The sequence below is a fragment of the Mus caroli genome, unplaced genomic scaffold (assembly GCF_978045245.1).
Source record: "Mus caroli unplaced genomic scaffold, Mus_caroli_1 scaffold_5, whole genome shotgun sequence".
Lineage (NCBI taxonomy): Eukaryota > Metazoa > Chordata > Mammalia > Rodentia > Muridae > Mus > Mus caroli.
The window spans coordinates 443,677-515,765 of NW_028227260.1; the positions used below are offsets into that span (position 1 = coordinate 443,677).

The 72,089-nt window shown below is 37.1% G+C and overlaps 2 protein-coding genes across 2 annotated transcripts; both read left to right on the plus strand.

The window, feature by feature from the left end:
* The first annotated feature begins 3,671 nt into the window (after positions 1-3,671).
* Positions 3,672-12,467, plus strand: LOC147004447 (vomeronasal type-2 receptor 116-like). The gene is made up of 6 exons (XM_085837511.1): positions 3,672-3,965; positions 6,620-6,902; positions 7,343-8,146; positions 8,973-9,197; positions 10,298-10,421; positions 11,560-12,467. Exons 1-6 carry the CDS (start codon positions 3,757-3,759, stop codon positions 12,465-12,467), a joined length of 2,553 nt encoding a protein of 850 aa, XP_085693637.1. The 5' UTR covers positions 3,672-3,756.
* A 14,749-nt stretch (positions 12,468-27,216) lies between these two features.
* Positions 27,217-36,393, plus strand: LOC147004448 (vomeronasal type-2 receptor 116-like). Its single transcript, XM_085837519.1, has 6 exons — positions 27,217-27,469; positions 30,167-30,449; positions 31,059-31,856; positions 32,683-32,907; positions 34,015-34,138; positions 35,486-36,393. Exons 1-6 carry the CDS (start codon positions 27,264-27,266, stop codon positions 36,391-36,393), a joined length of 2,544 nt encoding a protein of 847 aa, XP_085693645.1. The 5' UTR covers positions 27,217-27,263.
* Positions 36,394-72,089: the final 35,696 nt, after the last annotated feature.

Sequence of the window (72,089 nt, forward strand, 5' to 3'; positions counted from 1 at the left end):
AGGGCAGGGGGAGGGTACAGGGGACTGTCAGGATAGCATTCGAAAGATAAAGAAAATACCTAATAAAAAAGAAAAATAACAACATCATCAACAACAGCAAAAAAAAATTGTTTTCAGACCTCCAGTTCTTTTTGTTTCAGGAGCCTTAGTTCACATCAAAGTGGGTGGAGAGTTCATAGCGGAAAGGATGTAGTTCTGGGCTCTCATGCTGCTGAGCGAAACTTGGCTTTGTGCAGGGGTCTCAGAGATCAGGGAAGATGGGTGGTGTAAGGGAAGCTTTCCTGTTTGTGTCTGGAGTCTGATGAAGGTGAAGAAGAGGTTTAAATGTTTTTGTTGTTTCTTTTCCCATTTTTCGGTGTTAGCCTGTTTTGTACCATTCTAACATCTTTTAAATTGTATTTTATTGAGTGTCTTCAAGTGAATTATTTGTCTCCTTTCTAAGGGCTTCTACCTGTTAGCCTGTGGTTTTCTGTATTTCTTTAAAGGTGTTAATTTATCCTTATTAAAGGTATTTGTCATCTTCATGAGATGCAATTTTAGCTCAAAATCTTGCTCTTCATGTGTGTTTAAATATCCAGGGTAGGAAAACTGGGTTCTGATAATGCCAAATTACATTGGCCTCTGTTGGTTATGTCCTTTTATTTTTCTTTCACCATCTGGTCATTTCTGTTGTTAACTTGCCTGGGTATCTGGGACTCGATCAGTACTCTTTGGATACAAATAGTGTAGTGTGACCTGGATTCCAGGAGTCCTCCTGGGAGTTAGGAAGTGCTGTATCTAGTTAAGGCATGCCTTAAATATCTTTACTTGGTGCAACCATCATATCCCACTGTCTCTGGTTTAGATAGATCTAATAGGAGCCACGTTGGCTTTGGGGTCTGGGGAAAGCATATTGATCTTCAATAGTTTCTGTTGCAGATGCAAACTGGAAAGACAATAGTATTCAGGGAGAGCTCGATAGATACCTCATGTGCTTAGCTCTGTGGTGGTCCCAAAAAATGTGAGTATTCAGCTGAAGGGCTCACCTATGTTCTTAATTATGGAAGATCTCCTGTCAGCCCTGTAGGTTGGTAGGGGTGGAAAGTACACCCTGCTTTCATAAGTTCAGACGACAGATGTTCTTCAGGTGTAATTGTTATGTAATATTGAAATTCTTTTTTTGGTATTCAATATTAGTATAGTTATGTATATGGGACAATGAAGATTGGAAGGGAAATTGGACCCTTTATTGTAAGCTAAGTTCTATGGATTAAGAGATTTTAGGGGACACCTTGGAAGAATCACCATCAGCATTCCTGCATGTATGTTGAGTGTTAGTGAAGTAATATGTGATGCCAATTATGATGCATTGGGTTAAAAATCCTGTGTCTAAAAAAGCTATAACATGTCAGATTTAGTTTCATTAGAATAAGTTGAATTTTCTACAAAAATCATTTAAATTATAATAGACTGAGATGTTATTTATAATGAAGAAACTGAAATTATATTTGTTGGTGCATAGATCTATATTGGGCATCATATTGCCTTGCAAATATCTGCAGTTCATGAATGACATCTTTGCTATTGCATATGTAATTCATGAAAGAGGATGTCTTTCCATCCATGTAGATTGATGAGTGTAGATACTCAAAAGTACTTCAATAATTTATATTAATCGTACTTCTGTGCCATATTAAACCTTGTTTCAAGTGATTAAAGTATCACAAATCAGTATCTGATTAAAGGGGAAAAACAGGATATGAATGGTTTAATAATAAATGACATCAAAATTTAAAGAAAATACAACAGCAGCCTTTCTAAGATTATTCTCTGACTTGAAAATAGGATAAGAGGCCACCACATGCTCCACATAGCATGACATGGAATCAGATATCTGATTTGGACAAGAAATAAAGGGACAAGAAACTGGAATGAAGCTATGGAATATCATCTGTAAAACATAGAAGAAAACTTTGTTTTATAAACACATAAAGTACTGTAGTGGATAGGTTAAGATTGCCACCCAACAGAACAACTTAAAGGAAAATAGAAACCAAAGAGTCCCTTGATAATCAGGAAGGACACGATGATGTGTGCTCTGCCCTCTTTCCTCCAAATCAAGTCTATAACATGAGCTTTAGGCAAAACGAAAAGAGATTTTAAGAAATACTATTTGTGTTCCAAGCAACATGGAGGAGTTCTCTGTAGAAAAGCACATGGAGCCTCACCTCTAAATCTGGGCAAATCCAAATTCAAGATTATTAAAGACCTAAATGTTTGACCTGTAGTCTTGTTGTAATGAGTATGGTATGGATCGTGGTCCATTGCTCATGTGGACCATATGACTTCTAAAAGACGGCCACAGCCCAGGATGGCATTTCAATATCAGTCACAGCGAAGTAAAGAGTCAGCCTCCATGCACATTCCAGTTAATTTGACATGGTATTAGCACCAGGTATATAGCAACTATAGAATATTACATCAGAACACTTAATTTACCAATCTACAATTTTGCAAATGTACTGAAACAAATGTACACTGAAATTGTTGTAATTCAACCGAAGTATAAAACAAATGTTTATTCATATTAACAAAGATAGTAAAATAAATTCCATAGCAGGATTTCATTATAATTCAGTGATATGCCAACCATTCCAAAAAATGGAGTTTAAGACTCACTTAATTCATTGTGGATATGAACAAAAGTATAAGGTAGTTCAAAAATTACAAATCAAATAAATGCTTCATCTTTGTCACTCATTGGGATCTATCCAAATTACATAAATTAGCTTAACAGACATACATCTGTGTTGTTAAATTTAATCCAAGATAGAAATATTTCAAACCAAATGCCAAGTAGAAATAAATGAAAAGTATGAGGTATATGCTAACACTAGCAATAAAATTTTATCTCTTAAATGTCACCTAACTTCTTTACTTTGAGCAAAATATATGAAATTAGTCTCTAACTTCTTAATGAGGTGTTAGCAAACATCATCCAAAGAAATATTTCATTAAATGTCATTGACTGCCAGGCACTGATTATCAGGAAAGAGATCAGCATATCAGTGAATGTCTGCACAGGTACTGATATTGGACAGGATGGGTGTTCAATCTTTAAAAACCCAGGCATTTTTGGAATTAGCATATTGACATGTTCTCCAGATGGCAGGAATCACAGGAATTTTGAGGAGATTTTGTAAACATGAGTGGCATACAGTAGTATATGAACAACAGAGAGCATGGCCAACTCCAGGCTCAATGATGCATGTGAGACTGTCCTTCCCTAAACTAGACAATGTGTTACATAATGTTCCATGATTAAACTTAGCATCTGAGTGATATGGAACTTTTAATGACCTTCTCAACTTCTGTCACAGTATAGAACTTCTGATGAAATCCATTGTGTTTGTGCATAATGGCTGTTGACACATGGTCAGGTATGAGCCATGCAGGAGAAGATTGTCCTTGGGATTTACTCTATGCACATGAATGCAGTCATGACCCCTGAGGGTAGAAAACATGATCTCAAAACATGTTTTCAAAAATATGTTGATGAAAACATTTCAGAGCTCAGATGTAGAGCCTGAGGCCAGAATTTTCCCTATGTCTGTAGGGAGCCTGACATAGGAGGGATGGAAAGGAACTGTGAATATAATAAGTGGATCTCCAGACAGAGGTATCTTTCAAGCAGACACATAGGTGTAACTGTGTGTGTGATGTTTTTCTACATCAGAAACGGATTTCACAACAGCTCCATCTTAGATCCTAGCAGACATGAAGAATCTCTGTGCTTTCACTATTTTATTTTTGTTTCTGAAGTTTTCTCTCATCTTGTGCTGTTTGACTGAACCAAGCTGCTTTTGGAGAATAAAGAATAGTGAAGATAATGATGGAGATTTGCAAAGGGAGTGTCATTTTTACCTTTGGGAAACTGAAAAATCTTATACTAATAGTAACTTTTTTAATTTAGTTTCAAATTTTAGGTAAGTCGTTAACTTTATTTAATGTATCAATGTTACTAGTTTGAAATATTTAGCTGTATACAGAAACTGTGGGTTCTGTTCTCTTCCTCACCATGTAACTTGAAGAACCCCTGAAAACGAATTTTTATATCAATCACTATTTTAATACTTCGAAATGTGTCACAGTTTAGTAGGGTTTTAGTTCAATTTTATACTCCAGTTCACAGTGCTGGACCATGTGAATGTCTGGATTCTCTCTCTTGAGTCTTTGTTGAAAGTATATGTTGAAAGATATCTTTTCATCTGCCTTGAATTCACAATTCCCTCCTTTTTCAAGAACTCAATATGAAGAGACTGCATCACTGCCTATATTCAATTGTCTGCCCATGCCTCATTATGGTCATGCATCTAAATGCCTTAATAAAAGTGTTACCTAATTCTGGTTTCCAACAGATGAACATGCATTGTTTCATTGAAATATTTGTGAATGTGTTGGTCTACTATACTTGGTTAAATGTATAACATTACTTATATACTTGTGAATATACATATACTTTGCTTTATAAAATAGTCTTTAAATGAGTCTCATCCTGCAGCTCTGAATTTGGTACTGAATAAGGAAAAAGAATGCTAGTCTTATATTCTGTTACCAGAATAATCTTTTTATCCAATTACACAAATGCACAGGCACTGATTAGGCTTCTTATCACTATAAGATACAAGGTCAATATTTCTATTAACTACTCAATAAACTTAACATTATTTAGTAATTAATATTTATTCACAAGTCCTTTCCATTCATCCTATGACATGTGCCCTGGATACATAGGGAAAATTCTGGTCTTAATCTCTACATCTGAGGTCTGAAAAGATAAATCTAGGAGAATCATTGTGTTCCAGTTGAAAAGAACCTTTTCTCAATGTGGCTATTAGATCTGAGATCCAAAGTGTGAGGTGTTATCATTTGTGGCTGCAGATCATGAGGGAACGAGTGTTGAAATCATTTACCTTTTAGCTAATCATTGTGCCTGCGACTTCTTTCTTTCATAAACTAAGGTTTCTTGTGCTTTTATGTTTTTGGTTCTCATCCCATCCCCTTTTCAATTTTCATGTCTTTGGGATAAAGGAATACATTTTTCAATGGGTAGCCACAGTGCACTGTACACTTTGATAGTGATGGTTGTTTCACATTATTATCCTTCTGTGTTAGGTGAGTAGGAATTATATTTCTGAAGTATCCTTAATTTTTACCACACCTATTGGCCAAAAATTGTGGAAATTCTCATTGATGACAATTGTTTAAGCCATAATAAGTTTTAAAATTACAAATATATGAACTGTGTCAATATACTTTTGGGATTAGAAAGAAAAACTTAGCGCTGAACTCTTAATTGAAAAATACAAATTTTAGCAAAAGACCATTTTTGGTGTCTTTACACCTGATAAGAGGCAATAGAGAATAACAGATGAACTGCCAACTGTGCTGGGGCAGAGAAGATCTCTTTGCTCAGACATCACTTAAAGGATCTCAATGTATTAGGAAGATTGTGGTATTAAAAGAATTGTGATAAAACTTTTACAAGATAGAAATAGTAAGAACACACTAAAAGGCAACATGAACTTGATGTGTACAAGACCCTTCTGGTCATATGGTATATTGTATCATTGTGTATATCTTGAAATGGATAAATAAAATTAAATAAAATGGATATTAAAATGAGTAGCCTGATTGGTGATATTAACATTTGAATATATTAAAAGCATGATCTAAAAACATACAAAACAATTATAAAACATGTTCTAACATATTATTCATAATTTTCTTCCTGTGAATAAAATTAGCAATTTCATAATGCTTAAGTTCATAGAGTTTTTGTTATTTGGAAATATGTAAAATATTCTTACTGATAAAATATTTTCTCTACTTGAAACACTGATAATCTTCTTAAAGTAAGTTGATTGTTTGTCAAGAAACACAACTATATAATGGGTTTTGAATACTCTCATACTGTCAGGTGGTATCTAATAAGGGCTTTTGAATATATTTCTTAATGATTCACTATATAAAATTTTATGCTCCTTTATTATGCTTAATTCCCAAAGAGTATTTTGTATGTTTTGTAATAAATTAGTAGTGAATATTAGACATAGTATCCTCAGTTATGGATATTATTAAATATTCATAAATGATATTTTAGGGTATAAAAGGATAAGAATAAAAAAGTTGAAAAAAACAGATATATTAGTTGATACTCAAAGTATTCAATAATATTAAGATGATTGATGTATAAATTGCAGTTAAATAAAAATTATAAGGACAATCTGTTAGGTATTTCATATGTAGTGGAAGTCATGCTCTTTTATATATCTGTGGAATTACATCTCCAAGGTTATTTTATAGCAGTCTCACACAATAGGACTGTAATTTAGTTCAAGGATGGCATTCAGAGATAAAACAATGTTTATTTATTTTCATGAATACAAAATGTATCATATCACAGTGCCCAATGTGTATGAATTCTTAAATTGTATTCGGCTCTAAAGATCCCTAATATATCAGGCTTATTTCAAGACATTTAAACAGAAATTTAGTATATCTCATATTACAAACTTTACTGCAGTTGAAATTTTATATTTCACACATCTCCCTTAATCATCACTATGCCCTCTTGTAGAATTGCAGCAAGTGAATATGAGCTTCTTCTGGTAATGTTTTTTGCTACTGATGAGATCAACAAGAATCCTAATCTTTTACCCAACATGACTTTGATGTTCTCCATCATTGGTGGAAACTGTCAGCATTTATTGAGAGATCTGGATCAAGAATATACACAAACATATGGACATATGAATTTTGTTAATTATTTCTGTTATTTAGATAAGTCATGTATCATAGCTCTTACAGGACCATCATGGAAAACATCCTTAAAACTGGCAATGCATTCTTCGATGCCACTGGTAAGAATTTGTGACACTGAATAGGTTAAGAACATTAAATCACATTTACAGGTGCCTTCAAGAAAACTTGGACAGAATGCATTTATGAGTTGGCTGCTACACAAACACACACACATACACACACATTTATATATATACATATATAAATATTTATATAAATACATATATATATATATATGTGTGTGTGTGTGTGTGTGTATGAATTAAATAATCAGTTCATAGATTTACTGTACAGACAGGTAAAACTGTGTACTTGAAATTTCAGACTTGTCAGGAATAGTCTAGAATCTAATAAGAATGATACATGACATGTATAGTACAATCTTACTCTTTTTATCAGGATTTCAGGAAGGTGAGTAGCATTACTTGTATATGAGTACAAACATCCTAATAATCATATTCCTCATTGGAAGTTTCATCCTCTCTTCTACATCCTTTAGGTTTTCTTTGGACCATTTAATCCTAACCTACGCGACCTTGACCGGTTACCTCATGTCCATCAGGTAGCCACCAAGGACACAGTTTTATCACGTGGCATGGTGTCATTGATGTTTCATTTTAGATGGACTTGGATAGGACTGGTCATCTCAGATGATGATCAGGGTATTCAGTTTCTCTCAGATTTAAGAGACGAAAGCCAAAGGCATGGGATCTGTTTAGCTTTTGTTAATATGATCCCAGAAAACATGCAGATATACATGACAAGGTCTACAATATATGATAAACAAATTATGACATCTTCAGCAAAGGTTGTTATCATTTATGGTGAAATGAACTCTACTCTAGAAGTCAGCTTTAGAAGATGGGAAGATTTAGGTGCTCAGAGAATCTGGATCACAACCTCACAATGGGATGTCATCACACATAAAAAAGAATTCACCCTTAATCTCTTCCATGGTTCTATTATTTTTGCACACCACAGAGTTGAGATTCCTAAATTTAGGAATTTTATGCAAACAAAGAAAACTGCCAAATACCCTGTAGATATTAATCATACTATATTGGAGTGGAATTATTTTAATTGTTCATTCTCTAAGAACAGCAGTAAAATGGATCATATTACTTTCAACAACACATTGGAATGGACAGCTCTGCACAGCTATGATATGGTGATGAGTGATGAAGGTTACAACTTGTATAATGCTGTTTATGCTGTGGCACACACCTACCATGAATGTATTCTTCAACAAGTAGAGTCTCAGAAAAAGGCAAAACCCAAAAGACATTTCACTGCTTGTCAGCAGGTAAAGTTTCTTACATTGCATTATGCTTAGATATATCAATGTGATCTTTTAAATGGACCCAGAGGAACAACTGTACATTTGTTAGAGATTATTCTTTAAATTCTCTAATAAACCTTTTGCATGGATGAATATCATGCACAAAGATCATATTTAATAGGAGGAAATACATTTTTATGAATATCAGTGAGTTTTGTGACAAGGTGTCTCACATTTCACTAAATGAGTTCAAAATTTAGAATAGGAGCCAAGAGTTTTATCATAAAAGCCTAAGTGATGACTAGACTGGAATGTTTGGCTAAAGAATAGTTTCTCAGAAATTGATCCATGTGCTGTGCTTATTATTTAGCCATTTACATTAACAATTTACAATAACATAAATGACTAAGACTGTACGTTTTATTAAGTTTACGTTTAATATATGAATATACTATATGTACATGAAAATGATTTGTTTATTTTCACAATTGCCAGGTATTCAGACTTCCCCTTCAGTCTCTCATATACTGTTTCATTTTTTAAAAAAGTATTTTTGACAAGAATCTTCACACAGACACTCACATAAACAGACAGACACACACACACTCACACTCATGCACTGTGTTACTTATTTACTAGTAATCATTTTTTCTAGCACAATTTATCATCTATCATTTATATGAAGTATATAAATTTTCATTTATCAATGAGGTATACTGTTTTTTTCTACACACGTTTATTTCAATACATCTGTTTTTTCTGAAAGTCATTAAGAAATTAGGGAATTCTCAATTTTGCGTTACCTTTATTGTTATGCTTTATTGATATTGGAAGCATGAATCTCTTCTAGATGACTTTCTTGATGAAAACCAGGGTATTTACGAACCCTGTTGGAGAACTGGTGAACATGAAGCATAGGGAAAATCAGTGTACAGAGTATGATATTTTCATCATTTGGAATTTTCCACAAGGCCTTGGATTAAAAGTGAAAATAGGAAGCTATATACCTTGTTTTCCAAAGAGTCAACAACTTCATATATCTGATGATTTGGAATGGGCCATGGGAGGAACATCAGTGGGTATACCATAATTTTTATTTTTCAGGATATATAGGTTTTTAAATGAGATTGTGTGTTTAAGACCAATTGCTACTTTTGCAAAAGACCATCCAAAGTTACAATAATCAAACTTTGATAATGCTCAACTTCAAGTATATCTGGTAATCGATGGATCAATGGCCTCTGAATTCCATGTTCAATAGTACCCAAATTGTCTATTACCTACAATACAGGAATATATATAATGGGTTTATAGTATAATGTATATGTACATATGATTAATGAAAAAAAATTAACTATATATTAACATGTTTTTTTTAATTCTGTAGAAACATATTTATAACCTAATTAAGTATATCATGGACTCTTTAACGTAAATGTTTCTCCATATTGAAGGTTTTCTCTTTTTAATTTATATATTTTATATTGTTTTTTATTTATTTACATTTAAAATGTTATCTTCCTTCGTGATTTCCCCTCCTCCGTGGAGGATTGCCTTATCTGGCATCAGTGGGAGGGGAATCCCTTGCTCCTCTGAAGGGTTGATGCCCCAGCACAGGGGAATACTAGAGTGATGAGGCAGGAATGGGTGGGTGTGGAGCTCCCTCATAGATGCAGGGGAAAGAGAGTAATGGATAGTGTGTTCAAAGTTTTCTTTTACACTTAGGAGTACTTCATTAATTTTATGGGAGTCTTATATAAAATATTTTGTTCATAGTCATCAAACTACTCTCTCTTGATTTACCCTACATTCTCCCTCCATATATCACAGTATTCTTTTTTGTAATTTATAAATCATGAGAGAAAAACTTGTGCCACCTAAACATTCTTTTTGGATTGATCAGTTTAGGAAGGTACACGTTTGAATTGCTACAACCTGAATGATACAAAAATAATATTAAATGATGTAGTAAATTTTGTGTGACAATCAGTGTGTTGGAGGTAACATGATTAAAATGTGCCTGATATTGTAAAGTGATACAAGTTATCAGAGGAATATGTATAGCCATTTCTGTTAGTGCTCCATATATCAATCTATGGGTCATTATTCATATGATAAATACATGAAATACACACACTCATATGCATATTATATAACATTTATGCACTGCCTCAGGTTCCCTCCTCCGTGTGTAGTGTGACATGTACTGCTGGATTTAGGAAAATTTTTCAGAAAGAAACATCAGAATGCTGCTTTGATTGTGTTCAGTGCCCAGAAAATGAGGTTTCCAATGAAACAGGTACATTCTTGCATACAGAAGAATATTTGATAAATTTGAATACCTTCTCTATCCAAACTAGAAATATGAAATGGCCTAGATGCGAACTAAAGACCTAACATCTCCATGACTGAAAACATAATCAGTTAAATAGTGCCAACCTCTTTTGGAACCAGCAAAAAACTTCCAATATCTTCTTAAAACAAGGCCTTTCTCTCAAATTATGATGGTTACTGTTTTCATATTATATAGAAAGTATTTAGGAGGACATACCTGTATAACAATGTTTTAAAGAAACATTTTAGATGTAATAATCTATGCATATGTTTATTTTTCTTTGATTTGTTGCACATAGAAAGTTGACCACCTGATCAGTCCAAAATCTTTCCCTCTATCACCCAGCTTACACTGTGAAAAAGACCAGATGCTCAGGGTAACAGTTGTTGTTTAATGAAATATATTTTAAGAGGTTAGATGGTCAGAGGATTAAGTATTTCCTCTTAAAGAATTAGAACAAGAGTGAAGATTTCAAAATGCACCAAGAGATGGCTTAGATCTTAGATAAGGAAAGAGGGATAAATGTGAACATCCATAAGCTTCCTGCCATATAGCATGGAATGTGTATTTGGCAAGATAGAGATTGAAAAACAATGAAAGGACATGCATAGGTCTATGAGGCCTACAGTTTCAAGAATGAAAAAATTCCTTTATGTAAACAGTATGTGAATGAGAAATTGTATCTTCTGGTTCCTATGTGGAGATACAGACAGAGGCACAAACCACAGAGCAAACAAAGTACATGATGCATTTCATCAACTGACACCAGTACCGATGTCTGCACACTACCCTTGTCTGTAAATAGTGAATTTATGTTTACAGGAATTAAATAATCTGAGATTATGCATATAATTATTCATCATATTTTTGTTTTTGTTCAATAAGAATATTTTTCTTTTCCACTTTCCATGATGTTTTTTTTTTCAATCACAATGCATAGGTCAATACTGGGCAATTTTATGTTAGTGGTTCTACAGCAAAAAGGAAGGGAATAGATCATCAACACCAAATTATTTATTAATATTTGCTATGAATAACACAAATATAAAATTATTTCCTATGTAATTATGATATCTTATAAGGGGTTATTTTCATTTGCCAGCAGATATGGAACAGTGTGTGAGGTGTCCAGATGATAAGTATGCCAACATAGAGCAAACCTACTGCCTCTCAAGATCTGTATCATTTCTGGCTTATGAAGATCCACTGGGGACGACCCTAGGCTGCATGGCAGTGTCTTTCTCGGCCATCACAATTCTAGTCCTCATCACATTTGTGAAGTACAAGGATACTCCCATTGTGAAGGCCAATAACCGCATTCTCAGCTACATCCTGCTCATCTCTCTTGTCTTCTGCTTTCTCTGCTCCCTGCTCTTCATTGGACATCCCAACCATGTCACCTGCATGTTGCAGCAGACCACATTTGGAATATTTTTCACTGTTGCTGTTTCTACAGTGTTGGCCAAAACAATAACTGTGGTCATGGCTTTCAAGCTCACTACTCCAGGAAGAAGAATGAGATGGATATTGGTAACGGGGGCACCTAAGTTGGTCATTCCCATTTGTACCCTAATCCAACTTGTTCTCTGTGGAATCTGGTTGGTAACATCTCCTCCCTTTATTGACAGAGATATACAATCTGAACATGGGAAGATGGTCATTCTTTGCAATAAAGGCTCAGTCATTGCCTTCCACATTGTCCTGGGATATTTGGGCTCCTTGGCTCTGGTGAGCTTCACTTTGGCTTTCTTGGCTAGGAACCTTCCTGACACATTCAATGAAGCCAAGTTCCTAACTTTCAGCATGCTGGTGTTCTGCAGTGTCTGGATCACCTTCCTCCCTGTCTACCACAGCACCAGGGGGAGGGTCATGGTGGTTGTGGAGGTTTTCTCAATCTTGGCTTCTAGTGCAGGGTTGCTAATGTGTATCTTTGTCCCAAAGTGTTATGTTATTTTAATTAGACCAGATTCAAATTTTATACATAAGTACAAAGATAAATTTCATTATTGAAACTTTCATGGTATGAAAATGTTAGATGATATTCAACTCATCTTACTCTTCATCTCAACAAAAGTAGTATTTCATCATATAAAAAAAATGTCAGTAATATACCGATGTGTACTTACAAACAGGACTGTAAACATGAATATGCTGAGAACTGGGAATCTCAATTGAGGAATGGCTACCATCATTCTGACCTGTGGTTGTGTGTTTAAGCCATGTACTTAATTAATGATTAATATGAAGTTACCTTACTGTCTGTGAACAGTGCCACATCTAGCCACACTGTCCTTGAGTTACAAGAAAGGGCACTGCATACAACATGGACTTGAAGCGGGTATTCAATATTTTTCCACTTGCTTTCATGAAGTTCTTGCATCCAAATTCATTGCTTGACTTCATTCAATGTACTATGACAAAGTTAGATAAATAAATAAACCCTTTTCTCACATATTTACTTTGGTCTTGGTGCAAGTCGACAGGAAGTGCCTCTATTTTGAACAGGAAGTGAGTCCCAGGTGTTCATAGGAGATGTAGTTCGTGTGTGTCTGTCCAAGACCCGCTCTCTATAGCCACATGGTGGCCATAGAGTGTGACTGCATGCCAACAGGAAGTGCATCCATGTTGGATAGGAAGTCGGGCCCAGGAACTCATTGGAGATGTAGTGTGTATGGGGCCTAGAGCCGATCTCTATCGCCACCCAGTGGTGAAAAATGCCACTGCTCCCCTGGTTATTTTGCTCAAGGGGACGAATCTGGGCCCTGAGCACAGGTCAGAGTTTTGGGAAAGCATTGGGCCTGGGCCTCCTGAGTTCCTGTGTGGGCAGCGGCTCAGATCCGCGCCCCCTGCTCCCATTGTACCTGTAGAAGTGCAGGAACTGAGGCTCTCTCTGTCTCTCTGTCTCTCTCTCTCTCTGTTCATCTTCTCTATGTCTCTCTCTGCTCCTCCTTTCCATCTGGGGCTGCCTGGCATTGGTCTGCCAGTGAGAGACCCAACCCGGCTTCCATGAGTCCCACAGCCCCCTGGTTCTCGTTCTCCCTTCTCCTTCCTTTCCCCTTGTCACTGGGGACCAAGCCAGAGTCCATGTCCGACCGAGAGGCCCCAGTCTGTCTGTCCCAGTTCTCCCTTTTCTCCCTTCTCCTTTCTTCCAGAACCAGGCTGCCTGGCCTTTACCGTTGCCCATGCAGCTCATGTCTCTGTGTCTGTCTGTACCCCTGGTTCCCTTCTCCCTTCTCATCGGGGACCAAGCCTGAGTCCATGTCAGACCGAGAGGCATCATCCCTGCTTACTTGTGTCTAGCTGTCCCCGGGGCTATCTGTCTCCAAGCTCCCTTCTTTCCTTCTGACGCGGCCTGCCTGACCTTAGCCTGGGTCTCTCTGTCTCTCTGTCTCTGTCTCGCCATCCTTTCTTCCAGGGCCCAGACTGAGAGACATCTGCCTGGCCCATGCTTCCGCCCTGCCTCCCCCGACTGTCTCTGTCTCTGTCCTGGTCCCATCTCCCTCCCTCCCTCACGTTGACCACTTGTCCCAGCCAGCCCTGGGCACCTCCAGGGCTGTGTCTGTCTTTCTGGCAGACCCCAGACAGACCCCACCCTAGACCTCAGCCCCATGTCCTAACCCCAAGTCAGAGTCTGTCCCTCTCTTCCTAAGGAGGGGGACACCCAAAGCGGATATCAAGTGTGGAGGATGGGGTGGTGACCCTGTGAAGTATACCAGCATATACCAGCAGGACTCTTTTTTTTTTTTTAGTTTTTTTTTTTTTTTTAAAGATTTTTTTAAATGATACCTTGGTCAAAGAAGGAATAAAGAAAGAAATTAAAGACTTTTTAGAGTTTAATGAAAATGAAGCCACAACATACCCAAACTTATGCAAATCAATGAAAGCATTTCTAAGAGGGAAACTCATAGCTCTGAGTGCTCCAAAAAGAAACTAGAGAGAGCACACACTAGCAGCTTGTTAACATACCTAAAGGCTTTAGAATAAAAGGAAGCAAATTCACCCAAGGGGAGTGAACAGCAGGAAATAATCAAACTCAGGGGCGAAATTAAACAAGTGGAAACAAGAACTATTTAAAGAAACAACCAAAGGAGGAGGTGGTTCTTTGAGAAAATCAACAAGATAGATAAATGCTTTGAGAAATTCTCTAGAGGGCACAGGGAGAGCATCCTAATTAACAAAGTCAGAAATGAAAAGGGAGACAAAAACAGATACTGAAGAAATCCAAAACACAATCAGATCCTTCTACAAAAGGCTATACTCAACAAAACTGGGAAACCTGGATGAAATGGACAAATTTGAAGACAGATCCCAAGTACCAAAGTTAAATCAAGATCAGTTTAATGATCTAAACAGTCCCATATCCCCTAAAGTAATAGAAGCAGTCATTAATAGTCTCCCAACCAAAAAAAGCACAGGACCAGATGAATTTAATGCAGAGTTCTATCAGAACTTCATGAAGATCTAATTCCAGTTCTCCACAAACTATTCCACAAATTACAAGCAGAAAGTACTCTATCTAATTCATTCTGTGAAGCCACAATTACTCTGATACGTAAACCACACAAAGATCCAACAAAGATAGAGAACTTCAGACCAATTTCCCTTATGAATATCAATGCAAAAATACTCAACAAAATTCTCCTTAACTGAATCCAAGAACACATCAAAACAATCATCCTTCCTGACCAAGTAGGTTTCATCCCAGGGATGCAGGGATGGTTCAAAATACGGAAATCCATCAACGTAATCCAGTATATAAACAAACTCAAAGACAAAGACCACGTGATCATCTCATTAGATGCTGAGAAAGCATTTGACATAATCCAACATTCATTCATGATAAAAGTCCTGGAAAGATCAGAAATTTGAGGCCCATACATAAACATGATAGAACATTCTACAGCAAAGCAGTAGCCAACATAAAACTAAATGGTGAGGACCTGGAAGCAATCCCATGTAAATCAGGGACTAGACAAGGCTGTCCACTTTCTCCATATCTATTCATCATAGTATTTGATTTCCTAGCCAGAGCAGTTTCATAACAAAAGTAGATCAATTTGGAAAGGAAGATGTCAAAATATCACTTTTTGCAGATGATATGATAGTATATATAAGTGACCCTAAAAATTCCACCAAAGAGAATCTAAACCTGATAAACAGGTTCAGTGAAGTAGCTGGATATAAAATTAACTCGAACAAGTCAATGGCCTTTCTCTACAAAAAGGATAAACAGTCTGAGAAATAAATAAGGGAAACAACACCATTCACAATAGTCACAAATAATATAAAATACCTTGGCATGACTTTAACTAAGGAAGTGAAAGATCTGAATGATAAGAACTTCAAGTTTCTGAAGAAAGAAATTAAAGAAGATCTCAGAATATGAAAAGATCTCCCATGCTCATGGATTGGCAGGATCAATATAGCAAAAATGACTTTCTTGCCAAAAGCATTTTACAGATTCAATGCAATCCCCATCAAAATTCCAACTCAATTCTTCAATGAATTAGAAAGGGCAATCTGTAAATTCATCTGGAATAACAAAAAAACTAGGATGGCAAAAACTCTTCCCAAGGATAAAAAGAACCTCTAGGGGAATCACCATGCCCAACACAAAGCTGTACTACAGATCAATTTTGATAAAAACTGCATGGTACTGGTATAGCAACAGACAAGTAGAACAAAGGAATAGAATTGACCCAGAAATGAACCCACACACCTATGGTCACTTTATCTTTAAAAAGGGAGCTAACAACATCCAGTGGAAAAAAGACAGCATTTTCAACAAATGCTGCTGGCACAACTGGCAGTTATCATGTAGAAGAATGCAAATTGTTGCATTCTTATCTCCTTGTAATAAAGTCAAATCTAAGTGGATCAAGGAACTCCACATAAAACCAGAGACAGTGAAACTTATAGAGGAGAAAATGGGGGAAAGCCTCGAAAATATGGACACAGTTGACCAATTCCTGAATAGAAGAGCAATGGCTTGTGCTGTAAGATCGAGAATTGACAAGTGGGACCTCATAAAAATACAAAGCTTCTGTAAGGCAAAATACATCGTCAATAAGACAAAAAGCCACCAACAGATTGGGAAAGGTTCTTTACCTATCCTAAATCAGATAGGGGACTAATATCCAATATATATAAAGAACTCAAGGAGGTAGACTCCAGAAAATCAAATTACCCCATTAAAAATTGGGGCTCAGAGATAAACAAAGAATTCTCACCTGAGGAATAATGAATGGCTCAGAAGCACCTGAAACAATGTTCAGCATCCTTAATAATCAGGGAAATGAAAATCAAAGCAACTCTGAGATTCCACCTCACACCAGTCAGAATGACTAAGATCAAAAATTCAGGTGACAGCAGATGCTGGCGAGGATGTGGAGAAAGAGGAACACTCCTCCATTGTTGGTGTGATTGCAAGCTTGTGCAACCACACTGGAAATCAGTCTGGTGATATCTCAGAAAACTGAAAAGTACAACCAGTGGATACCTCAATACCGCTTCTGGGCATATGTCCAGAAGACGTTCCAACTAGTAAGAAGGACACATGCTCCACTATATTCATAGCAGACTTATTTATAATAGACAGAAGCTGGAAAGTATCCAGATGCCCCTCAACAGAGGAATGGATACAGAAAATGTGGTACATTTACACAATGGGGTACTACTCAGCTATTAAAAAGAGGGAATTTATGAAATTCCTAGGTAAATGCATGGACCTAGAGGGCATCATCCTGAGTGACGTAACCCAATCACAAAAGAAGTCAAATGATATGTACTCACTTATAAGTGGATATTAGCCCAGAGACTTACTATACACGAGATATAAGATACAATCTGCAAAACACATGAAACTCAAGAAGAATGAAGACCAAAATGTGGACACTTTGCCTCTTCTTTGAATTGGAAACAAAACACCCATGGAAGGAGTTACAGAGACAAATTTTGGAGGTGAGATGAAAGGATGACTGCAATATGTTTTCATCCATCCCATAATCAGCCTCCAAACATTGACACCATTGCATACACTAAAAAGATTTTGCTGAAAGGACCCTGATATATCTGTCTTTTGTGAGGGTATGCTGAGGCCTAGGAAACAAAAAAGTGGATGCTCACAGTCAGCTATTGGATGGATCACAGCGACCAATGGAGGAACTAGAGAAAATACCCAAAGAGCTGAAGGGGCCTGCAACACTTTAGGTGGAAAAACAATATGAACTAACCAATACCCCCCAGAGCTCGTGTCTCTAGCTTCATATGTATCATAAGATGGCCTAGTAGGCCAACATTGGAAAGAGAGGCCCATTGGTCTTGCAAACTTTATATGCCTCAGTACAGGGGAATGCCAAGGTCAAGAAGAGGGAGTGGGTAAGTGGGGCAGTGGGTGGGGGAGTGGGTGGGGGAGCTGGTGGGGGACATTTGGGATAGCATTGGAAATGTAAATGAAGAAAATACCTAATTAAAAAACTCAGCACTTGGGTGATAGATGCAGGTGGATTTCTGTGATTTTCAGGTCAGCTAGGTCTGCAGAGCTGGTTCGAGTACAGGCAGGGCTCCACATGAAACCTTATCTCAAAGCCCATGCCCCACAGGAATGTGAATCCTTTACTAGCCAGCATCAAAGAGCAGGCTCATGCCTCAGAGCCTCTCGGCACCTAAGCTCAGGGGTACGACATTTTTAGAGGCAAAAATCACAAACTCCAACTCACATCAAAGTTTGATGAGGGTCAAAGTAACTTGGAAAATTATTTTCTGGCAGAGCATAGTAATTACCTCAGACAGACATAACCTGTCAGTTATTTTTAGCTTACACTTTATTTATTTCTGAGTTTGAGGCCACCCTTGTCTACACAGTGAGTTCCAAGACAACAGGGCTACCCAGAAAAGTGTAGTGGGTGGATATATGGTGGAGCAACAGCATGGAGGCAGACAAAGGGGTGGAATGGGAGTGTTCAAAGGGGAAATCTAGAAGGCAGATAACATTTCAAATGAAAATAAACCAGGAAAAACAAAAAAATTAGAACAGACCATTTTACATTCAGTGATAGGGTTACTGTTACTTATCAAAAATTCAAAAATTCTCAAGAGTTCAGTGTCCCTCCAGTCAGATGAGGATGCAAATGGGTGCATGCTATTTCTAATTTTGGAGTTTTCAAAGATTAATATTATAATATTACAATATTGATCTCTCATACTTATATTCCCTCTGCACATATATAAAACAAATAACTCCCTAATTTACAAGCACTTTTGTTACATTTACATGCACACAGAAACACAAACACACACATACACCTCTTGGGTGTAACTACACATTGGAAGTATTCCTTTCTTTCTCTGATTCAGAATGACAATTTACATGAGCTCAGATACCTTATTTTGGAATCTGAGTGAATGTGTGACTTTGGTATTAGTTGACTGCTAAGAGAAAACACAAACTTTGTGAGAGAGTGAATGAATCTTGTAGATGACATCCCAATATCATCCCCTTTGCAGGAGAGAAGATAAGAGACTATTTTTTCATACTAAGTATTAGAGGAGTAGACATTAAGAGAGAAAGAAATATTTTATTCATCACATAGAATATTGTAGAGCATTGACAGAAATTTCAGTTAATTATATAGTGTATTGATCTTGCAGAAGACCTGCTTGCAGGAGGCAACAAGTGGGGAATGGGATGAGGAATTGTGGAAGAGGGAACTGGGAAGTTGTACAATGACTGGAATGTGAATTAAAAAAAAATTTTTTAAAAAGACAGGGAATAGAATGATGGCTCACCTGATTAATAGTTCTTGCTTTCAAAGAAGACATTAGATTAGTTATAAAAACCCTTATTGGGAATCACTACTCTCTGTAACTACCATTCCAGTGTATCGTCTGCATTTTTGTGGGTTCCATAGGCAGTGCAATCATGTGGTGCACTGACAAGCATGTAGGCAAAAACACATACAAAATTTTACACATGAAATATATTTTTAGAAAAGAATTGATATCCTAGCTTCAAAATAATAAGGCAGAAAGAATAAATTCTACCACACTCTACCTTTATGTTTGTCAACTCCCTCAGATAAAAAGATAAAACACAATCAAATTGGAGATCCAAATCAAAAATGAAAACAAACAAATCCCAAAAGCCAAAATATACACAAACAAAACACCACTAAATTAAAATATTACATCAGGTTTGAAATATACAGCAACATATAACATAAGTAGTGGATCCTAAAAGAAGGAATGAGAATATGAATCTCATACATTACAACATAAAGGAATTCTATCAAAATATAGAACCTGGAAACCACATACACACACACAGACACACACACACACAGACATGTATGTATGTATGTATGTATGTACGTATTAGACATCAATATTCAGGCTCAGAACCCTGACAGGTCATTTTCAGACGAGGACCTCCAAAGATGCAGTTCAGTTAATTTGTTTTTCACTGTGTATTGTTGGCTGTGCAGTCTAATATTAATAATGGTTGGCAGGGTGCAGGTTGGCAGACACCCCCATGTTCCACAGAGGACTCTCACCTCCATCTCTCTATCACTGATGAGTGGAACACAACATCGGTTCCAATCCAATAGCGAGGGACCTGAGTTAGCAGCAGGGGAGTAGGACACCTTGCTTAATCACGGGCACAAGTCCCTTCCAGTAGGCACCAGCTCCAGGTTCCCTTGGGTTCTAGTCGGCAGACACCCTAACAGACGCCCAGAGGACTCTCCACATGATCTTTGGATCAGTGATCAGACAGCTCCAGAGTCCTCAGAAGAGACACCACTTCCAGACACTGTAACATGCCCAGGATCTTAGGATAACAGGGTCACAGAACAGCAGGAGCTTGGTGACACCAGGATTTCAGAGTCTCAGAGAAAGCTTGACTGCCAAGAACTCTGAGACACCCAGAATCTAAGGTTCATAGGAACCTGCAATCAAAGTGAAGGAAAATGAGATTTTGTAACTTGTGATTCATGTAAAAGAGTTGTCTATGAGCCCGTGGCCTGGGGCCAAGGACAAAGCAGAACAGACAGGGCTGTTGTGAAGACATTCCTAAGAACAGCTTGACTGCAAAGATGAAAAAGAATGCAAGGCTATCTTGTCTGAGTCAACACAACCTGGCTGGAACCTCCCCTCTGTCTACTGCCCCTTGACGCTGGATAAAGTCATAAATCAACTGGTTGCTATGTGAACATAGATAAGCCCCCATCCCACAGGAACAAAGTCCTGATGCCCTTTTGCTGACATGAAATCTTTCTGTTAATGTTTGAATATGCCAATAGTGTGTGGCTATGCTGAATTCCACACCCCTAAGACCCTTACCCCATAAAAATCCCTAGCTTCCAAGCCTCATGGTCGGATCCACTGTCTCCTGTGTGAGATACATTTGGACCCGGAGCTCCGCCATTAAACTACCTCATGTTTTTACATCAAGGTGCTGTGTTCTGTTTGTGATTCTTGGGTGCACGCCGAATTGTGAGTTGAGTGGGGGTTTCCCCACTACGTTTCCCCACTATGTTCTATCAAAAGAATCACAGAGAAAGATGGACTCTGACGAATCCTGAATCGAATAGGATTATAGAAAGGATAGGCTCTAATCAGATATATTGAGGGCAGCAAGTACTTGAGATAATCAGATGGCAGGAGGCAAGCATAAGAACAGAAGCAACAGAAAGCAAGGTTACTTGGTATCAACAGAACCAAAATATCCGACCATAGCAAGCCCTGGATACACCATCACACCAGAAAAGCAAGACATGGGTCTAAAATCACTTCTTATGATGAAACGACTCAAAGATATGGGCACAGGGGGAAAATTCGTAAAAGAGAACAGCAATGGCTTGTGCAATAAGATCGAGAATCGAAAAAATGGGACCTCATAAAATTGCTAAGCTTCTGTAAGGCAAAAGACATTGTCAATAAAACAAAAAGGAAACCAACAGATAGGGAAAGAATCTTATCAATTCTAAATCCGTTAAGGGACTAATATCCAATATATATAAAGAACTCAAGGAGTTAGACTCTAAAAAATCAAATAAGCCTATTAAAAAATGGGGTACAGAGCTAAAAAAAGAATTCTCAACTGAGGAATACCGAATGGCTGAGAAGCACCTGAAAAAATGTTCAACATCCTTAATCATCAGGGAAATGAAAATCAAAACAACCCTGAGATTCCACCTCACACCAGTCAGAATGGCTAAGATCAAAAATTCAGGTGACAGCAGATGCTGGTGAGGATGTGGTGAAAGAGGAACACTCCTCCATTGTTAGTGGGATTGCAAGCTTGTACAACTACTCTGGAAATCAGTCTGGCGGTTCCTCAGAAAATTGGACATAGTACTACCAGAAGATCCAGCAACACCTCTCCTGGACATATACCCAGAAGATGCTCCAACGTGTAATAATGACTCATGTTCTATTATGTTCATAACGGCCTTATTTATAATAGCCAGTTGCTGAAAAGAACTTAGATGTCACTCAACAGAGGAATGGATACAGAAATTCTGGTACATTTGCACAATGGGGTACTACTCAGCAATTATAAACAATGAATTTATGACATTTTTAGGCAAAATGGTTGTATCTGGAGGATATCATTCTGAGTGTGGTAACCCAATAACAAAAGAACACATATGAATGCACTAACTGATAAGCAGATATTAGCCCAGAAACAGACTAACCAAGATACAATTTGCAAAACATATGAAACTCGAGATGAAGGAAGACCAAAGGGTCGATAGTTCGTTGCTTCTTAGAATGGAAAACAATATACCCAAGGAAGGAGTTACAGAGACAAATTTTGGAGCTGAGAAAGAAAAAAGGATAATCCAGAGACTGCCCCACCTGAGGATCCTTCCCATGTGCAACCACCAAACCCAGACACTATTGCATATGCTAGCAAGATTTTAATTACAGGACCCTGATATAGCTCTCTTTTCTGAGGCTATTCCAGTGCAATATATAGAAGTGGATGCTCACAGTCATCTATTGGATGGAATAAAGGGCCACTAAGTAAAAAACTAGAGATAATACTAAAGAGCTAAAGGGGTTACTAACCCTATAGGAGGAACAACAATATGAACTAACCAGTACACCCCAAATCTGTGCCTGTAATTGCATATGTAGCAGAGGATGGCCTAAGCAGATCTCCTGAAAGAGTCATACCCACCACAACTTACTTTACGATTATCCATGGCATATTTTAAAATGAAAATTTAGAAAGGTATAAAATAATATATACATGACATCCCAAATAAAGTTATGACTATTTTCCTGCTTCCATCATATTCAGCTGATAAGTCCAACTGAGATTTCTGCTGTTTATACAAATCACTTGCTAAATTTGTAATAGCATAAAACCTAGTCATCTACTGTGTTTTTTTATCTTCAGGAAAAATATTATACTCAGTTGTATTAAGACAAATTCTCACTCTCAGTCATATAACCAACAAATGCTCTAACATGTTATAAGGCCACATACTCCAGAGTGTGTATCACAGCCTTATTTATAATAGCCAGGAGCTGGAAAGAACACAGATGTCCCTCAACAGAGGAATGGATACAGAAAATGTGGTACGTTTTCACAATGAAGTACTACTCAACTATTACAACCAATGAACTCATTGAATGGAAGAAACTAGAAATTCTCATCCTGAGTGAGGTAACACAGTCACAAAAGAACACACATGGTATGCACTCAGTGATAAATGCATATTAACCCAGAAGCTTGGAATAATCAAGTTACAATTCATGAACCGCATGAAACTCAAGAAGACAGAAGTCCAAAGTGTGGCTACTGCAGTCCTTTTAGAAGGGGAAAGAAAATATCCATGGGGAAGAAACAAAGTGTAGAGCAGAGACTGAAGGAATGACCATCTAGAGACTGCACCATCTGAGGATCCATCTCATATAATGTCACCAAACCCAGACACTATTGTGGATGCCAACAAGTGATTACTAACAGGAGCCTGATATATAGCTGTCTAGTGAGAGACTCTGCCAGTGTCTGACAAATACAGAGGTGGATGCTCACAGCCAACCAATGGATGGAGCCAAAGGTCGGCAATGGAGGAGCTAGAGGAAGGACCCAAAGAGGTGAAGCAGCTCACAGCATCATTGGAGGAGCGAAATATGAACTAACCAGTAGCTCAGTGTTTCCAGGGTCTAAACCACCAGCCAAAGAGTTCACATGGAGGTACCCATGGCTCCAGCTGCATATGTAGTGGAGGATGGCCTTGTTGAAGATCAATGGGAGAAGAGGCCCTTGATCCTGAGAATGCTCTATGCTGAAAGGATGTTTTCAGAAGGGGAAACCAGGAAGGAGGATAACATTTGAAATGTAAAATTTAAAAAATCTAATAAAAAATGGAAAAATTAATGGGTTTCTCCTTGACAATAAAGAGTTTATCTAATGTCTCCACATCCAAGTTTCATTATAAAAAGCTTTGTAGTCATAGTTGGGTGTTTTCCATACCAGTATTTTCATAACAAGATTCATATTCATTGGAGCATAATGTGACTGAATATTTGGTACTCTACACGTGAGCAGGCCCTATCATAGCAGTATATGTCAAGAACAGCTCTTCTGTAATGAATGATTATTAACAAATTGACTTTGATCTAAATTCCTATGATAAGCTCTCTGGTTCAGAGGATCTCTCTAAAGTCACACTCTAAAATCAATAGATAACTCTTGGTTTTGTAAAGGTTAATTTAAAAAAATATGGATTGTTTTACCAATATTTTAAGCAGATATATATTACATGAATCAAATTAGAAAAAGTCATTTAGAGAATAGATTGAACAGATTTTCTCACAATTGAACGACATGAAAGGATGAGAGCTCGGGTCCTTTTCTCTTCAGCAATCATTGAAAAGTATGTAGGACACAGTATTACTTGCATAAAATACACCATGATGATTAAACATTTATATTTACCATAAAGTTCAGGTTTGTTCCTCAAAATCATGTTATGTAAATATGTTTGAATGATTCAATCCAAATGATATAAAAGGGATTTCCCTATCTGGTATAGTATATTCAGGAAGAATAAACATATGTAAATGCTTACAGTACTTAAAGTATCTAATAGACCTCACATACAGTAGACATCTGGAATGGGACTTTGATCCCTAATGCACACACCTAATTAAAAGAAAAAAATCTGGGCTCATGACTGTGGAATAAGTAGTTACATATGGCAAACGATGATCAAAAGACTGAACAATTCATCCAATTGAAAGACTTAAATAATCTTGAATTGGAAAAAGTACCTGTCTCTGATTCTGACAGTTGTTTTCCTCTATTAAAGACACGTCAGACACACAAACTGCTGATTCAGGATGCGTAGGATGTCACTCTCAGGGGTTGGTTTTCAGAGGAGTTCAGAGAATGTAATGTCTCATAAGAATAATTTGCTCTGAGTTAGTACAGTCTGATAGCCACTGTAACTAGAAGAACAAACTGGGAATATAGTAAAATATTGAACAGATATAAACTGGGAAATATCATTTCCTCCCTGACTCTTTATGGTCTCCTTTTGGCAAGCCAAAATCCAATAAAATAAAGTATAAAAATTCACACTATACTAGCTTTGGACTTGCCTGCTCCTGTCTCCCAGGATGGACAAAATAATGTACTAGAATCCTCATGATTCAGGAATTATGATAAGCAGGAAAGTTCCTTAATTTCACAGTGGCACCATTTTCTGTTATTCACTACTGGGAAGCCAGACTCAAGTATGCGTACTCCAGGAATTTTCACAACACTGTTCTGTGACTCACTGTGCCAGTCCCAGGACCACATCTTCCTTGCTGTTTTACAGTGAGATGAAAAGCCAGCTTCCTTAGGTCTCCTTCTTATTTCTCTAAACTCTCCATTCTCACTCTCAAGGAGACTCCTCCACCATCTTGCAAACATAAATATGGGTGAACTCAAGGGACTGTTTGAAAGCCCTAAGAGCAGTTGGTGTTGTTACAACACTGATGACATCACAGGGGTTACAAAGATCTCCAGGATACAATAGAATGTTCAGACAAGGAATTGTTTATGTCACATGAAACAGGCTTTGCCTTTCTGTTAAAGTTCTCCCTCTACTGAACAGAAGCTGAATTGCATATCCTGGAGACTCTCCTGGGACATAAATACTGATCACCTCCTTTTCAAAAGCCAGAGATCTCAGACAATGAGCTTTTTTTTTTCCGTGTAAGAACAGTGGGAAAATGGTGTGCTTTATTTCCAAAGGGGTTAACTAGAAAAAAGATTGACAGGATCAAGAGAAGAGCAAGCCCATCAAGTTGGTAGCAGAACACTTGAGATGTCTACTTTCATCCTATGCCTCAATGGTACTTACTTATCATAAGTACCTCATGTGCTTATCTCTGTGGAGGTCCTAAATGATGTGGGTATTCAGCCAAAGGGTTCCCCCATGTTTCTAATTATGGAAGAGATCCTGTTAGGCAGGTAGGTTGGTAGGTCATTGAGGTACACCCTGCTTTCATAAGTTCAGACTGCAGAGATCCTTCAAGTGTAAAATTTTTATATAATATTGAAATTCTAATTTTGGTATTCAATATTAGTATAGTTATGTATATTGGACAATGAAGATTGGAAGGGAAATTGGACCCTTTATTGTAAGCTAAGTTCTATGGATTAAGGGATTTTAGGGGACACCTTGGAAGAATCACCATCAGCCATCCTGCATGGATATTGAGTGTGAGTGAAGTAATATGTCTTGCGAATTATGATGCATTGGGTTAAAAATCCTGTGTCTAAACAAGCTATAACATGTCAGATTTAGTTTCATTAGAATAAGTTGAATTTTGTACAAAAATCATTTAAATTATATTAGACTAAGATGATATTTGTAATGAAGAAACTGAAATTATATTTGTTGGTGCATAGTTGTATAATGGGCATCCCATTGCCTTTCAGATATCTGTGGTTCATGAATAACATCTTTGCTATCACATATATGTTAATGAAAGAGGATGACCTTCAATCCATGTAGATTGATGAGTGCAGATACTCAAAAGTGCTTCAATGCTTTGTATAAATAGTACTTCTGTGCCATATCAAACCTTGTTTCAAGTGATTGAAGAATCACAAATCAGTATCTGATTAATGGGGAAAAAAGGATAAGAATGGTTTAATAATAAATGATATTAGAATTTATTGAATATACAACAGCAACACTTCTAAGATTATTCTCTGACATGAAAATAGGATAGAGGCCATCACCTGTTACACATAAAATATCATGGAATCAGATATCCAATTTCAACAAGAAATAAAGGGACAAGCAACTGGAAAGAAGCTATTGAATATTATCTGTGAAAAAGAAGAAAACTTTGTTTGATAAACTCACAAAGTACTGTAGTGGATAGCTTAAGTATGGAACTTCTGATGAATTCCATTGTGTTCGTACATAATGGCTGTTGACACATGGTCAGGTATGAACTATACAGGAGAAGATTGTCCTTGGGATTTACTCTATGAACATGAATGCAGTCATGGCCCCTGAGGGTAGAAAACATGATCTCAAAACATGTTTTCAAAAATATGTTGATGAAAAGTTTTCAGACCTCAGATGTAGAGCTTGAGGCCAGAATTTTCCCTATGTCTGTAGGGAGCCTGCAATAGGAAGAATGGAAAGGAACTGTGAATATAATAAGTGGATCTCCAGACAGAAGTAGCCTTAATACAGACACATAGGTGTAACTGTGTGTGTGAGATGTCTTTCTACATCAGAAACGGATTTCACAACAGCTCCATCTTAGATCCTAACAGACATGAAGAAGGTCTGTGCTTTCTCTATTTCATTTTTGTTTCTGAAGTTTTCTCTCATCTTGTGCTGTTTGACTGAACCCAGTTGCTTTTGGAGGATAAAGAATAGTGAAGATAATGATGGAGATTTGCAAAGGGAATGCCATTTTTACATTGGGGCAATTGATAAACCTATTGAAGATAATTTTTATAATTCACTTGTAAATTTTAGGTATGTCATTAACTTTATTTTCTGTGTCAATATCATTAGTTAGAAATATTTAGCTGTATTCACAAACTGCGGGTTCTGTTCTCTTCCTCACCATGTAACTTTAAGAACCACTGAAAATTAATTATATCAACAACTATTTTAATGCTTCAAAGTGTTTCATAGTTTAGTATAGTTTTAATACTTTATGCTCCAACTCACAATATTGGACAATGTGAAAGTCTGGATTCTCTTTTGAGTCTTTGTTGATAATATATGTTGAAAGATAATTCTTCATCTGCCTTCAATTCACAATCCCCAACTTTGTCAAAAACTCAATATGAAGAGACTGCATCGTTGCTATATTCAATTGTCTGCCAACTACTCATGTATGATCATGCATCTAAAGGCCTTCATAAAAGTTTTACCTAATTCTGGTTTCCAACACATGAACATGCATTGTTTTATTGCAATATTTGTGTATATGTTTGCCTACTATAACTTGTTAAATGTATAACATTATATATATATATATATATATATATATATATATATATATATATATATATCACAAGTATATACGTTGCTTTATAAAATAGTTCTTACATGAGCCTCATCTTGCAATTCTGGATTTGATACTGAATGTGAAAAAGAATGCTAGTCTCATATACTGTTACCAGAATAAATCTTTTATCCAATTACACAAATGCACAGGCACAGATTAGGCTTATTATCACTATCAGATAGATGGTCAATATTTATATTAACTACTCAATGAATTTAACTTTATTTAGTAGTTAATATTTATTCACAATTCCTTTCCACTCTTCCTATGCCATGTGCCCTGGATACATAGGAATATTCTGGTCTTAATCTCTACATCTGAGGTCTGACAAGATACATCTAGGAGAATCATTATACCTCTTGTGGAAAAGAACCTTTTCTCAATGTGGCTATTAGATCTGAGATCCAAAGTGTGAGGTGTTATCATTTGTGGCTGCAGATCATGAGGGAACGAGTGTTGAAATCATTTACCTTTTAGCTAATCATTGTGCCTGCGACTTCTTTCTTTCATAAACCAAGGTTCCTTGTGCTTTTCTGTCTTTGGCTCTCATCCAATCCCCTTTTCAATTTTCATGTCTTTGTGAATAAAGGAATACATTTTTCAATGGGTAGCCACAGTGCACTGTACACTTTGATAGTGATGGTTGTTTCACATTATTATCCTTCTGTGTTAGGTGAGTAGGAATTATATTTCTGAAGTATCCTTAATTTTTACCACACCTATTGGCCAAAAATTGTGGAAATTCTCATTGATGACAATTGTTTAAGCCATAATAAGTTTTAAAATTACAAATATATGAACTGTGTCAATATACTTTTGGGATTAGAAAGAAAAACTTAGCGCTGAACTCTTAATTGAAAAATACAAATTTTAGCAAAAGTTCATGTTTGGTGTCTTTACACCTGATAAGAGGCAATAGAGAACAATAGATGAACTGCCAACTGTCCTGGGGTAGAGCAGATCTCTGTGCTCAGACATCACTTAAAGGATCTCAATGTATTAGGAAGATTGTGGTATTAAAAAAAATGTGATAAAATTTTTACAAGATAGAAAAAGTAAGAACACACTAAAAGGTAACATTAACTTGATGTGTACAAGACCCTAAAGGATAATATTCTGGTCATATGGTATATTGTATCATTGTGTTTATCTTCAAATGGATAAATAAAATTAAATAAAATGGATATTAAAATGAGTAGCCTGATTGATGATATTAACAGGTGAAAATATTAAAAGCATGATCTACAAACAGACAAAACAAATATAAAACATGTTCTAACATATTATTCATAATTTTCTTCCTGTGAGTAAAATTAGCATTTTCTTAATCCTTAAGTTCATAGAGTTTTTGTTATTTGGAAATATGTAAAATATTCTTACTGATAAAATATTTTCTTTAATTGAACACTGATAATCTTCTTAAAGTAAGCTAATTGTTAGTCAAGATACACAACTATATAATGTGTTTTGAATACTCTCATACTGTCAGGTGGTATCTAATAAGGGCTTTTGAATATATTTCTTAATGATTCACTATATAAAATTTTATGCTTCTCTATTATGCTTAATTCCCAAAGGTTATTTTGTACGTTTTGTAATAACTTAGTAGTGAACATTACACATAGTTTCCTCAGTTATGGATATTATTAAATATGCATTAATGATCTTTTTAGGATATAAAAGGATAGGAATAAAAAGTTAAAAAAAACAGATATATTAGTTGATTCTCAAAGTAATCAATAATATTAAGATGATTGATGAATAAATTGAATTTAAATAAAAATTATAAGGAGAATCTGTTAGGTGTTTCATATGTAGTGGAAGTCATGCTCTTTTATATATATGTGGAATTACATTTCCAAGGTTATTATATAGAAGTCTCACACAATAGGACTGTAATTTAGTTCAAGGATGGCATTCAGAGATAAAACAATGTTTATTTATTTTCATGAATACAAAATGTATCATATCATAGTGCCCAATGTGTATGAATTCTTAAATTGTATTCGGCTCTAAAGATCCCTAATATATCAGGCTTATTTCAAGACATTTAGAAAGAAATTTAGTATATCTCATATTACAAACTTTACTGCAGTTGAAATTTTATATTTTATATTTCAAACATCTCCCTTAATCATCACTATGCCCTCTTGTAGAATTGCAGCAAGTGAATATGAGCTTCTTCTGGTAATGTTTTTTGCTACTGATGAGATCAACAGGAATCCTTTTCTTTTACCCAATATGAGTTTGATGTTCACCATCATTGGAGGAAACTGTCAGCATTTATTGAGAGATCTGGATCAAGAATATACACAAACATATGGACATATGAATTTTATTAATTATTTCTGTTATATAGATGATTCATGTATGATAGGTCTTACAGGACCATCATGGAAAACATCATTAAAACTGGCAATGCATTCTTCGATGCCACTGGTAAGAATTTGTGACACTGAATGTGTAAGAAAATTAAATTACATTTACGGGTTCCTAGAAATAAACTTGGACAGAATACATTTATGAATGTGCTGCTACACAAACACACACACACACACACACTCTCTCTCTATATATATATATGTATATATGTATATATGTATGTTTGTATATATGCATGTTTGTATATATATATGTATATACATACATATATATATATATATATATATATGAATTAAATAATCAGTTCATAGATTACTGTACAGACAGGTTAACTGTGTTCTCGGATTTTAGACTTGTCAGTAATAGTCTAGAATCTAATAGGAATAATACAAGACATGTATAGTACAATCTTACTGTTTTTATCAGGATTTCAGGAAGATGAGTAGCATTACTTGTATATGAGTCCAAACATCTTAATAATCATATTATTCGTTTTAAGTTTCATCTTCTAGAATCTAATAGGAATCATACATGACATGCATAGTATAATCTTACTGTTCTTAACAGTTGTTTTGGAAGGTGAGTATCATTATTGTATATGAGTCCAAATATCCTAATAATCATATTCCTCATTGGAAGTTTCATCCTCTCTTCTACATCCTTTAGGTTTTCTTTGGACCATTTAATCCTAACCTGCGCGACCATGACCGGCTGCCCCATGTCCATCAGGTAGCCACCAAGGACACAGTTTGTGGCATGGTCTCCTTGATGTTTCAATTTAGATGGACTTGGATAGGACTGGTCATCTCAGATGATGATCAGGGTATTCAGTTTCTCTCAGATGTAAGAGAAGAGAGCCAAAGGCATGAGATCTGTTTAGCTTTTGTTAATATGATCCCAGAAAACATGCAGATATACATGACAAGGGCTACAATATATGATAAACAAATTATGACATCTTCAGCAAAGGTTGTTATCATTTATGGTGAAATGAACTCTACTCTAGAAGTCAGCTTTAGAAGATGGGAAGATTTAGGTGCTCAGAGAATCTGGATCACAACCTCACAATGGGATGTCATCACACATAAAAAAGAATTCACCCTTAATCTCTTCCATGGTTCTATTACTTTTGCACACCACAGAGTTGAGATTCCTAAATTTAGGAATTTTATGCAAACAAAGAAAACTGCCAAATACCCTGTAGATATTAATCATACTATATTGGAGTGGAATTATTTTAATTGTTCATTCTCTAAGAACAGCATTAAAATGGATCATATTACGTTCAACAACACATTGGAATGGACAGCACTGCACAGCTATGATATGGCCATGAGTGATGAAGGTTACAATCTGTATAATGCTGTTTATGCTGTGGCCCACACCTACCATGAATATATTCTTCAACAAGTAGAGTCTCAGAAAAAGGCAAAACCCAAAAGACATTTCACTGCTTGTCAGCAGGTAAAGTGTCTTACATTGCATTATGCTTAGATATATCAATGTGATCTTTTAAATGGACCCAGAGGAACAACTGTACATTTGTTAGAGATTATTCTTTAAACTCTCTAATAAACCTTTTACATGGATGAATATCATGCACAAAGATCATATTTAATAGGAGGCAATACATTTTTATGAATATCAGTGAGTTTTGTGACAAGGTGTCTCACATTTCACTAAATGAGTTCAAAATTTAGAATAGGAGCCAAGAGTTTTATCATAAAAGCCTAAGTGATGACTAGACTGGAATGTTTGGCTAAAGAATAGTTTCTCAGAAATTGATCCACGTGCTGTGCTTATTATTTATCCATTTACATTAACAATTTACAATAACATAAATGACTAAGACTGTACGTTTTATTAAGTTTACGCTTAATATATGAATATACTATATGTACATGAAAATGATTTGTTTATTTTCACAATTGCCAGGTATTCAGACTTCCCCTTCAGTCTCTCATATACTGTTTCATTTTTTAAAAAAGTATTTTTGACAAGAATCTTCACACAGACACTCACATAGACAGACAGACACACACACACTCACACTCATGCACTGTGTTACTTATTTACTAGTAATCATTTTTTCTAGCACAATTTATCATCTATCATTTATATGAAGTATATAAATTTTCATTTATCAATGAGGTATACTGTTTTTTTCTACACACGTTTATTTCAATACATCTGTTTTTTCTGAAAGTCATTAAGAAATCAGGGAATTCTCAATTTTGCGTTACCTTTATTGATATGCTTTATTGATATTGGAAGCATGAATCTCTTCTAGATGTCTTTCTTGATGAAAACCAGGGTATTTACGAACCCTGTTGGAGAACTGGTGAACATGAAGCATAGGGAAAATCAGTGTACAGAGTATGACATTTTCATCATTTGGAATTTTCCACAAGGCCTTGGATTAAAAGTGAAAATAGGAAGCTATATACCTTGTTTTCCAAAGAGTCAACAACTTCATTTATCTGATGATTTGGAATGGGCCATGGGAGGAACATCAGTGGGTATACCGTAATTTTTTTCAGGATATGTGGATTTTAAAATATGAGACTTCGTGTTTAAGACCAATTGCTACTTTTGCAAAAGACCATCCAAAGTTACAATAATCAAACTTTGATAATGCTCAACTTCAAGTATATCTGGTAATGGATGGATCAATGGCCTCTGAATTCCATGTTCAATAGTACCCAAATTGTCTATTACCTACAATACAGGAATATATATATATATAGAATGGGTTTATAGTATAATGTATATGTACATATGATTAATGAAAAAAAATTAACTATATATTAACATGTTTTTTTTAATTCTGTAGAAACATATTTATAACCTAATTAAGTATATCATGGACTCTTTATCATAAATGTTTCTCCATATTGAAGGTTTTCTCTTTTTAATTTATATATTTTGTATTGTTTTTTATTTATTTACATTTAAAATGTTATCTTCCTTCGTGATTTCCACTCCTCCGTGGAGGATTGCCTTATCTGGCATCAGTGGGAGGGGAATCCCTTGCTCCTCTGAAGGGTTGATGCCCCAGCACAGGGGAATACTAGAGTGATGAGGCAGGAATGGGTGGGTGTGGAGTTCCCTCATAGATGCAGGGGAAAGAGAGTAAGGGATAGTGTGTTCAAGGTTTTCTTTTACACTTAGTAGTACTTCATTAATTTCATAGGAGTGTTATATAAAATATTTTGTTCATAGTCATCAAACTACTCTCTCTTGATTTACCCTACATTCTCCCTCCATATACCACAGTATTCTTTTTTGTAATTTATAAATCATGAGAGAAAAACTTGTGCCACCTAAACATTCTTTTTGGATTGATCAGTTTAGGAAGAAAAATTTTTAAATTGCTATAACCTGAATGATACATAAATAATATTACATGATGTAGTAATTTTTGTGTGACACTCAGAGTGTTGCAGGGTAATATGAATAAAATGTGCCTGATATTGTAAAGTGATACAGGTTATCAGAGGAATATGTATAGCCATTTCTGTTAGTGCCCTATATATCAATCTATGGGTCATTATTCATATGATAAATACATGAAATACACAGACTCACGTGAATATTATCTAATATTTATGCACTGCCTCAGGTTCCCTCCTCCGTGTGTAGTGTGATATGTACTGCTGGATTCAGGAAAATTTATCAGAAAGAAACATCAGACTGCTGCTTTGATTGTGTTCAGTGCCCAGAAAATGAGGTTTCCAATGAAACAGGTACATGCTTGCATGCAGAAGAAAATTTGCTGAATTTGAATACCTTCTCTATCCAAACTAGAAATATGAAATGGCCTAGATGCAAACTAAAGACCTAACATCTCCATGACTGAAAACATAATCAGTTAAATAGTGCCAACTTCTTTTGGACCCAGCAAAAAACTTCCAATATTTTCTTTTTTTTAAATTTTTAATATTTTTTATTACATATTTTCCTCAATTACATTTCCAATGCTATCCCAAAGGTCCCCCATACCGCCCCCCACTTCCCTACCCAGCCATTCCCATTTTTTTGGCCCTGGCATTCCCCTGTACTGGGGCATATAAAGTTTGCAAGTCCAATGGGCCTCTCCTTCCAGTGATGGCCGATTAGGCCAATATTTTCTTGAAACAAGGCCTTTCTCTCACAATATGATGGTTACTGCTTTTATATTATATAGAAAGTGTTTAGGAGGACATACCTGTATAACAATGTTTTAAAGAAACATTTTAGATGTAATAATCTATGCATATGTTTATTTTTCTTTGATTTGTTGTACATAGAAAGTTGACAACCTGATCAGTCCACGATCTTTCCCTCTATCACCCAGCTTACACTGTGAAAAAGACCAGATGCTCAGGGTAATGGTTGTTGTTTAATGAAATATATTTTAAGAGGTTAGATGGACAAAAGATTAAGTATTTCTTCTTAAAGAAATAGAACAAGAGTGAAGATTTCAAAATGCACCAAGAGATGGCTTGGAGCTTAGATAAGGAAAGAGGGATAAATGTGAACATCCATAAGCTTCCTGCCATATAGCATGGAATGTGTATTTGGCAAGATAGAGATTGGAAAACAATGAAAGGGACATGCATAGGTCTATGAGGTGTACAGCTACAAGAACGAAAATATTCCTTTATGCAAACAGTATTTGAATGAGGAATTGTATATTCTGGTTCCTATGTGTAGATACAGAGGCAAATACCACAGAGCAAACAAAGTACATGATGCATTTCATCAACTGACACCAGTACCGATGTCTGCACACTACCCATGTCTGTGAATAGTGAATTTATGTTTACAGGAATTAAATAATCTGAGATTATGCATATAATTATTCATCATATTTTTGTTTTTGTTCAATAAGAATATTTTTCTGTTCCACTTTCCATGATGTTTTTTTTTTTTTCAATCACAATGCATAGGTCAATACTGGGCAATTTTAAGTTAGTGGTTCTACAGCAAAAAGGAAGGGAATAGATCATCAACACTAAATTGTTTATTAATATTTGCTATGAATAACACAAATATAAAATTATTACCTATGTAATTATGATATCTTATAAGGGTTTATGTACATTTACCAGCAGATATGGAACAGTGTGTGAAGTGTCCACATGATAAGTATGCCAACATAGAGCAAACCTACTGTCTCTCAAGAACTATATCATTTTTGACTTATGAAGATCCACTGGGGACGACCCTAGGCTGCATGGCACTGTCCTTCTCGGCCATCACAATTCTAGTCCTCGTCACATTTGTGAAGTACAAGGATACTCCCATTGTGAAGGCCAATAACCGCATTCTCAGCTACATCCTGCTCATCTCTCTAGTCTTCTGCTTTCTCTGCTCCCTGCTCTTCATTGGACATCCCGACCAGGTCACCTGCATCTTGCAGCAGAGCACATTTGGCGTATTTTTCACTGTGGCTGTTTCTACAGTGTTGGCCAAAACAATAACTGTGGTCATGGCTTTCAAGCTCACTACTCCAGGAAGAATAATGAGAGGGATGTTGGTAACAGGGGCTCCTAAGTTGGTCATTCCCATTTGTACCCTAATCCAACTTGTTCTCTGTGGAATCTGGTTGGTAATATCTCCTCCCTTTATTGACAGAGATATACAATCTGAACATGGGAAGATTGTCATTCTTTGCAATAAAGGCTCTGTCATTGCCTTCCACGTTGTCCTGGGATACTTGGGCTCCTTGGCTCTGGTGAGCTTCACTTTGGCTTTCTTGGCTAGGAACCTTCCTGACACATTCAATGAAGCCAAGTTCCTGACTTTCAGCATGCTGGTGTTCTGCAGTGTCTGGATCACAGTCCTCCCTGTCTATCATAGCACCAGGGGGAGGGTCATGGTGATTGTGGAGGTTTTCTCCATCTTGGCTTCTAGTGCAGGGTTGCTAATGTGTATCTTTGTCCCAAAGTGTTATGTTATTTTAATTAGACCAGATTCAAATTTTACACATAAGTACAAAGATAAGTTTCATTATTGAAATATTCATACTATGAAAATGTTAAATGATACTCAACATATTTTTTCTTTGTTTTAACAAAAGTAGTACTTAATCTTATAAAATTTTAAATAATATTCAATTTTGAACTTAGAAACGGGACAGAACTGTCTATTGTAATACCAATTACCAAACTTTGGTGAAAAATGGTGTCATCCATAAGGACACAATTCTGAAGATATTGAGAACCAGGAATCTCAACTGAGGAAATGCTACAATCATCCTGACCTGTGGTTTTGTATGTAAACCATGAACTTAATTAACGATTAATATTAGGTGACCATACTGACTGTGAACACTACCATCTGTAGGCGAGTTGTTCTTGGAGTTATAAGAAAAAGGTCTGAAGACAACATGGACGTAAAGCCAGTCATTGCCATTATCCGTCATGCTTTCATGGAGTGCCTGCATCCAATTTCATGCCTTGGCTTCATTCAATATATTGTGACCAAGGTACATAAGTAAATAAACACTTTGCTCACAAGCTTCTTTTGATCACTGTGTGTGTGTGTGTGTGTGTGTGTGTGTGTGTGTGTGTGTGTGTTTACAACAACGGAATATAAAATATCAACAAAAAAGTTAAATTGTTTCTGTTGAGATTTAAAATATCATCGATTACTGATGCAATGAAAGGCACTTATTTGAAAAGAGAAACAAGGGTGAATATTAGCAGTGTCAAGTACACTGACAGTATTGCCTATGACAGGACAGAAGCGCTGTACTTTGGAATAACTTTAAAATGTACTAGGCATTTGTTAAGAATGTCAGATAACATTACAAAGAAAGAAGTATTTTATTAAAGGGACAATGCATATCAGATTGTGCCTACAATATAAGGTTCTTTATATTTATGTGAAAAGACACAATGAGGAGCAATGTAGGGACCTGGGAAGGAAAGTGGACAGGGTAGGGGAAATTGGGGGGAGAGGGGAACTTCGTCTGGGATTGGCTGAGGGAAAAGGACTGAAGCCCTGAGGGCCAGCAGAAAGAATGTAAACAAGCAACCTCAGGAGAGAGGAGGTTTGGGGAAACCCAGGGCATTCAGTAGGGAGGCGGACTTTTGAACCCACCTCCAGCAGGAAGCTCAAGTAAGTGATGGGGTTGCCACCCCACAGTCACAATTCTCACGCATATTGTTCCTGTCTTAAAGAAGAATACGGATAGAAATGGAGATGACCCTGAGGAAAGGAAGGTCCAGTGGCAGGCCAAAGTGGGGTCCATCTCAGTGTGAGGGCCCAAGGCCTGACACTATTACTGAGGTTATAGAACACTCACAAAAAGGGGCCTATCATGACTGCCCTCCACAAGACCCAGCAACAGCTGAAAAGGTCAGGTGCAGATATTTGCACCCAACCAATGGACAGAAACAGCTGACACCTGTTGTTGAATGAGGGAAGCTGAATGAAGCTGATGAGAAGGGCCATCCTGTATGAGGACCAACAGTCTCAGGTAATCTGGACCCCGAGATCTCTCTAACACTAGGCCACCCCAGGCAGTTCACACCCACTGATATGAGGCCCCTAACACACATACAGTAGAAGACTTCCAGGTCTGTGTTCATTCAGAAATAATGCACCTAATCCTCAAGGGACTGGAGGGCCCAGGGCATATAGAGGTCAGGTGAAGTGGGTGTGGATGTATCCACATAGAGATGGGGTGAAGGCATGGAATATGGAGCAGTTAGAGGGTGGATGGGGCTGTGATGAATGGAATATGTAGTGAAAAATATAAATGAAAAATAAAATTAAATTTAAAAAGAAATACAAAGAAATAAATAATATACCCAATGATAAATAAATAAACAAAGGAAGAAAAGAGAGAGAAGGAGAGGGAGAAGGAAAGGGAGAGGGGAAGGGGCAGGCAGAGGGGAGACAGAGAGAAAGAGAGAGAGAGAGACAGAGAGACAGAGAGAGAGAGAGAGAGACAGAGAGAGAGAGAGAGAAAGAGAGAGAGAGAGAGAGAGAGAGAGAGAGAGAGACAGAGAGAGAGAGAAAGAGAGAGAAAGAGAGAGAGAGAGAGAGAGAGAGAGAGAGAGAGAGAGAGAGAGAGAGAGAGAGAGAGAGAAGACATCCTGAGTTTTGCAATAAAATGTATGGAACTAGAAAATATTATCCGGAGTGAGGTAACTCAGACCCAAAAGGACATGCATGGCATGAACTCAGTAATAAGTTGATGTAAAAAAAAAAAGTACACAGCACCCATGAAACAGTCCATAAAACTCAAAAAGTTTAACAAGATGGAGTTCCCAAGTTAGAATGCCTCCATCCAACTTGGCAAGAAGAAGAAAGAAATCACATGGGAGGGAGGCAGGGATGGAAGGAACTGGTTGGGAAATGTCACAGGGAAATAGAGAGGAGAACATGATAAGGTATTGGGTGGAGGGAAAGGACTGAAGCCCTGAGGTCCATCAGAAAGAATGGAAACAGGCAACTTTGAGAGGTAGGAGGGTGGGAGACCCTGCAAATGGTTCCCGAGAACAGGGAGATGAGAGACTCTCATGACTCAAGGGAGTGACAAGGAAATGCTGTGCAGTACGTAGAGGGACCTAGTAGAGCCCACTTCCTGGAGAAAGATAGGGCATCAATTGTTCGATGGGGTTATCATTCTACAGTCAAAACTCCAACCCATAATTGTTCCTGTCAAAAAGAACTGCAGTGAACAAAAATGGAGAGGAGGCTGAGGAAAAGGAGGTCCCACCACAGGCTCAAAGTGGTGTCCAACTCAAGGGGAGACCCAAAGGCCTGACGCTATTACAGAAGCCATGGTGTTCTCCCATCACTGCCCTCCTAAAGACCCAACATGCAGCTGAAAGAGTTAGATGCAGATATTTACACCCAACCAATGGAAAGAAGCTACTGACCCCCTTGGTTGAATTATGGAAAAACTGGAGGAAGCTGAGCAAGAGGGCAACCCTGTATGTGTATCAGCAAGAAGTCTCAATTAACCTGGACCCTGAGATCTTTTAGACATTGGACCACAAACCATGCAGCATACATCAGCTGATATGTGACTACCAACACATATACAGCAGAGGAGTGTGGGGTCTGTGTTCAGTTAGAGAACATGTACCAAACCCTCCAGAGATTTGAGGCCCAGAGAACAAGGAGAACTAGAGGGGTCCAGTGTGGGGAGAAAACCTCTGAGATATGGGGAGTATGTATGGGATATGAACAGTGATAGGGTAGACCAGCAGGGTGATAAAGACTGTAGTATAAGAAAGATTATATAAAAATATTAAAAATGTGTATAAATTGCCTGATATGATAACTAGATATAGAACTCCAGTCCTCAACCAAAAGAAAACATAGCCTTTTTCATTGATTTATTTGCTTCTTCCTTCATTTATTCATTTACATATTCACTTTATATCTCTTGTGTAGTGGTGGTTCCTTCTATCCACCTAGTCTCCCTTCAAACAGCCCCACTCCTCATTTACCCACTTCTTCTCCTCTGAGAAGAGGGATTCCCGTTTTGGGTATGAACTTACCCTGGCCCATTAAGTAACTGCAGTACTAAGCTCGTTTTCTTCACCATCTTCAAGTGAGTCTTGACAACACAGTCCAGTCAGGGTGTGCAGGATACAGAGACAGGCATCAGAGACAGGAACAACGCCCAAACCAGTTGTATGACACACAAAGACAATGCTGTACATGGTTTAAACGTGTTTGGAGGCCTATATCAAGCCCATGTTAGCATTTTGGTGGTTTGTTGTTGAATCACAGTGAGTCCTCAAAGGACCAGGTTGGTTGTTTCTATTGGTCTTCTTGAGTCTCTATCTTCTTTGGGTCCAGGGATCCTTCCCCCAGAAGAGACGTTCTGCATCCGGCCCAATGTTAAACTGTGTGTCTCTGCATTTGTTTCCATTGTTGGAAGGAGCCTCTCAAGCCCAGATATGCTAGGCTTCTGTCTGCAAGTACAACATGGTGTCATTAATAGTGCCAGGGACTGGATTTTGTTCATGAGATGGATCATCAGTTGTGCCAGTCGTTGTTTGGCCATTCTATCAGTTTCTGTTTCATTTTTTCACTGAATGTATTTTAGACAGGACACATTTTGGGTTCTGTTCATGTTTTCGTGCCTTCATTCATCCACTGGGAGTCCTGCCAGGTTATATGAGGTGACCATATTGGCTTCCATATCTCCCAGTAATAGGAGTCTTATAGATTCACAGGAGACAACTTCCAGCATGGCCCCAGGCACATCTTAAAGATGCCACCATACCACATTCCAATTATTTCCTTTCTGTTAACACTGCTCTCCCTCCATATGATGTCTCTACCAAAGCCAGTCTCATACATTGCCCTCCCAACATATACCATCAAAACAATTTTATTTTGCCTTCTGAGTGAGATTCAAACACCTTCCCTTGGGCCCTTATTGAATAAGCAATTTGTACTGTAAAAACATTTTGTCTAACTTCTACAAACATTTTATATTTGGGAAAAGGACGGCCAGTGGTTTTTGGAGATGATTTTATACCCAGCATCTTTGATGAAGATGTTTTTCAGCTAAAGGAGATCTCTGTTAGACATTTGGAATCACTCATGTACATAATTATACAATTTAATTTCAGGTAACATGAAATTGCTAGTGGTAGCATATATGTTTTTCTCCATGTGTGTTTGTGTGTGTGCCTTGCTTTCTTTGATTCTCCAAAACAAAAACAAAAATGGAAATATGAAGAATCATACTACAATTCAAACGTAAAAACGTTCCATTTATTGATCAAGCAATAGTGTAAAGAAAGGAAAATGTGTGCACATTATAATATTTATGATTCATTATACCAGTTAATGAAAGCTCCTAGGACCATAGTTGAAGAGGACCAGAATGTTGCCACTACAGTATGCAAAATTTTCAGTGACGTAGTAAATGTAAAATTTGATTTTGCAGCCATATCCAACTAAGGGTCACTGTAGGTCTCATAAACAGTCAAGGAATTATATACAGCTGCTTACCAAATATTTTTGTTTACCATACATAAAGAACTATAATCTAAATTATATAAATAATAAAAAAAACTAAATATAAAGAAATAATTTAGCTTGATTTTCAAAGGATACAAGACTTGATATTCTCAGAAGTTGAAATTTAAACGACTGAACAACAAAACATGAGGAAGGTAAACATTAGCCACAAAGGAACAGAAAATTAAAACCAGTTTGAGGATGAACTGGAAAGAGCGGCAGAGACAAGTAGAAAAGGAGGAAATGTTTGTAGAAACAGCTAAAATTAAATTCACTTATTGGATATTATTTTTCCTTTTTCCCCTTTTTTATTGGATATTTTCTTTATTTACATTTCAAATGGTTTCCCCTCTGAAAGACCCCCCCATCCACTGCCCCCTCTCCCTACCCACCAGCCCACCTACTCCTGCTTCCTCACCCCAATATTGCCTATACTGGGGCATAGAGCCTTCATAGGACCAAGGGCATTTCCTCCCAATGATGACTGACTAAGCCATCCTCTGCTACCTATACAGCTGGAGCCATGGGTCCCACCCTGTGTACTCTTTGGTTGGTGATTTAGTCCTTCGGAGCTCTGGGGGTACTGGTTAGTTCATATTGTTGTTCCTCCTATCGGACTGCAAACCCCTTCAGCTCCTTGGTTCCTTTCTCTAGCATTAGGGATCCTGTGATCACATCAATGGATGGCTGTGAACATCTGCTGCTGTATTTGTCAGGCACTGGTAGAGTCTCTCAGAGGACTGCTATATCAGTCTCTTGTCAGCAAGCACTTGTTGTCATCCACAGTATTATCTGGCTTTGGTGACAGTATGCGTGATGGATCCTCAGGTGTGGCCATCTCTGGATGATCAGTCTTTCAGTGTCTGACCCACACTTTGTCTCCGTATCTAATTCTATGGTTATATTGTTCTCCCTTCTATGAAGGATCAACCAATGTATCCATACTTTGGTCTTCCCTCTTGAGCTTCATTTGGTCTGTGAATTGTATCTTGGGTATTCTGAGCTTCTGGGCAAGTATCCACTTATCAACGAGTGTATACCATGTGTGTACTTTTATGATTGGGTTACCTCACTCATGATGATATTTTCTAGTTCCATCCATTTGCCTAAGCATTTCATGGATTCATCACTTTTAATAGCTGTGTAGTACTCCATTGTTTAAATGTAACACATTTTCTGTATCCATTCCTCTGTTGAACGACATGTGGGTTCTTTCCAGTTTCTAACTATTACAAATAAGGCTGCTGTGAACATAGTGGAGTATGTGTCCTTATTGCATGTTGGAACATCTTCTGGGTTTATGCCCAGGAGTGGTATTTCCGGGTCCTCAGTTAGTACTATGTCCAATTTTCTGAGGAACAGCCAAATTGATTTGCAGAGTAGTTGTACCAGCTTGCAATCCCACCAGCAATGGAGTAGTGTTCCTCTTTATCTACATCCTCACTAGTATGTGCTGTACCCTGAATGTTTGATCTTAGCCATTCTGACTGGTGTGAGTGGAATCACAGGGTTGTATTGATTTGCACTTCCCTGATGACTAAGGATGTTGAACTATGCTTTAGGTGCTTCTCTGCCATTCTCTATTCCTCAGTTGAGAATTTTTGTTTAGCTTTGTACCCAAATCTAAGCTGATCTTTCATTCAGATTTCAAGAAGAAAACCAGTGATAGAAAAGAAGGAACACATATTAATGTGAGAACATTTCCTTTCACAAACTTATTGACAATACTATATATAATACCTGCAGAGAAAGTTATTATCCATGAAAACTAGAAGTGGTGTCAGGTGGTTTTGTTGGTTCATGTTTTATCCAAGCTCTTTAGAGGCAGAGGCCTGAACATTTCTGTCTGTTTTTTCCCAGGCAGCCCTATATTGTGAGTACAAACCAGCCATGTGTGATATAGATAGCCAACCTTAAAATAAATTAACATAAATTAGAAAAGTATGCTAATTTCCCTCCATCGAACTCAAAATAGTCTTTAAATTATTACAAAGTGTTAACATATTTAAAGAAAATGATGGGGGAAATAATGAGAAAATGAATTCTGATCTTCACTGGAAACATTAATCTACTGATACTTCCTAGTAAGACCTTGTTTCAAAAATAAAAAAAAAATGAAGGAATAATACTCCAAATCTTCAATTAACGTTAAACAATTTAATTTTATCCAGCTTTTCCCCTGTATTTGCAGCCATTGCAGAACATTTGACCTCAGGAACCACTCTATAGTCAAGGTCACTATATATCTATTTATCCTTTCCAACAATATTACACCAGTGCCTGCATATTCTGTTGTTTCTTTTATAAACTGTTTCTCATTCTTTGCAATGCTAATTTATACAAGATTATATTTGTTATCTGATACTTAAGGACATATTTTTTTTCCTATTTCAAATTTCTTAAAATATTAACTTGCTTCTCTGTTGCTTTGATTGAACTTTTATCATAAACAAAGTGAGGAGGAAGGGGTGAATCGATGTATGGCTTATAGTCATAGAAAGACAACTATGGATATCTGGAGCCTTGAACTAACATATAGATCTGAAAAGAACACTTATTCCTGGTTCTAGTGTCCACAGTGAGACAGGGGCTCCTCTATTACTGGTTTATTAATGGTTCATCTCCTGAATGCAGGTATTAAAAATGTAGACCAATATTCCTGGACTTAAATTTTTCTCAGCTTGGAACTTGCTCAATATGAGGCTAACCTCAAACTCATAGATCAGCTTGTCTTTGTCTCCTGGGATAAAGTTGTGTACCACCATGTTTGAACATAAGATTAGCTGGGTGGGATCTTGGCAAGGCACCACTCCCTTATTCTGTTTATCTCCTTGAACACAGGATTTAGCTCCATTTTATTTCCTACTTCCCCTTTTTTATTTAAACCAACATTGTACATTTTTCCTTTCTCAGCTTTATTCTTTTCATTAATGTGCTCTTCCTGTAATAGTGAACTTTAGTAACCACAAGAGAATTTATATCAGCCTGTGTTGTGACTTGGGTCAACTTTCAAAGAATAACTGTATGGCTTCTATGACTGTACTCCAACCCACATCCCACATTGAACACGTATCAGGCACCTGTACATAATGAGGCAGGTCATCTTTCCTCCTCTGAATTCATCCTGGTGTTTGCACTCAGTACTATTTAATTACTTTTGTTGATGAATGGGGGCATTTTGAGGAAGGGATGAGCCATTCCTTAGCAGGCTTTGGAATGTGAAGACTCAGTTCCCCATCTTGTAAGAGATCAAGTGTTTAAATTCAAGCCAAGAGAATTATATGGCTTTGGAAGGAGGGGATTCTCAAGGGCTATGTCCCTGGAGAGTATCTCGGAAAGTACCCTTCAAATTCTCATAAACACAGCAAGAACAATAACAGAGAGTTAAAGGCCATTCCTAATGTGATCAGACATACCTCCTCAGTAGATACTGTTATGTCCTGGAGAGCCATTAGCATCTTCTGTTATGTCAACAGTGTTATAGCTATAACAACAGCTCTTAGGATTTTCAAACAGTGCCTATTGGATACATTTATATACATACTGGAAAAACTGATGAGTCAAATTACTAGAAAGGATTTTAAGTGTAGAGAAGTAATAGTGAGTCAGAAGTGAGCTTGCATCCATTGAGAATCGATAAATGGGCTCTTCCGGCCGGACCAGCACCAGGGTAGCTAGAGCGCAGGGTCCGCTGACACCCGCCAGCTACCCAGGACCCCCGCCACAGGATTTTGAGACTGCTGGTGAGTGGAACACAGCTTCTGCTCCAGTCCAATCACGCGGGACCTGAGACTGCTTTGGTTGGAGAGGCAGAAATCCGCCCTCAGTAGGGCCAGAAGCCTCTCCGGTCAGAAAAGCGCTGGGGTAGCTAGGGCGCAGGGTAGGCTGACCCTCGCCAGCTACCCACAACACCCACCACAGGATCTTAAGACTTCTGGTGAGTGGAACACAGCTTCTGCTCCAATCCAATTGCGCGCGGGACCTGAGACTGCATTAGTTAGGGAAGCAGAAACCGGCCTGAGTAGGGGCACAGGCCTCATCCTGCCGGAACAGCACTGGTGTAGCTAGAGCGCAGGGTCGGCTGACACCCGCCAGCTACCCACGACCCCCGCCACAGGATTTTGATACTGCTGGTGAGTGGAACACAGCTTCTGCTCCAATCTTTAAACAGTGACAATGACAACAACTAACCCCAGAGATTACCAGATGGCGAAAGGTAAACGTAATAATCTTACTAACAGAAACCAAGACCACTCACCATCATCAGAACCCAGCACTCCCACTTCGCCCAGTCCAGGGCACCCCAACACACCGGAAAATCTAGACATGGATCTAAAAGCATATCTCATGATGATGGTAGAGGACTTCAAGGAGGACTTTAATAACACACTTAAAGAAATACAGGAGAACACTGCTAAACAGGTAGAAGACATTAAAGAGGAAGCACAAAAATCCCTTAAAGAATTGCAGGAGAACACTGCTAAAGAGTTACAAATCTTTAAAGAAAAACAGGATAACCTAATCAAACAGGTAAAAGTCCTTAATGAAAAACAGGAAAACACATCCAAACAGATGAGGGAAATGAACAAAACCATACTAGACCTAAAAAGGGAAGTAGACACAATAAAGAAAACCCAAAATGAGGCAACACTGGAGATAGAAACCCTAGGAAAGAAATCTGGAACCATAGATACCAACATCAGCAACAGAATACAAGAGATGGAAGAGAGAATCTCAGGTGCAGAAGATTCCATAGAGAACATCGGCATAGCAATCAAGGAAAATGTAAAACGCAAAAAGATCCTAACTCAAAACATCCAAGAAATACAGGACACAATGAGAAGACCAAACCTACGGATAATAGGAGTGGATGAGATTGAAGATTTTCAACTCAAAGGACCAGCAAACATCTTCAACAAAATTATAGAAGAAAACTTCCCAAATCTAAAGAAAGAGATGCCCATGAACATACAAGAAGCCTACAGAACTCCAAATAGACTGGACCAGAAAAGAAATACCTCCCGACACATAATAATCAGAACAACAAATGCTCTAAATAAAGAAACAATACTAAAAGCAGTAAGAGAAAAAGGCCAAGTAACATATAAAGGCAAGCCTATCAGAATTACACCAGATTTTTCACCAGAGACTATGAAAGCCAGAAGATCCTGGACGGATGTTATACAGACACTAAAAGAACACAAATTCCAGCCCAGGCTACTATACCCAGCCAAACTCTCAATTTACATAGATGGAGAAACCAAAGTATTCCATGACAAAACCAAATTCACACATTATCTCTCCACGAATCCAGCCCTTCAAAGGATAATAACAGAAAAAAACCAATACAAGGACAGGAACCACGCCCTAGAAACAACAAGAAGGTTATCCCTCAACAAACCTAAAAGAAGACAGCCACAAGAACAGAATGCCAACTTTAACAACAAAAATAACAGGAAACAACAATTACTTTTCCTTAATATCAATGGAATCAACTCCCTGATAAAAAGACATAGACTAACAAACTGGCTACACAAACAAGACCCAACATTTTGCTGCTTACAGGAAACTCATCTCAGATAAAAAGATAGACACTACCTCAGAATGAAAGGCTGGAAAACAATTTTCCAAGCAAATGGTATGAAGAAACAAGCTGGAGTAGCCATTCTAATATCTGATAAGATTGACTTCCAACCCAAAGTCATTAAAAAAAACAGGGATGGGCACTTCATACTCATCAAAGGTAAAATCCTCCAAGAGGAAATATCAATCCTGAATATCTATGCTCCAAATACAAAGGCAGCCACATTCATTAAAGAAACTTTAGTAAATCTCAAAGCATACATTGCACCTCATACAATAATAGTGGGAGACTTCAACACACCACTTTCACCAATGGACAGATCATGGAAACAGAAACTAAACAGGGACACAGTGAAACTAACAGAAATTATGAATCAAATGGATCTGGCAGATATCTACAGAACATTCTATCCTAAAACAAAAGGATATACCTTCTTCTCAGCACCTCATGGTACTTTCTGCAAAATTGACCACATAATTGGTCACAAAACAGGCCTCAACAGATACAATAATATTGAAATTGTCCCATGCATCCTATCAGATCACCATGGACTAAGGCTGATCTTCAATAACAAAATAAATAATAGAAAGCCAACCTTCACGTGGAAACTGAACAGCACTCTTCTCAATGATACCTTGGTCAAGGAAGGAATAAAGAAAGAAATTAAGGACTTTTTAGAGTTCAATGAAAATGAAGCCACAACATACCCAAACTTATGGGACGCAATGAAAGCATTTCTAAGAGGAAAAGTCATCGCTCTGAGTGCCTCCAAAAGGAAACTAGAGAGAGCACACATTAGCAGCTTGACAACATACCTAAAAGCACTAGAACAAAAGGAAGCAAATTCACCCAAGAGGAGTAGACGGCAGGAAATAATCAAACTCAGGGGCGAAATCAACCAAGTGGAAACAAGAAGAACTATTCAAAGAATCAACCAATCAAGGAGCTGGTTCTTTGAGAAAATCAACAAGATAGATAAACCCTTAGCCAGACTCACTAGAGGGCACAGGGAAAGCATCCTAATTAACAAAATCAGAAATGAAAAAGGAGACATAACAACAGATCCTGAAGACATCCAAAACACCATCAGATCCTTCTACCAAAGGCTATACTCAACAAAACTGGAGAACCTGGATGAAATGGAGAAGTTCCTAGACAGATACCAGGTACCAAAGTTGAAGCAAGATCAGGTTAATGATCTAAACAGCCCTATATCCCCCAAAGAAATAGAAGCAGTCATTAATAGTCTCCCAACTAAAAAAAGCCCAGGACCAGATGGGTTTAGTGCAGAGTTCTATCAGACCTTCAAAGAAGATCTAATCCCAGTTCTTCACAAACTATTCCACAAAATAGAAACAGAAGGTACTCTACCCAACTCCTTCTATGAAGCCACAATTACTCTGATACCTAAACCACAAAAAGACCCAACAAAGATAGAAAACTTCAGACCAATATCCCTTATGAATATTGATGCAAAAATCCTCAATAAAGTTCTTGCTAACCGAATCCAAGAACACATCAAAACAATCATCCATCCTGACCAAGTAGGTTTCATCCCAGGGATGCAGGATTGGTTCAATATAAGGAAATCCATCAACGTAATCCAGTATATAAGCAAACTCAAAGACAAAAACCACATGGTCATCTCGTTAGATGCGGAAAAAGCATTTGACAAGATCCAACACCCATTCATGATAAAAGTCTTGGAAAGATCAGGAATTCAAGGCCCATACCTAAACATGATAAAAGCAATCTAGAGCAAACCAGTAGCCAACATCAAAGTAAATGGTGAGAAGCTTGAAGCAATCCCTCTAAAATCAGGGACTAGACAAGGCTGTCCACTTTCTCCATACCTATTCAACATTGTACTTGAAGTCCTAGCCAGAGCAATTTGACAACAAAAGGAGATCAAAGGGATTCAAATTGGAAAAGATGAAGTCAAAATATCACTTTTTGCAGATGATATGATAGTATATATAAGTGACCCTAAAAATTCCACCAGAGAACTCCTAACCCTGATAAACAGCTTCGGTGAAGTAGCTGTATATAAAATTAATTCAAACAAATAAATGGCCTTTCTCTACACAAAGAATAAACAGGCTGAGAAAGAAATTAGGGAAACAACACCCTTCTCAATAGTCACAAATAATATAAAATATCTTGGCGTGACTCTAACTAAGGAAGTGAAAGATCTGTATAATAAAAACTTCAAGTCTCTGAAGAAAGAAATTATAGAAGATCTCAGAAGATGTAAAAAATTTCCCATGCTCATGGATTGGCCGGATCAACATTTTAAAAATGGCTATCTTGCCAAAAGCAATCTACAGATTCAATGCAATCCCCATCAAAATTCCAACTCAATTCTTCAACGAATTGGAAAGTGCAATCTGCAAATTCATCTGGAATAACAAAAAACCTAGGATAGCAAAAACTCTTCTCAAGGATAAAAGAACCTCTGGTGGAATCACCATGCCGGACCTAAAGCTTTTTCTACAGAGCAATTGTGATAAAAACTGCATGGTACTGGTATAGTGACAGACAAATAGACCAATGGAATAGAATTGAAGACCCAGAAATGAACCCACACACCTACGGTCACTTGATCTTCGACAAGGGAGCTAAAAACATCCAGTGGAAGAAAGACAGCATTTTCAACAAATGGTGCTGGCACAACTGGTTGTTAACATGTAGAAGAATGCGAATCGATCCATTCCTATCTCCTTGTACTAAGGTCAAGTCTAAGTGGATCAAGGAACTACACATAAAACCAGAGACACTGAAACTTATAGAGGAGAAAGTGGGGAAAAGCCTTGAAGATATGGGCACAGGGGAAAAATTCCTGAATAGAACAGTAATGGCTTGTGCTGTAAGATCGAGAATTGACAAGTGGGACCTCATGAAACTGCAAAGCTTCTGCAAGGCTAAAGACACCATCAATAAGACAAAAAAACCACCAACAGATTGGGAAAGGATCTTCACCTATCCTAAATCAGATAAGGGACTAATATCCAATATATATAAAGAACTCAAGAAGGTGGACTCCAGAAAGTCAAATAACCCCATTAAAAAATGGGGCTCAGAACTGAACAAAGAATTCTCACCTGAGGAATACCGAATGGCAGAGAAGCACCTGAAAAAATGTTCAACATCCTTAATCATCAGGGAAATGCAAATCAAATCAACCCTGAGATTCCACCTCACACCAGTCAGAATGGCTAAGATCAAAAATTCAGGTGACAGCAGATGCTGGCGAGGATGTGGAGAAAGAGGAACACTCCTCCATTGTTGGTGGGATTGCAAGCTTGTACAACCACTCTGGAAATCAGTCTGGTGTTTCCTCAGAAAATTGGACATAGTACTACCGGAGGATCCAGCAATACCTCTCCTGGGCATATATCCAGAAGATGTCCCAACCGGTAAAAAGGACACATGCTCCACTATGTTCATAGCAGCCCTATTTATAATAGCCAGAAGCTGGAAAGAACCCAGATGTCCCTCAACAGAGGAATGGATACAAAAAATGTGGTACATTTACACAATGGAGTACTACTCAGCTATTAAAAAGAATGGGTTTATGAAATACCTAGGCAAATGGTTGGACCTGGGGGGGCATCATCCTGAGGGATGTAACACAATCACAAAAGAACTCAAATGATATGTACTCACTAATAAGTGGATATTAGCCCAGAAACTTAATATACCCGAGATATAACAGACAATTTGTAAAACACATGAAACTGAAGAAGAACGAAGACCAAAGTGTGGACACTTTGCCCCTTCTTAGAATTGGAAACAATCACCCATGGAAGGAGTTACAGAGACAAAGTTTGGAGGTGAGAGAAATAATGAACCATCTAGAGATTGTCATATGCAGGGATCCATCCCATAATTAGCCTCCAAACGCAGACACCATTGCATACTCTAGCAAGTGTTTGCTGAAAGGACACAGATATAGCTGTCTCTTGTGAGACTAGGCCAGGGCCTAGCAAACACAGAACAGCCAGGGCTATACAGAGAAACCGTGTCTCGAAAAAAAAAAAAAAAGTGGATGCTCACAGTCAGCTTTTGGATGGATCACAGGGAGGAGCTAGAGAAAGTATCCAAGGAGCTAAAGAGATCTGCAACCCTGCAGGTGCAACAACATTATGAACTAACCAGTACCGGGAGCTCTTGACTCTAGCTGCATATGTATCACAAGATGGCCTAGTCGGCCATCAGTAGAAAGAGAGGCCCATTGGACCTGCAAACTTTATATGACCCAGTACAGGGGAACTCCAGGGCCAAAAAATGGTAATGGGTGGGTAGGGAAGTATGGGGGAGGGTATGGGGGACTCTTGGGATAGCATTGGAAATGTAATTGAGGAAAATACGTAATAAAAAATTAAAAAAAAAAAGAAAATGATTTGTTTAGCTCTGTACCTCAGTTTTTAATAGGGCTCTTTGATTTTCTGGCATCCATCTTCCTGAGTATCTATGTATATTGAATATTAGTCTCCTATCTGAGTTAGGATCAGAAAAGATCCATCCCTAACCTATTAGTTGCCTTTTTGTCTTATTGACATGATCTTTCACCTTACATAATCTTTGCAATTTCATGACGTCCCATTTATCGATTCTCAATGAATGCAAGCTCACTTATGACTTACTATCACCTCTCTACACTTAAAATCCTTTCTAGTAATTTGACTCATCAGTTTTTCCAATATGTATATAAATGTACCCAATAGGCACTGTTTGAAAATTGTAAGAGCTGTTGTTATAGCTATAACACTGTTGACGTAACAGAGGATGCTAATGGCTCTCCAGGACATAACAGTATCTACTGAGAAGGTACTGCTGATATCATTGGGAATGGCCTTTAACTCTCTGTTATTGTTCTTGCTGTGTTTATGAGAATTTGAAGGGTACTATCTGAGATACTCTCCAGGAACATAGCCCTTGAGAATCCCCTCCTTCCAAAGCCATATAATTCTCTTGGCTTGAATTTAAACAATTGATCTCTTACAAGATGGGGAACTGAGTCTTCACATTCCAAAGCCTGCTAAGTAATGGCTCATCCCTTCCTCAAAATGCCCCCATTCATCAACAAAAGTAATTAAATAGTACTGAGTGCAAACACCAGGGTGAATTCAGAGGAGGAAAGATAACCTGCCTCATTATGTACAGGTGCCTGATATGTGTTCAACATAGGATGTGGGTTAGAAGTACAGTCATAGAAGCCATACAGTTATTCTTTGAAAGTTGCCCCAAGTCACAACACAGGCTGATATAAATTCTCTTGTGGTTACTAAAGTTCACTATTACAGGAAGAGCACATTAATGAAAAGAATAAAGCTGAGAAAGGAAAAATGTAAAATGTTGGTTTAAATAAAAAAGGGGCAGTAGGAAATAAAATGGAGCTAAATCCTGTGTTCAAGGAGATAAATAGAATAAGGGAGTGGTGCCTTGCCAAGATCCCACCCAGCTAATCTTAGGTTCAAACATGGTGGTACACAACTTTATCCCAGGAGACAAAGGCAAGCTGATCTATGAGTTTGAGGTTAGCCTCATATTGAGCAAGTTCCAAGCTGAGAAAAATTTAAGTCCAGGTATATTGGTCTACATTTTTAATACCTGCATTCAGGAGATGAACCATTAATAAACCAGTAATAGAGGAGCCCCTGTCTCACTGTGGACACTAGAACCAGGAATAAGTGTTCTTTTCAGATCTATATGTTAGTTCAAGGCTCCAGATATCCATAGTTGTCTTTCTATGACTATAAGCCATACATCGATTCACCCCTTCCTCCTCACTTTGTTTATGATAAAAGTTCAATCAAAGCAACAGAGAAGCAAGTTAATATTTGAAGAAATTTGAAATAGGAAAAAAAAATATGTCCTTAAGTATCAGATAACAAATATAATCTTGTATAAATTAGCATTGCAAAGAATGAGAAACAGTTTATAAAAGAAACATCAGAATATGCAGGCACTGGTGTAATATTGTTGGAAAGGATAAATAGATATATAGTGACCTTGACTATAGAGTGGTTCCTGAGGTCAAATGTTCTGCAATGGCTGCAAATACAGGGGAAAAGCTGGATAAAATTAAATTGTTTAACGTTAATTGAAGATTTGGAGTATTATTCCTACATTTATTTTTTTTATTTTTGAAACAAGGTCTTACTAGGAAGTATCAGTAGATTAATGTTTCCAGTGAAGGTCAGAATTCATTTTCTCATTATTTCCCCCATCATTTTCTTTAAATATGTTAACACTTTGTAATAATTTAAAGACTATTTTGAGTTCGATGAAGGGAAATTGGCATACATTTCTAATTTATGTTAATTTATTTTAAGGTAGGCTATCTATATCACACATGGCTGGTTTGTACTCACAATATAGGGCTGCCTGGGAAAAAACAGACAGAAATGTTCAGGCCTCTGCCTCTAAAGTGCTTGGATAAAACATGAACCAACAAAACCACCTGACACCACTTCTAGTTTTCATGGATAATAACTTTCTCTGCAGGTATTATATGTAGTATTGTCAATAAGTTTGTGAAAGAAAGTGTTCTCACATTAATATGTGTTCCTTCTTTTCTATCACTGGTTTTCTTCTTGAAATCTGAATGAATGATTAGCTTAGATTTGGGTACAACGCTAAACAAAAATTCTCAACTAAGGAATAGAGAATGGCAGAGAAGCACCTAAAGCATAGTTCAACATTTTTAGTCATCAGGGAAATGCAAATCATTACAACCCTGTGATTCCACTCACACCAGTCAGAATGGCTAAGATCAAACATTCAGGGTACAGCACATACTATTGATAATGTAGATAAGTAGGAACACTCCTCCATTGCTGGTGGGATTGCAAGCTGGTACAACTACTCTGGAAATCAATTTGGCTGCTCCTCAGAAAATTGGACATAGTACTAACTGAGGACCCAGAAATACCACTCCTGGGCATAAACCCAGAAGATGTTCCAACATGAAATAAAGACACATGCTCCACTATGTTCACGGCAGCCTTATTTGTAATAGTTAGAAACTGGAAAGAACCCACATGTCGTTCAACAGAGGAATGGATACGGAAAATGTGTTACAGTTAAACAATGGAGTACTACTCAGCTATTAAAAGTGATGAATCCATGAAATGCTTAGGCAAATGGATGGAACTAGAAAATATCATCATGAGTGAGGTAACCCAATCCCAAAAGTACACACATGGTATACACTCGTTGATAAGTGGATACTTGCCTAGAAGCTCGGAATACCCAAGATACAATTCACAGGCCAAATGAAGTTCAAGAGGGAAGACCAAAGTATGGATACATTGGTTGATCCTTCATAGAAGGGAGAACAATATAACCATAGAATTAGATACGGAGACAAAGTGTGGGTCAGACACTGAAAGACTGATCATCCAGAGATGGCCACACCTGAGGATCCATCACGCATACTGTCACCAAAGCCAGATAATACTGTGGATGACAACAAGTGCTTGCTGACAAGAGCCTGATATAGCAGTCCTCTGAGAGACTCTACCAGTGCCTGACAAATACAGCAGCAGATGCTCACAGCCATCCATTGATGTGATCATAGGGTCCCTAATGCTAGAGAAAGGAACCAAGGAGCTGAAGGGGTTTGCAGTCCGATAGGAGGAACAACAATATGAACTAACCAGTACCCCCAGAGCTCCGAAGGACTAAATCACCAACCAAAGAGTACACAGGGTGGGACCCATGGCTCCAGCTGTAAAGGTAGCAGAGGATGGCTTAGTCAGTCATCATTGGGAGGAAATGCCCTTGGTCCTGTGAAGGCTCTATGCCCCAGTGTAGGGGAATGCCAGGGTCCGGAAGCAAGAGTGCATGGGCCTGTGGGTAGGGAGAGGGGGTAGGGAGTGGGGGGGGTTCAGAGGGTAAACCATTTGAAATATAAATACAGAAAATATTCAATAAAAAAGGGGAAAAAGAAAAGAATAATATCCAATAAGTGAATTTTAATTTTAGCTGTTTCTACAAATGTTTCCTCCTTTTCCCCTTGTCTCTACCCCTCTTTCCAGTTCATCCTCAAACTGGTTTTAATTTTCTGTTCCTTTGTGGCTAATGTTTACCTTCCTCATGTTTTGTTGTTCAGTCGTTTAAATTTCAACTTGTGAGAATAGCAAGTCTTGTATCCTTTGAAAATCAAGCTAAATTATTTCTTTATATTTAGTTTTTTTATTCTTTATATAATTTAGATTAAAGTTCTTTATGTATGGTAAACAAAAATATTTGGTAAGCAGCTGTATATAATTCCTTGGCTGTTTATGAGACCTACAGTGACCCTTAGTTGGATATGGCTGCAAAATCAAATTTTACATTTACTACTTCACTGAAAATTTTGCATACTGTAGTGGCAACATTCTGGTTCTCTTCAACTATGGTCCTAGGAGCTTTCATTAACTGGTATAATGAATCATAAATATTATAATGTCCACACATTTTCCTTTCTTTACACTATTGCTTGATCAATAAATGGAACATTTTTACGTTTGAATTGTAGTATGATTCTTCATATTTCCATTTTTGTTTTTGTTTTGGAGAATCAAAGAAAGCAAGGCACACACACAAACACACATGGAGAAAAACATATATGCTACCACTAGCAATTTCATGTTACCTGAAATTAAATTGTATAATTATGTACATGAGTGATTCCAAATGTCTAACAGAGATCTCCTTTAGCTGAAAAACATCTTCATCAAAGATGCTGGGTATAAAATCATCTCCAAAAACCACTGGCCGTCCTTTTCCCAAATATAAAATGTTTGTAGAAGTTAGACAAAATGTTTTTTTAGTACAAATTGCTTATTCAATAAGGGCCCAAGGGAAGGTGTTTGAATCTCACTCAGAAGGCAAAATAAAATTGTTTTGAAGGTATATGATGGGAGTGCATGGTATGAGACTGGCTGTGGTTGGGACATCATATGGAGGGAGAGCAGTGTGAAGAGAAAGGAAATAATTGGCGTGTGGTATGGTGGCATCTTTAAGATGTGCCTGGGGCCATGCTGGAAGTTGTCTCCTTTGAATCTATAAGACTCTTAGTATTGGGAGATATGGAGGCCAATGTGGTCACCTCATATAACCTGGCAGGACTCCCAGTGTATGAATGAAGGCACCAAAACATGCACAGAACCCAAAAGGTGTCCTGTCTACAAGACATTCAGTGAAGAAATGAAACAGAAACTGATAGAATGGCCAAACAATGACTGGCACAACTGATGATCCATCTCATGAACAAAATCCAATCCCTGGCACTATTAATGACACCGTGTTGTACTTGTAGAAAGAAGCCTAGCATATCTGTGCTTGAGAGGCTCCTTCCAACAATGGAAACAAGTGCAGAGACACTCAGTTTAAAATTAGGCCGGATGCAGAACGTCTATTCTTGGGGAAGGATCCCTGGACCCAAAGAAGATAGAGACTCAAGAAGACCAATAGAAACAACCAACCTGGTCCTTTGAGGACTCACTGTGATTCAGCAACAAACCACCAAAATGCTAACATGGGCTTGATATAGGCCTCCAAACACGTTTAATCCATGTACAGCATTGTCTTTGTGTGTCATACAACTGGTTTGGGCATTGTTCCTGTCTCTGATGCCTGTCTCTGTATCCTGCACACCCTGACGGGACTGTGTTGTCCAGACTCACTTGAAGATGGTGAAGAGAATGATTCTAGTACTGCAGTTACTTAATGGGCCAGGGTAAGTTCATACCGAAAACAGGAATCCCTCTTCTCAGAGGAGAAGACGTGGGTAAATGAGGGGTGGGGCTGTTTGAAGGGAGACTAGGTAGATAGAAGGAACTACCACTACAAAAGAGATATAAAGTGAATTTGTAAATGAATAAATAAATGAAGGAAGAAGCAAATAAATCAATGAAAAAGGCTATGTTTTCTTTTGGTTGAGGACTGGAGTTCTATATCTAGTTATCATATCAGGCAATTTATACACATTTTTAATATTTTTATATAATCTTTCTTATACTACAGTCGTTATCACCCTGCTGGTCTACCCTACCACTGTTCATATCCCATATGTCCTCCCCCTATCTCTGAGGTTTTCTCCCCACACTGGACCCCTCTAGTCCTCCTCGTTCTCTGGGCCTCAAGTCTCTGGAGGTTTTGGTACATGTTCTCTAACTGAACACAAACATCACACTCCTCTGCTGTATATGTGTTGGTAGTCTCATATCAGCTGATGTATGCTGCATGGTTTGTGGTCCAATGACTAAAAGATCTCAGGGTCCAGGTTAATTGAGACTACTTGCTGGTACTCATACTGGGTTGCCCTCATGCTCAGCTTCCTCCAGTTTTTTCATAATGCAACCAAGGGGGTCAGTAGCTTCTTTCCATTGGTTGGGTGTAAATATCTGCATCTAACTCTTTCAGCTGCATGTTGGGTCTTTAGGAGGGCAGTGATGGGAGAACACCATGGCTTCTGTAATAGGGTCAGGCCTTTGGGTCTCCCCTTGAGTTGGACACCACTTTGAGCCTGTGGTGGGACCTCGTTTTTCTCAGCCTCCTCTCCATTTTTTTCACTGCAGTTCTTTTTGACAGGAACAATTATGGGTTAGAGATTGGACTGTAGAATGGAAACCCCATCTAAAATTTGATGCCATATCTTTCTCCAGGAAGTGGGCTCTACAAGGTCCCTCTACATACTGCACAGCATTTCTTTGTCACTCCCTTTGAGTCATGAGAGTCTCTCATCTCCCTGTTCTCGGGTACCATTTGCAGGGTCTCCCACCCTCCTACCTCTCAAAGTTGCCTGTTTCCATTCTTTCTGCTGGCCCTCAAGGCTTCAATCTTTTCCCTCCACCCAATACCTTATCATGTTCTCCTCTCTATCTCCCTATCTCATTTCCCAACCAGTTCCTTCCATCCCTGCCTCCCTCCCATGTGATTTCTTTCTTCTTCTTGCCAAGTTGGATGGAGGCATTCTAACTTAGGACCTCCATCTTGTTCAACTTTTTGAGTTTTATGGACTGTATCATGGGTGCTGTGTACTTTTTTTTCTAACATCAACTTATTACTGAGTACATGCCATGCATGTCCTTTTGGGTCTGAGTTACCTTACTCTGGATAATATTTTCTAGTTCCATCCATTTTATTGCAAAACTCAGGATGTCTTCTCTCTCTCTCTCTCTCTCTCTCTCTCTCTCTCCTCTCCCTGCCCCTCCCCCTCTCCCTTTCCTTCTCCCTCTCTCTCCTGTCTTCCTTTGTTTATTTATTTATCATTGGGTATATTATTTATTTCTTTACATTTCTTTTAAAATTTAATTTTGTTTTTCATTTATATTTTACACTACATATTCCATTCACCACAGCCCCATCCACCTTCTGACTGCTCCATATTCCATGCCTTCTCCATGTGGATATCTCCACACCCACTTCACCTGACCTCTATATTCCCTTGATCCTCTAGTCCCTTGAGGATTAGGTGCATTATCTCTGAATGAACACAGACCTGGAAGTCTTCTACTGGATGTGTGTTGGGGGCCTCATATCAGTGGGTGTGAACTGCCTGGGGTGGCCTAGTGTTAGAGAGATCTCGGGGTCCAGATTACCTGAGACTGTTGGTCCTCATACAGGATGGCCCTTCTCAGCAGCTTCATTCAGCTTCCCTCATTCAACAACAGGTGTCAGCTGTTTCTGTCCATTGGTTGGGTGCAAATATCTGCACCTGACCTTTTCAGCTGTTGCTGGGTCTTGTGGAGGGCAGTCATGATAGGCCCCTTTTTGTGAGTGTTCTATAACCTCAGTAATAGTGTCAGGCCTTGGGCCCTCCCACTGAGATGGACCCCACTTTGGCCTGCCACTGGACCTTCCTTTCCTCAGGGTCATCTCCATTTCTATCCCTATTCTTCTTTAAGACAGGAACAATATGCGTCAGAATTGTTACTGTGGGGTGGCAACCCCATCACTTACATGAGCTTCCTGCTGGAGGTGGGTTCAAAAGTCCCTCTCCCTACTGAATGCCCTGGGTTTCCCCAAACCTCCTCTCTCCTGATGTTGCCTGTTTATATTCTTTCTGCTGGCCCTCAGGGCTTCAGTCCTTTTCCCTCAGCCAATCCCAGAAGAAGTTCCCCTCTCCCCCCAATTCCCCCTACCCTGTCCACTTTCCTTCCCAGGTCCCTACATTGCTCCTCATTGTGTCTTTTCACATAAATATAAAGAACCTTATATTGTAGGCACAATCTGATATGCATTGTCCCTTTAATAAAATACTTCTTTCTTTGTAATGTTATCTGACATTCTTAACAAATGCCTAGTACATTTTAAAGTTATTCCAAAGTACAGTGCTTCTGTCCTGTCATAGGCAATACTGTCAGTGTACTTGACACTGCTAATATTCACCCTTGTTTCTCTTTTCAAATAAGTGCCTTTCATTGCATCAGTAATCGATGATATTTTAAATCTCAACAGAAACAATTTAACTTTTTTGTTGATATTTTATATTCCGTTGTTGTAAACACACACACACACACACACACACACACAGTGATCAAAAGAAGCTTGTGAGCAAAGTGTTTATTTACTTATGTACATTGGTCACAATATATTGAATGAAGCCAAGGCATGAAATTGGATGCAGGCACTCCATGAAAGCATGACGGATAATGGCGATGACTGGCTTTACGTCCATGTTGTCTTCAGACCTTTTTCTTATAACTCCAAGAACAACTCGCCTACAGATGGTAGTGTTCACAGTCAGTATGGTCACCTAATATTAATCGTTAATTAAGTTCATGGTTTACATACAAAACCACAGGTCAGGATGATTGTAGCATTTCCTCAGTTGAGATTCCTGGTTCTCAATATCTTCAGAATTGTGTCCTTATGGATGACACCATTTTTCACCAAAGTTTGGTAATTGGTATTACAATAGACAGTTCTGTCCTGTTTCTAAGTTCAAATTTGAATATTATTTAAAATTTTATAAGATTAAGTACTACTTTTGTTAAAACAAAGAAAAAATATGTTGAGTATCATTTAACATTTTCATAGTATGAATATTTCAATAATGAAATTTATCTTTGTACTTATGTATAAAATTTGAATCTGGTTTAATTAAAATAGCATAACACTTTGGGACAAAGATACACATTAGCAACCCTGCACTAGAAGCCAAGATTGAGAAAACCTCCACAACCACCATGAACCTCCCGCTGGTGCTGTGGTAGACAGGGAGGAATGTGATCCAGACACTGCAGAACACCAGCATGCTGAAAGTTAGGAACTTGGCTTCATTGAATGTGTCAGGAAGGTTCATAGCCAAGAAAGCCAAAGTGAAGCTCACCAGAGCCAAGGAGCCCAAGTATCCCAGGACAACGTGGAAGGCAATGACAGAGCCTTTATTGCAAAGAATGACAATCTTCCCATGTTCAGATTGTATATCTCTGTCAATAAAGGGAGGAGATGTTACCAACCAGATTCCACAGAGAAGAAGTTGGATTAGGGTACAAATGGGAATGACCAACTTAGGGGCCCCTGTTACCAACATCCCTCTCATTCTTCTTCCTGGAGTAGTGAGTTTGAAAGCCATGACCACAGTTATTGTTTTGGCCAACACTGCAGAAACAGCCACAGTGAAAAATATTCCAAATGTGGTTTGCTGCAGGATGCAGGTGACCTGGTCGGGATGTCCAATGAAGAGCAGCGAGCAGAGAAAGCAGAAGACTAGAGAGATGAGCAGGATATAGCTGAGAATGCGGTTATTGGCCTTCACAATGGGAGTATCCTTGTACTTCACAAATGTGACGAGGACTAGAATTGTGATGGCCGAGAAAGACACTGCCATGCAGCCTAGGGTCGTCCCCAGTGGATCTTCATAAGTCAGAAATGATATAGTTCTTGAGAGACAGTAGGTTTGCTCTATGTTGGCATACTTATCATCTGGACACCTCACACACTGTTCCATATCTGCTGGTAAATGGACATAAACCCTTATAAGATATCATAGTTGCATAGGTAATAATTTTATATTTGTGTTTTTCATAGCAAATATTAATAAATAATTTATTGTTGATGATCTATTCCCGTCCTTTTTGCTGTAGAACCACTAACTTAAAATTGCCCAGTATTGACCTATGCATTGTGATTGAAAAAAAAAAAACATCATGGAATGTGGAACAGAAAAATATTCTTATTGAACAAAAACAAAAATATGATGAATAATTATATGCATAATCTCAGATTATTTAATTCCTGTAAACATAAATTCACTATTCACAGACAAGGGTAGTGTGCAGACATCGGTACTGGTGTCAGTTGATGAAATGCATCACATACTTTGTTTGCTCTGTGGTTTGTGCCTTTGTATCTACACATAGGAACCAGAATATACAATTCCTCATTCAAATACTGTTTGCATAAAGGAATATTTTCGTTCTTGTAGCTGTACACCTCATAGACGTATGCATGTCCCTTTCATTGTTTTCCAATCTCTATCTTGCCAAATACACATTCCATGCTATATGGCAGGAAGCTTATGGATGTTCACATTTATCCCTCTTTTCTTATCTAAGATCTAAGCCATCTCTTGGTGCATTTTGAAATCTTCACTCTTGTTCTATTTCTTTAAGAAGAAATACTTAATCTTTTGTCCATCTAACCTCTTAAAATATATTTCATTAAACAACAACCGTTACCCTGAGCATCTGGTCTTTTTCACTGTGTAAGCTGGGTGATAGAGGGAAAGATCGTGGACTGATCAGGTGGTCAACTTTCTATGTACAACAAATCAAAGAAAAATAAACATATGCATAGATTATTACATCTAAAATGTTTCTTTAAAACATTGTTATACAGGTATGTTCTCCTAAACACTTTCTATATAATATAAAAGCAGTAACCATCATATTGTGAGAGAAAGGCCTTGTTTCAAGAAAATATTGGCCTAGTCGGCCATCACTGGAAAGAGAGGCCCATTGGACTTGCAAACTTTATATGCCCCAATATAGGGGAATGCCAGGGCCAAAAGAATGGGAATGGCTGGGTAGGGAAGTGGGGGGCGGTATGGGGGACCTTTGGGATAGCATTGGAAATGTAATTGAGGAAAATATGTAATAAAAAATATTAAAAATTAAAAAAAAGAAAATATTGGAAGTTTTTTGCTGGGTCCAAAAGAAGTTGGCACTATTTAACTGATTATGTTTTCAGTCATGGAGATGTTAGGTCTTTAGTTTGCATCTAGGCCATTTGATACTTCTAGTTTGGATAGAGAAGGTATTCAAATTCAGCAAATTTTCTTCTGCATGCAAGCATGTACCTGTTTCATTGGAAACCTCATTTTCTGGGCACTGAACACAATCAAAGCAGCAGTCTGATGTTTCTTTCTGATAAATTTTCCTGAATCCAGCAGTACATATCACACTACACACGGAGGAGGGAACCTGAGGCAGTGCATAAATATTAGATAATATTCACGTGAGTCTGTGTATTTCATGTATTTATCATATGAATAATGACCCCATAGATTGATATATGGAGCACTAACAGAAATGGCTATACATATTCCTCTGATAACCTGTATCACTTTATAATATCAGGCACATTTTATTCATATTACCCTGCAACACACTGAGTGTCACACAAAAATTACTACATCATGTAATATTATTTATGTATCATTCAGGTTAGAGCAATTCATAAATGTACCTTCCTAAACTGATCAATCCAAAAAGAATGTTTAGGTGGCACAAGTTTTTCTCTCATGATTTATAAATTACAAAAAAGAATACTGTGATATATGGAGGGAGAATGTAGGGTAAATCAAGAGAGAGTAGTTTGATGACTATGAACAAAACATTTTAATAAGACTCCCATAATATTAATGAAGTACTCCTAAGTGTAAAAGAAAACCTTGAACAGACTATCCCTTTCTCTCTTTCCCCTGCATCTATGAGGGAGCTCCCTACCCACCCACTCCTGCCTCCTCACTCTAGTTTTCCCTGTTCTGGGGCATCAAGCCTTCCCAGGACAAAGGGATTTCCCTCCCACTGATGCCAGATAAGGCAATCCACCACGTAGGAGGGGAAATCATGAAGGAAGATAACATTTTAAATGTAAATAAATAAAAAACAATACAAAATATATAAATTAAAAAGAGAAAACCTTCAATATGGAGAAACGTTTTTGTTAATGAATCCATGATATACTTAATTAGGTTATAAATATATTTCTACAGAATTAAAAAAGTCCCATGTTAATATATAGTTAAAAATTTTCATTAATCATATATACATGTACATTATACTATAAACCCATTATATATATTCCTGTATTGTTGTTAATAGGCAATTTGGGTACTATTGAACATGGAATTCAGAGGCCATTGATCCATCCATTACCAGATATACTTGAAGTTGACAATTATCAAAGTTTGATTATTGTAACTTTGGATGGTGTTTTGCAAAAGTAGCAATTGGTCTTAAACACGAAGTCACATATTTTAAAATTTAAATATCCTGAAAAAAATTATGGTATACCCACTGATGTTCCTCCCATGGCCCATTCCAAATCATCAGATATATGAAGTTGTTGACTCTTTTGAAAACAAGGTATATAGCTTCCTATTTTCACTTTTAATCCAAGGCCTTGTGGAAAATTCCAAATGATGAAAATATCATACTCTGTACACTGATTATCCCTATGCTTCATGTTCACCAGTTCTCCAACAGGGTTCGTAAATACCCTGGTTTTCATCAAGAAAGACACCTAGAAGAGATTCATGCTTCCAATATCAATAAAGCATAACAATAAAGGTAACGCAAAATTGAGAATTCCCTAATTTCTTAATGACTTTCAGAAAAAACAGATGTATTGAAATAAACGTGTGTAGAAAAAAGCAGTATACCTCATTGATAAATGAAAATTTATATACTTCATATAAATGATAGCTGATAAATTGTGCTAGAAAAAATGATTACTGGTAAATAAGTAACACAGTGCATGAGTGTGAGTGTGTGTCTGTCTGTCTGTCTATGTGAGTGTCTGTGTGAAGATTCTTGTCAAAAATACTTTTTTAAAAAATGAAACAGTATATGAGAGACTGAAGGGGAAGTCTGAATACCTGGCAATTGTGAAAATAAACAAATCATTTTCATGTACATATAGTATATTCATATATTAAACGTAAACTTAATAAAACGTACAGTCTTAGTCATTTATGTTATTGTAACTTGTTAATGTAAATGGCTAAATAATAAGCACAGCACATGGATCAATTTCTGAGAAACTATTCTTCAGCCAAACATTCCAGTCTAGCCATCACTTAGGCTTTTATGATAAAACTCTTGGCTCCTATTCTAAATTTTGAACTCATTTAGTGAAATGTGAGACACCTTGTCACAAAACTCACTGATATTCATAAAAATGTATTGCTTCCTATTAAATATGATCTTTGTGCATGATATTCATCCATGCAAAAGGTTTATTAGAGAATTTAAAGAATAATCTCTAACAAATGTACAGTTGTTCCTCTGGGTCCATTTAAAAGATCACATTGATATATCTAAGCATAATGCAATGTAAGACACTTTACCTGCTGACAAGCAGTGAAATGTCTTTTGTGTTCTGGCTTTTTCTGAGACTCTACTTGTTGAAGAATATATTCATGGTAGGTGTGGGCCGCAACATAAACAGCATTATACAGATTGTAACCTTCATCACTCATGGCCATATCATAGCTGTGCAGTGCTGTCCATTCCAATGTGTTGTTGAATGTAATATAATCTATTTTACTGCTGTTCTTAGAGATTGAACAATTAAAATAATTCCATTCCAGTATAGTATGAGAAATATCTTTTAGGTATTTGATAGTGTTCATTGTTTGCATAAAATTCCTAAATTTAGGAATCTCAACTCTGTGGTGTGCAAAAGTGATAGTGGCATGGAAGAGATTAAGGGTGAATTCTTTTTTATGTGTGATGACATCCCATTGTTAGGTTGTGATCCAGATTCTCTGAGCACCTAAATCTTCCCATCTTCTAAAGCTGACTTCTAGAGTAGAGTTCATTTCACCATAAATGATAACAACCTTTGCTGAAGATGTCATAATTTGTTTATCATATATTGTAGACCTTGTCATATATATCTGCATGTTTTCTGGGATCATATTAACAAAAGCTAAACAGATCTCATGCCTTTGGCTCTCTTCTCTTAAATCTGAGAGAAACTGAATACCCTGATCATCATCTGAGATGACCAGTCCTATCCAAGTCCATCTGAAATGAAACATCAAGGAGACCATGCCACGTGATAAAACTGTGTCCTTGGTGGCTACCTGATGGACATGAGGTAACCGGTCATGGTCGCGTAGGTTAGGATTAAATGGTCCAAAGAAAACCTAAAGGATGTAGAAGAGAGGATGAAACTTCCAATGAGGAATATGATTATTAGGATGTTTGTACTCATATAAAAGTAATGATACTCACCTTCCTGAAATCCTGATAAAAAGAGTAAGATTGTACTATACATGTCATGTATCATTCCTATTAGATTCTAGAATATTCCTGACAAGTCTGAAATTCCAAGTACACAGTTTTACCTGTCTGTACAGTAAATCTATGAACTGATTATTTAATTCATACACACACACACACACACACACACACACACACATATATATATATATATATATGTATTTATATAAATATTTATATATGTATATATATAAATGTGTGTGTATGTGTGTGTGTTTGTGTAGCAGCCAACTCATAAATGCATTCTGTCCAAGTTTTCTTGAAGGCACCTGTAAATGTGATTTAATGTTCTTAACCTATTCAGTGTCACAAATTCTTACCAGTGGCATCGAAGAATGCATTGCCAGTTTTAAGGATGTTTTCCATGATGGTCCTGTAAGAGCTATGATACATGACTTATCTAAATAACAGAAATAATTAACAAAATTCATATGTCCATATGTTTGTGTATATTCTTGATCCAGATCTCTCAATAAATGCTGACAGTTTCCACCAATGATGGAGAACATCAAAGTCATGTTGGGTAAAAGATTAGGATTCTTGTTGATCTCATCAGTAGCAAAAAACATTACCAGAAGAAGCTCATATTCACTTGCTGCAATTCTACAAGAGGGCATAGTGATGATTAAGGGAGGTGTGTGAAATATAAAATTTCAACTGCAGTAAAGTTTGTAATATGAGATATGCTAAATTTCTGTATAAATGTCTTGAAATAAGCCTGATATATTAGGGAGCTTTAGAGCCGAATACAATTTAAGAATTCATACACATTGGGCACTGTGATATGATATATTTTTGTATTCATGAAAATAAATAAACATTGTTTTATCTCTGAATGCCATCCTTGAACTAAATTACAGTCCTATTGTGTGAGACTGCTATAAAATAACCTTGGAGATGTAATTCCACAGATATATAAAAGAGCATGACTTCCACTACATATGAAATACCTAACAGATTGTCCTTATAAATTTATTTAACTGCAATTTATAAATCAATCATCTTAATATTATTGAATACTTTGAGTATCAACTAATATATCTGTTTTTTTCAACTTTTTTATTCTTATCCTTTTATACCCTAAAATATCATTTATGAATATTTAATAATATCCATAACTGAGGATACTATGTCTAATGTTCACTAAGTTATTACAAAACCTACAAAATACTCTTTGGGAATTAAGCATAATAAAGGAGCATAAAATTTTATATAGTGAATCATTAAGAAATATATTCAAAAGCCCTTATTAGATACCACCTGACAGTATGAGAGTATTCAAAACCCATTATATAGTTGTGTTTCTTGACAAACAATCAGCTTACTTTAAGAAGATTATCAGTGTTTCAAGTAGAGAAAATATTTTATCAGTAAGAATATTTTACATATTTCCAAATAACAAAAACTCTATGAACTTAAGCATTATGAAATTGCTAATTTTATTCACAGGAAGAAAATTATGAATAATATGTTAGAACATGTTTTATAATTGTTTTGTATGTTTTTAGATCATGCTTTTAATATATTCAAATGTTAATATCACCAATCAGGCTACTCATTTTAATATCCATTTTATTTAATTTTATTTATCCATTTCAAGATATACACAATGATACAATATACCATATGACCAGAAGGGTCTTGTACACATCAAGTTCATGTTGCCTTTTAGTGTGTTCTTACTATTTCTATCTTGTAAAAGTTTTATCACAATTCTTTTAATACCACAATCTTCCTAATACATTGAGATCCTTTAAGTGATGTCTGAGCAAAGAGATCTTCTCTGCCCCAGCACAGTTGGCAGTTCATCTGTTATTCTCTATTGCCTCTTATCAGGTGTAAAGACACCAAAAATGGTCTTTTGCTAAAATTTGTATTTTTCAATTAAGAGTTCAGCGCTAAGTTTTTCTTTCTAATCCCAAAAGTATATTGACACAGTTCATATATTTGTAATTTTAAAACTTATTATGGCTTAAACAATTGTCATCAATGAGAATTTCCACAATTTTTGGCCAATAGGTGTGGTAAAAATTAAGGATACTTCAGAAATATAATTCCTACTCACCTAACACAGAAGGATAATAATGTGAAACAACCATCACTATCAAAGTGTACAGTGCACTGTGGCTACCCATTGAAAAATGTATTCCTTTATCCCAAAGACATGAAAATTGTAAAGGGGATGGGATGAGAACCAAAAACATAAAAGCACAAGAAACCTTGGTTTATAAAAGAAAGAAGTAGCAGGCACATTGATTAGCTAAAAGGTAAATTATTTCAACACTCGTTCCCTCATGATCTGCAGCCACAAATGATAACACCTCACACTTTGGATCTCAGATCTAATAGCCACATTGAGAAAAAGTTCTTTTCAACTGGAACACAATGATTCTCCTAGATTTATCTTTTCAGACCTCAGATGTAGAGATTAAGACCAGAATTTTCCCTATGTATCCAGGGCACATGTCATAGGATGAATGGAAAGGACTTGTGAATAAATATTAATTACTAAATAATGTTAAGTTTATTGAGTAGTTAATAGAAATATTGACCTTGTATCTTATAGTGATAAGAAGCCTAATCAGTGCCTGTGCATTTGTGTAATTGGATAAAAAGATTATTCTGGTAACAGAATATAAGACTAGCATTCTTTTTCCTTATTCAGTACCAAATTCAGAGCTGCAGGATGAGACTCATTTAAAGACTATTTTATAAAGCAAAGTATATGTATATTCACAAGTATATAAGTAATGTTATACATTTAACCAAGTATAGTAGACCAACACATTCACAAATATTTCAATGAAACAATGCATGTTCATCTGTTGGAAACCAGAATTAGGTAACACTTTTATTAAGGCATTTAGATGCATGATCATAATGAGGCGTGGGCAGACAATTGAATATAGGCAGTGATGCAGTCTCTTCATATTGAGTTCTTGACAAAGGAGGGAATTGTGAATTCAAGGCAGATGAAAAGATATCTTTCAACATATACTTTCAACAAAGACTCAATAGAGAGGATCCAGACATTCACATGGTCCAGCACTGTGAACTGGAGTATAAAATTGAACTAAAACCCTACTAAACTGTGACACATTTTGAAGTATTAAAATAGTGATTGATATAATAATTCGTTTTCAGGGGTCCTTAAAGTTACATGGTGAGGAAGAGAACAGAACCCACAGTTTGTGTATACAGATAAATATGTCAAACTAATGACATTGACAAAAGAAATAATGTTAATGACTTACCGAAAATTTAAATCTGAATTATCAAAATTATCTTCAATAGGTTCATCATGTAATGAAAGGTAAAAATGACATTCCCTTTGCAAATCTCCATCACTATCTTCACTATTCTTTATCCTCCAAAAGCAACTGGGTTCAGTCAAACAGCACAAGATGAGAGAAAACTTAAGAAACAAAAATGAAATAGTGAAAGTACAGAGCTTCTTCATGTCTGCTAGGATCTAAGATGGAGCTGTTGTGAAATCCGTTTCTGATGTAGAAAGACATCACACACACAGTTACACCTATGTGTCTGTATTAAGGCTACTGCTGTTTGGAGATCCACTTATTATATTCACAGTTCCTTTCCATCCCTCCTATGTCAGGCTCCCTACAGACATAGGGAAAATTCTGGCCTCAGGCTCTACATCTGAGGTCTGAAAACTTTTCATCAACATATTTTTGAAAACATGTTTTGAGATCATGTTTTCTACCCTCAGGGGCCATGACTGCATTCATGTGCATAGAGTAAATCCCAAGGACAATCTTCTCCTGTATAGTTCATACATGACCATGTGTCAACAGCCATTATGCACAAACACAATGGATTTCATCAGAAGTTCTATACTGTGACAGAAGTTGAGAAGGTCATAAAAGTTACATATCATTCAGATGTTGAGTATAATCATGGAACATTATGCAACACATTGTCTAGTTTAGGGAAGGGCAGTCTCACATGCAACATTGAGCCTGGAGTTGACCATGCTCTCTGTTGTTCATATACTATTGTATGCCACTCATGTTTCCAAAAACTCCTCAAACTTCCCGTGATTCCTGCCATCTGGAGAACATGTCAATATGCTAAATCCAAAAATACCTGGATTTTTAAAGATTCAACACCCATCTGGTCAAATATCAGTACCTGTGCACACATTCACTGATATGCTGAACTTTTTCCTGATAATCAGTCCCTGGCAGTCAATGACATTTAATGAAATATTTCTTTGGTTGATGTTTGTTCACACCTCATTAAGAAGTTAGAGGCTAATTTCATATATTTTATTCAAGGGAAAGAATGCCATTTAAGAGATAGAATTTTATTGCTAATGCTGGTATATACCTCACACTTTTCATTTATTTCTACTTGGCATTTGTTTTGAAATATTTCTATCTTAGATTACATTTCAATAACATAGATGTTAGCTACTAATTCGGTTAGATTGCAATGAGTGACAAAGATGAAGGATTGATTTGATTTGTTATTTTTTTAACTACCTTATATTTTGGTTCAAAATATCCATACTGAATTAAGTGAGTCTTCAACTTCATTTTTGGAATGGTTGGTATGTCAATGGATTATAATAAAATCCTGCTATGGAATTTAATTTACTATCTTTGTTACTATGAATAAACATTTGTTTCATAATTTGGTTGAATTACGACTATTTCAGTGCAAATTGTTTCAGTACAAACCAATAGACTGGGAAAATGAAGTGTCCTGTTGTCATATTCTATAATTATTATATACCTGGTTCTAATACCATGTCAAATTAACTGGGAATGTGCATGGAGGCAGACTCTTCACTCCATTGTGACTGCTATTGTGCCATCCTGGGCTGTGGCAGTCTTTTGGAAGTCATTTGGAGCACATGAGCAATGGAATGGGATCCATTCAATACTCATTAAAACAAGACTATAGGTCAAACATTCAGGTCTTTAATAATCTTGAATTTTGTTTTGCTCAGATTTGGAGGTGAGGCTCCATGTGCTTTTCTGCAGAGACATCCTCCATGTTGCTTGCAACAAAAATAGTATTTCTTAAAATCTCTTTTCTTTTTGCCTAAAACTCATATTATGTACTTGATTTGGAGGCAAGAAGGCAGAGCACACATCATCGTGTCCTTCTTGATTATCAAGGCAATATTTGGTTTCTATTTTCCTTTAAGTTTTTCTGTTGGGTTGCAATCTTAAGCTATCCACTACAGTACATTTTGAGTTTATAAAACAAAGTTTTCTTCTGTTTCACAGATAATATTCATAGATTCTTTCTAGTTGCTTATCCCTTTATTTCTTGTTGAAATCAGATATCTGATTCCATGATATTTTATGTGTAACAGGTGATGGCCTCTATCCTATTTTCATGTCAAAGAATTGTCTTAAAAGTGTTGCTGTTGTATATTCATTAAATTCTGATGTCATTTATTATAAACCATTCTTATCCTGTTTTTCCCCATTAATCAGATACTGATTTGTGATTCTTCAATCACTTGAAACAAGGTTTGATATGGCACAGAAGTACTATTTATACAAAGCATTGAAGCACTTTTGAGTATCTGCACTCGTCAATCTACATGGATTGAAGGTCATCCTCTTTCATTAAAATATATGTGATAGCAAAGATGTTATTCATGAACCACAGATATTTGAAAGGCAATGGGATGCCTATTATACAACTATGCACCAACAAATATAATTTCAGTTTCTTCATTACAAATATCATCTTAGTCTAATATAATTTAAATGATTTTTGTACAAAATTCAACTTATTCTAATGAAACTAAATCTGACATGTTATAGCTTGTTTAGACACAGGATTTTTAACCCAATGCATCATAATTCGCAAGACATATTACTTCACTCACACTCAATGTCCATGCAGGATGGCTGATGGTGATTCTTCCAAGGTATCCCCTAAAATCCCTTAATACGTAGAACTTAGCTTACAATAAGGGGTCCAATTTCCGTTCCGATCTTCATTGTCCGATATACATAACTACACTAATATTGAACACCAAAATTAGAATTTCAATATTATATAAAAAATTTACACCTGAAGGACATCTGCAGTCTGAACCTATGAAAGCAGGGTGTACCTCCCAGCCCTATCAACCTACCTGCCTAACAGGAGCTCTTCCATAATTAGAAACATAGGGGAACCCTTTGGCTGAATACCCACATCATTTAGGACCTCCACAGAGATAAGCACATGAGGTACTTATGATAAGTAAGTACCATTGAGGCATAGGATGAAAGTAGACATCTCAAGTGTTCTGCTACCAACTTGATGGGCTTGCTCTTCTCTTGATCCTGTCAATCTTTTTTCTAGTTAACCCCTTTGGAAATAAAGCACACCATTTTCCCACTGTTCTTACACGGAAAAAAAAAAAGCTCATTGTCTGAGATCTCTGGCTTTTGAAAAGGAGGTGATCAGTATTTATGTCCCAGGAGAGTCTCCAGGATAGGCAATTCAGCTTCTGTTCAGTAGAGGGAGAACTTTAACAGAAAGGCAAAGCCTGTTTCACGTGACATAAACAATTCCTTGTCTGACCATTCTATTGTATCCTGGAGATCTTTGTAACCCCTGTGATGTCATCAGTGTTGTAAC

What these genes read in the sequence shown, in the direction of transcription:
- LOC147004448 (XM_085837519.1), top strand. Translation starts at nt 27,264, where the DNA reads ATGAAGAAGGTCTGTGCTTTCTCTATTTCATTTTTGTTTCTGAAGTTT. An exon ending in TGCATTCTTCGATGCCACTG is followed by an intron (nt 30,450 to 31,058) that starts GTAAGAATTTGT and finishes TACATCCTTTAG; the next exon opens with GTTTTCTTTGGACCATTTAA. An exon ending in GGGCCATGGGAGGAACATCA is followed by an intron (nt 32,908 to 34,014) that starts GTGGGTATACCG and finishes GCACTGCCTCAG; the next exon opens with GTTCCCTCCTCCGTGTGTAG.
- LOC147004447 (XM_085837511.1), top strand. Translation starts at nt 3,757, where the DNA reads ATGAAGAATCTCTGTGCTTTCACTATTTTATTTTTGTTTCTGAAGTTT. An exon ending in TGCATTCTTCGATGCCACTG is followed by an intron (nt 6,903 to 7,342) that starts GTAAGAATTTGT and finishes TACATCCTTTAG; the next exon opens with GTTTTCTTTGGACCATTTAA. An exon ending in ATTTCACTGCTTGTCAGCAG is followed by an intron (nt 8,147 to 8,972) that starts GTAAAGTTTCTT and finishes AATCTCTTCTAG; the next exon opens with ATGACTTTCTTGATGAAAAC.